The 72,089-nt window shown below is 37.0% G+C and overlaps 3 protein-coding genes across 13 annotated transcripts; 2 read left to right on the forward strand and 1 right to left on the reverse strand.

The window, feature by feature from the left end:
* Nucleotides 1-11,411: 11,411 nt before the first annotated feature.
* Nucleotides 11,412-12,229, forward strand: LOC136227262 (uncharacterized). Its single transcript, XM_066015922.1, has 4 exons — nt 11,412-11,513; nt 11,592-11,735; nt 11,819-12,022; nt 12,098-12,229. The coding sequence occupies exons 2-4, from the start codon at nt 11,676-11,678 to the stop codon at nt 12,227-12,229; spliced, it is 396 nt and encodes a 131-aa protein (XP_065871994.1). The 5' UTR covers nt 11,412-11,513; nt 11,592-11,675.
* Nucleotides 12,230-22,726: 10,497 nt separating this feature from the next.
* On the forward strand, nt 22,727-33,023 carry LOC136226946 (serpin-Z2A-like). 11 transcript variants are annotated; one of them, XM_066015647.1, is made up of 10 exons: nt 22,727-22,790; nt 23,693-23,853; nt 23,956-23,971; nt 24,894-24,926; nt 25,020-25,297; nt 25,382-25,841; nt 25,940-26,081; nt 26,479-26,551; nt 27,567-27,941; nt 31,925-33,023. In XM_066015647.1, exons 7-10 carry the CDS (start codon nt 26,026-26,028, stop codon nt 32,726-32,728), a joined length of 1,308 nt encoding a protein of 435 aa, XP_065871719.1. In that variant the 5' UTR covers nt 22,727-22,790; nt 23,693-23,853; nt 23,956-23,971; nt 24,894-24,926; nt 25,020-25,297; nt 25,382-25,841; nt 25,940-26,025; the 3' UTR covers nt 32,729-33,023. The 11 variants fall into 11 exon arrangements, with proteins under 11 accessions (XP_065871719.1, XP_065871718.1, XP_065871715.1 ...); XM_066015646.1 differs by having other exon boundaries at nt 23,693-24,097; XM_066015643.1 differs by having other exon boundaries at nt 23,693-24,093.
* A 5,705-nt stretch (nt 33,024-38,728) lies between these two features.
* LOC136228083 (pentatricopeptide repeat-containing protein At2g20710, mitochondrial-like) lies at nt 38,729-41,191 on the reverse strand. Its single transcript, XM_066016915.1, has 2 exons — nt 40,840-41,191; nt 38,729-40,555 (listed from the first exon to the last, which is right to left on the reverse strand). The coding sequence occupies exons 1-2, from the start codon at nt 41,113-41,115 to the stop codon at nt 39,278-39,280; spliced, it is 1,554 nt and encodes a 517-aa protein (XP_065872987.1). The 5' UTR covers nt 41,116-41,191; the 3' UTR covers nt 38,729-39,277.
* Between the last annotated feature and the right edge of the window lie 30,898 nt (nt 41,192-72,089).

A 72,089-nucleotide genomic window follows, 5' to 3' on the forward strand; every position in this document is an offset into this window, starting at 1 on the left:
ACTGAGCTCTTTAAAGGTAGAGCCTCAAACCTTTTACAAAATCAGAAGCTGAGTATAACAAGAGTACCTTCCTCTATACCTCTACTCACTTCTATTCTAATTCACCAAGTACTAAAACCGAGTACTCAGCTTCTCCTTTCTACTTCTAGAAATGATAAAGATTTTGTCCTAAACAACAATTGCTAGAACACCTTAGATGATTGAAAAAAAATCACTCTAGACTTTTACACAAATGAATAGACTTTGTAGTGTAAGAATTTGCTTTGCTTTTGATGGAGAACTTTTGTATACGTTTGGTCAGCGTAACGGTTTTTGCTCAAAGTTCTCTGTTGAATGTGGATTCTGAATGCTCTATTTATATAGAGCTGTGAGAGCTTCTGGTTATTTCGAATTTCGAAATAACCGTTGGAGGGAAACGGCTACAGGTCATTTTCACTCAGTCTGTCAGCAGTTCTCTTAGCCAGTCAGATTCCAGCGTCTTCTGTTCTTCGGTCAGTGTGACAGTATGTTCCTCCATTTTGGGTAACGTCAACTAGACAGCTTGCTGTGTCTTCTGATCTTTACTTAAAGAGGAAATACTTTGTCTGGAAGCTGCTTATGGTCAGCGGCTGTCTTGTACGTTTTGTCGAGACAGCTCAGCAGCTTCATACCGAAGTTGTCTATGTGGATCTTCTCGATCCTTCTTTACTCAGCATGCGTTTCATTACTTCAACGGCAACGTTTTGAAGACACGCGGGCTGAGTGATCTTGGGTTTGTTTGACTTGGGCCTTGACTTCCATATAGGGCTTGAGCCTTATGATCTTTATGTCTTATGATAAATTATAAACTCAACATTGAACAAACACATTAGTAACAATAAGCCAAAGCATTTAAACTTAGTGTGTTGTAGAATATTTACTTTCACTTAATTAATTTTGTCAAATCAAAATCTTGTGGAAAGGTGTTTCAACAAACTCCCCCATTTTGATGTTGGCAAAACCAATCAGCAAGGAACTCAGTATGAGCTCCCCCATGATAGTTGACTTGTTAATTAAGTGAACTCCCCCGTAAGGACTGAACTACTGACTTAGTTTTATTCTAAACATTTTAAGGTTTAACTGAATAAGTCTAAGATCAGTTTTCAGGTATAGTTCAGCTTGTGGGTCATATTCTATTTTACTCAGTATTCAGCGGAAGTAATTTATAGTGACAGAGCGCTGAGTAAATCATTTGTTCAATGGTTTATATTTGACAAGTTCAAACATTTATATGCAGCATGCATTCATATAATACTTGGCATTTGAAGGATGAATAATCAATGATTAAATAATACGAATGCAAGTATTTCAGAAGTAATAGAAGTTAGGCATACCATTGTTTAAAATAAAACAACAAAAAGCATTTTAAAACAAAATAAAACAGAATAAAGTTCTTCTTCCTAACTTCTAACTCTCTAGTTTCTCACTTAGAGTTCCTTCTCCTTAGTTGCCGCTTTCTCCCCCGTTTTGCCAGCATCAGCAGTAGGCAAATTGACGGTAGGGGCAGGAGACTTGGCCTGATCTTGCAGCACACGTATTTGACCCTCCAAGGAATTCATGTGACTGACCATAGTCAGCATGAGTGCGGTCATTTTGGTCATTTGAGCATGTGTTGGTTGCTGCGTCTGGACAGAGGAGAAGTGATTGATCAAGTCATGGATTTCACGCAGAATAGGGTGAGTGACAGGTGGATGAGAGGACTGGGCATGAGTTGGTGGAGGATGAGCTTGTTCTTGAAGCAGAGTGTTAGCTGAGGCGATAACACGCCGTCCTGACTCAGTAGCACCTAGGTGTGCATATTTGGCAGGAGTGGGCTCGCACTGAGTGCCCTGTGTAATGACAAGACTACGAGGCGTGTTGACCTCAGGTGCTGAGTTGCTTTGAGCTTGAGGTGGGAGTGGAGCTTCTTTTGGACTCGCATGGGTTTTGGCTTGTTTCTCACTTGGAGGAACAGAGGGTTGTTTTTGTGGAGACCCCTCTTGGGTAATGTGGGGCTCAAGAACAGATTCTGCTTCTGTTCTCAGTTTCTTCTCAGCTGACTCAGCTGGGTCCTGATCAGCTTTCCTCTTGTTTCTTTCCATCAGCCTTACCTTTCTCGGGACAGTACGAATATCCTTCGAGCAGGCTCCCTTTTTCTTCTTCTTCTCAGCTTCAGCAATCTCAGATGGCAGAGTAGAAGGATTCTCAGTTTGAGGTTCATTGGTTGGTTCTGTACCCTCAGCAGTGTGATCAGCTTCAGCCATGACATCATCTATAATAGCATCTAGATCTGTCAGATTTTCCATTTCTCCAATGGGTTGATCAACCTCAGCCATAAGATCCTCCTCCTCAGTGGTTTCATTCTCGTCATATCCTTTCAGGGGTTGGCTATGTGATAGTCCATTCAGCAGACGTGCAGTGATAACAGTTCCTGTTGAACTTATTTCACCAACAGTCTCTATGTTCTTATCTTGTATTATCCTTGTGATGAGAGAACCTAAACGGAGCTTCCTTCCACTTCTTTGGAAAGCACCGACCAGAAATACAGGCATGTTGAAAGGAGTGTTGGTCAGCATATGCCAGATGAAACATTGTTCAAAGTTTGAGGCGGATGAGGGAGAACTGAGTTTAGGGAAGATAAAGTTGGTCAGCAAAAAGTGGGCCATCTTCTGATTTTTGCCCATGCAGGTGCTGGGTACTTCTCCTTTGTAGTCTTTGGGTTTACAGAACCCCTTCATCTTTTCTGCGATGGCTTTTGGTATCGGCTCCTTTGTTGTCCTGAACTGGATCCCTGTATTTGGTATCTCTAGCAATGTTGCTAGATATTCAGGGGTTATCACTATCTTTTGACCCTTAACTGTGGTCTCTAAGTAGTCAGAGTCATCTGCATCAACGTGCAGGTTGGAGTAGAACTCTCTCACTATTGTGGGATAGGTTTGCCCGGAAAGAGAGAAGAGACCTTTCCATTCGTTGTTTTTGATCCATTCACAGAATGGAGTCTCTGAAGAGATGAAGTCAGAGTGGAAGTATCGACTCCTTAGTACCTCTTGATTTTTGGCGCAAGAGGGCACCTTGATCATCTTTCTCATGATGCTGGTTGAAGGACCAGCCTGGTCAGAGGATTTTAGAGTTGGAGAGAAAGTGCTTTCGTTGAAAGACATTTTTGGAGTTCTAAAGCTCTTAGGTGTAGAAGGAAAAATTTTGAAGCTTTCTTAAAGTTCAGTGCGCATGTAAAGAGGGTAGTGGGTTAGTATCCACTATTTATGGATTTTTAGTTTAGGGTGCCGTTTGAATTTAAGCCGGTTTTTCCCTTGGGTTGTCCAATCGACAGAAACCCTGACACTTATGACGCTATTAAGACGTTATTCGGCGCATGCGCCGTACAGGTGTCATTTCGCATGTGGTGACATTAAATGCTAATAAGTGCTTTTACTCAGCGTTTGTTTATATAAACGTTTCATATTCTGAGTAGTCAGTGCATTCTTTAAGGATGGTTTTAAGTTCAAGTTCTAAACTAATTTACTCAGTGTGCAAGATTACTCAGTATTTGTATGTTCAGTCAGTTTTAATGATATACTCAGCAAACAAAAAATCATTCAGCATGTAATTCACTCAGCATTCAATATTCATTTAGCATAGAAATTTACTGAAGAGGATTAAACATACCAATTGCTTCTCTTAGTATGCTAAATTGCTCTCGTGCTAGAGGCTTTGTCAAGATATCAGCAAGCTGCTCATCTGTTGGCACATAAGTCAGCTTAATTTCTTTCTTGAGTACATGATCTCTGATGAAGTGATGTATTATGCTGACATGCTTCATCCTGCTGTGCTGGATTGGGTTCTTTGAGAGGTCAATTGCACTCTTGTTGTCGCATTTGACTTCAATTGTCTTTGTTTGAACACCATAATCTTCAAGCTGTTGCTTAATCCAAAGGACTTGAGCAACACAGCTTCCAGCAGCAATATACTCAGCTTCAGTTGTGGACAGGGCTACTGACGCCTGCTTTTTGCTGAACCAAGATACAAGACAGCTTCCTAGGAATTGGCATCCTCCAGAGGTGCTTTTTCTTTCCAGCTTGTCTCGTCCATAGTCAGCGTCAGTGTATCCAATGAGTGTGAAGTCATGAGTATTTGGATACCACAAACCTGCATTTACTGAGCTTTGCAAATATCTAAGGATCCTTTTTATAGCTATGTAATGGGATTCCTTAGGGTTAGCTTGATATCTAGCACAATAACATACTGAGAACTGAATGTCCGGTCTACTTGCTGTTAAGTAAAGTAAAGAGCCAATCATACCTCGGTATAACTTGCTGTCTACTGACTTACCATTTTCATCAGCACAAAGGACAGTGTCAGTGCCCATAGGAGTGGATATTGGCTTACAATGTTCTAGTTCATATTTCTTCAATATCTCCTTGGCATATTTAGCTTGACTGATGAATATGCCATTCTTTCCTTGCTTAATTTGAAGTCCGAGGAAGAAGTTGAGTTCTCCCATCATTGACATTTCGAATTCAGTCTGCATTTGTTTGCTAAATTCCTTGCACATAGATTCATTAGTAGCACCAAATATAATGTCATCTACATATATTTGTGCCAGCAGGGTATCTTTACCTTTTCTCTTAATGAATAAGGTTGTATCAGCTTGACCCCTGACGTAATCTCTAGTCAGTAAAAAATTGGTCAGCCTCTCATACCAAGCACGTGGTGCTTGCTTGAGGCCATACAGAGCCTTTTTGAGTTTGTAAACGTGGTTTGGGAACTTAGAATCCTCAAACCCTGGAGGCTGATTGACGTAGACCTCCTCGTTTATTACTCCATTAAGAAATGCACTTTTAACATCCATTTGAAACAGTTTAAAGTTCATATATGATGCATATGCGCATAAAATCCTAATTGCTTCTAGCCTTGCCACTGGGGCAAAGGTCTCACCGTAGTCAATACCTTCTTGCTGACTGTAGCCCTGAGCTACAAGTCTTGCCTTGTTTCTGACTACGTTTCCTTGCTCATCTAGCTTGTTCCTGAAGACCCATCTCGTTCCAATGGTCTTTTGGCTCCTAGGATGTGGCACTAGCTCCCATACATTATTCCTCCTGAACTGATTGAGTTCCTCTTGCATGGCATTCATCCAGAATTCGTCATCCTCAGCTTCGGCAAAGTTCTTCGGCTCTAGTACTGAGACAAAAGCTACATTGCCGAGATACTTCCTTAGTTGATTTCTTGTCATCAGCGTATTTCCAGCTGAGTCAAGAATTGCATTTTCTGAATGCCCTCTTGGGACTCTTATCTCCTTTGGTAGATTTATGTCTTGTTCTATCTGTGTTTCAACATTCTCTGCAGAAGTAGATGGGTCAGTGAAAGTAATTTTAGGTTCACTCTTACTCTTGGTCAGCCGTTTTATGAAGGACTCAGTAGCTGGTTCTTGATCAGCAGGTGCTGAGTTTGGTTCATCTTCTGTCAGCGGCTGGTATCTTCCTGCATGGTCAGTTTCATCGAATTGCACATATATAGATTCTGCTAATACTTGAGTTCTCTTATTAAAAACTCTGTATGCTTTGCTGTTTGTTGAGTAGCCTAGAAAGATAGCCTCATCAGCTTTTGAATCAAATTTGGCTAAGCTATCTTTGGTATTTAAAATAAAACACCTACAGCCAAAGGCACGAAAGTATCCAATGTTGGGCTTTCGTCCTTTCCAAAGTTCATATGGGGTTTTCTTAAGTATAGGTCTAACTAGAGCCCTATTCAGAATATAGCATGTTGTGTTGACAGCTTCTCCCCAAAAATACTTTGGAAGCCTATGCTCATCCAGCATTGTCCTGGCAATCTCAACCAGAGTTCTGTTCTTCCTTTTAACAACCCCATTTTGCTGAGGCGTTCTAAGAGCAGAGAAATTGTGGTCAATGCCGCTGGCTTCACAGAATTCAACAAACTTTTGGTTCTTGAATTCTCCACCGTTATCACTACGGATATGAGCTAATTTTAGGTCTTTCTCATTTTCAATTTTTCTAACCAAGTTTGACAATGTCTCAAAGGTCTCATCCTTACTGGTCAGCAGGATAACCCATGTGTACCGAGAGAAATCATCTACAATAACCAAGGAAAACCTTCTTCCACCCAGACTCAGCGGCTGGACTGGACCAAAGAGATCCAAGTGTAGCATTTCTAACGGACGCTTAGTTGAGACAATGTTTTTACTTTGAAAAGATTGCTTGGTTTGTTTTCCAGCTTGGCAGGCATGGCATAATTGATCTTTTTGAAATTTAAGTTCAGGCAGTCCCTCAACCAATTGCTTTCTTGCTAATTTGGCCAGGAGGTCCATGCTTACATGACCAAGTCTCCTGTGCCATAGCCAGGAATTTTCTTCCTTTGTGACTAAGCATACAGTTTTTGAAAACTTCTTTTCTAGGTTTAGCATGAAGACATTGTCTATCCGAGGGGCAGTTAAGATTAACGCATTTGTTTTTCCCTCATATATTTTACATCCAGTATCGTCAAATATAACTTTTCTCCCATTATCACATAGCTGAGCTACGCTGAGTAAGTTATATTTGAGTCCGCTGACTAGGGAGACAGATTCAATAGTGGGATTACCTCCAATGGTGCCTGATCCTACTATCTTACCCTTTTTGTTGTCTCCAAAACTTACGCTTCCTCCTCGTTTACGTTCAAACGTGATGAATTGAGTTTCATCACCCGTCATATGCCTTGAGCATGCGCTGTCAATATACCACATTTTTTACTTCTCGGCACATCTCAGGCTTATCTGCATTGTGATCAGTTTCCTTTAGGTACCCAATTCTTTTTGGGTCCTGACTTGTTAGGTTCAATAGGTAAAGCATCATATTTTATTTTGTGGCGGCATATATTAACAGTATGGCCACTTTTTCCACAGAAGTCACAACTGACTTTCTGTTTAGGACTCTTTACTGACTTGTCAGCACCCCAGTGCTGAGCGTGCCAGCACACCTTAGTGGTGTGTCCTAACTTCCCACAAAAGTCACACTGGACTCTTCGCTGGGGATTTCGTCTCTGCTGAGTACCTTGATACTGAGTTCTCAGAGGAAAATTGTTTTTGTTTGGAACCTTTAGTTGGTTCTGAATGGTTGTGACATCCTTCCTCAGTTTCTTGGAAACTGACTGGACTTCAACGACAGACTCATGAATGGTTTTCATATTTTCATGCAAAACTGAGTTGTCTTGAAGAAGGTATCTGAGGTCACTTAGTTTGACCTCTTCCACCTCATCACAACGCCGTCTGAGTGTTTTAATCTTTTTGTTACACTTTTTGACAAGTGTGTAAAGATCACTCAGGGCATTAGCCATTTCATTTCTGAGTTGAGAGAGTGAGATTACCTCATTTGATTGCTCTTCATTATCTGTCTCATCAGATTGGTCAGCATGTTCGGAAATGCATGGCTCAGCAAGTTCGTCAGCCATGAAACATATCTTTGCTGACTCTGTGGCATCAGCTTCAGTTGATGAAGAATCATCGCTGTCACTCCATGTCGCCACCATTGCCTTCTTTTTGTCTTTCCTCAAAGTTGGGCAGCTTGACTTGATGTGTCCGGTTTGATGGCACTCAAAGCATGTAATGGGCTTCGAGTTGTCCTTCTTGAATTTGCTGTCACTTGAGTCAGCCTTATATTTGTCAAATTTTCTATAAGGCTTTTTGGAGTATTTGTCATTCTTTTTGAACAGCCTCTTCATTTTCCTCGTGAACATTGCCATCTCCTCATCGTCAGTTGAGCCATCATCAGTTGAGTCGGCTTTCATGACAAGTGATTTTTGCTTCTTGTCTTCGGATTTTTCCTTCACCTCGAAATTCTTCATGGATATCTCATGGGTCAGCAGTGAGCCGATGAGTTCATCATATTTATAGGTGGTTAAATCCTGAGCTTCTTCAACGGCTGTCTTCTTGGCTTGCCAGTCCTTAGGAAGACTTCTGAGTATCTTCTTGACTTGTTCTTCCTCAGTGAAGATTTTTCCAAGTCTTTTGAGCTCATTTATGATGTTGGTGAATCTTGCATTCATCTCAGAGATCCCCTCATCATTGTTCATTTCGAACAGCTCATACAATCTCATTTGCTGGTTGACCTTGGACTCCTTCACCTTGTTGGTTCCTTCGTAGGTCACCTCCAGCTTCTTCCAGATCTCCTGTGCGGATTCACAACCTAATATTTTGTTGTATTCTGCAGCATCCAGCGCACAGTGAAGCATATTTATAGCCGAAGCATGGTTTTGTAGCTTCTTGAGATCATCCTCTGTCCATTCAACCTCAGCTTTAACAACTGACTGGCCAGCAACAACTTTCACAGGTACAAACGGGCCTTGGACTATAGATAGCCAGGCACTCATGTTTGTAGCTTGAATGAAGTTCTTCATCCTATTCTTCCAAAAGGTATAGTTTGACCCGAAGAATAGGGGAGGCCTGGTAATGGACAGCCCCTCAGGTAATATCTGAGTTGTCTGGTTTCCAGGGAGAAACCGAGTGCTGTTTTCACCGATGGTATGGATCAACTCAAGGTTGTTAGACCTTTAGTAATGAGCTATTAAGCTCTGATACCACTTGTTGGTCCCTTGTAAGGTTGCAAATATAGTTCCAGGGGGGGTTAGGAACTATTTTACCTTTTTTAAAATAATTTGGGCAGATTTCTTTTCTTTAAGAAAAGTTTATATAACAGCGGCGCTTAGCACTCAGCAAGACACTGACTTAGTCAACTAGTGACTAGGACAGTTTCGTTGCTTAGGTCAGGAAATAGCACTTAGAGTCTATTCCTGAACCTGCTCGTTGGTAGCGCACAACTCAGCTTGACCTCTTTTACTTGGTCAGTTTTAGTTTGTTTTACTCAAGCAATATAAATAAGGAGTTAAGGTTTAGAAATACTTCACTCAGCAGATTTATCCAGGTTCGGCTTCTTCTAAGCCTACGTCCTGTCCCCGGAACACTTCCGAGATTTCAAATCCTCTACTGAGCTCTTTAAAGGTAGAGCCTCAAACCTTTTACAAAATCAGAAGCTGAGTATAACAAGAGTACCTTCCTCTATACCTCTACTCACTTCTATTCTAATTCACCAAGTACTAAAACCGAGTACTCAGCTTCTCCTTTCTACTTCTAGAAATGATAAAGATTTTGTCCTAAACAACAATTGCTAGAACACCTTAGATGATTGAAAAACAATCACTCTAGACTTTTACACAAATGAATAGACTTTGTAGTGTAAGAATTTGCTTTGCTTTTGATGGAGAACTTTTGTATACGTTTGGTCAGTGTAACGGTTTTTGCTCAAAGTTCTCTGTTGAATGTGGATTCTGAATGCTCTATTTATAGAGAGTTGTGAGAGCTTCTGGTTATTTCGAATTTCAAAATAACCGTTGGAGGGAAATGGCTACAGGTCATTTTCACTCAGTCTGTTAGCAGTTCTCTTAGTCAGTCAGATTCCAGCGTCTTCTGTTCTTTGGTCAGTGTGACAGTATGTTCCTCCATTTTGGGTAACGTCAACTAGACAGCTTGCTGTGTCTTCTGATCTTTACTTAAAGAGGAAATACTTTGTCTGGAAGCTGTCTTATGGTCAGCGGCTGTCTTGTACGTTTTGTCGAGACAGCTCAGCAGCTTCATACCGAAGTTGTCTACGTGGATCTTCTCGATCCTTCTTTACTCAGCATGCGTTTCATTACTTCAACGGCAACGTTTTGAAGACACGCGGGCTGAGTGATCTTGGGTTTGTTTGACTTGGGCCTTGACTTCCATATAGGGCTTGAGCCTTATGATCTTTATGTCTTATGATAAATTATAAACTCAACATTGAACAAACACATTAGTAACAATAAGCCAAAGCATTTAAACTTAGTGTGTTGTAGAATATTTACTTTCACTTAATTAATTTTATCAAATCAAAATCTTGTGGAAAGGTGTTTCAACAGTTATATTGTTTTATTTTTTTGAATGGCATGTTTACTGTATATGTTTCGTGTGTGTTTTCTACAGGCGCCTTTATGATGTGATTGTGAATAATGATAGATTGGATACCACCTTCTCCCTTGTTGATCCAAACATAACTAATCATATTGAAAGAGTTCATAAGATTGGGGAGAAGATCAAGTTGTTGACTGAGAGATATGAACAGTCCGGCAACAAATGTTTGTATCTGATACCGCGAAACAAAGAGTATGCATTATTTGTCTATACTGATGATTTTTTTTGTTTAATAATGTATTATAGTTTTACTAATGTGTTTGTTTTCTTCAGTTATCATTGGACTTTGACTGTCGTTGATCTTGAGCGGAAACGTGTTTTTCTTTTGGATCCATTGAAAACTCGTTTGGGTTTGGAAAATGATCAATGGAGATATGTTGTTGATGAGTATGTTTAATAATCAAATGCTCTTTTATAATGTATTTTATTTATTGAATGCAATAGTTTGACATATATATGAATTTGTTTTGCAGATCTATTATTTCTTTTTATCATGAGAAGGTTTTGGTAAAATGGATTTACCCTGTGGTACGTGTTTAATTTGTATGTATATTTGTGTATTTTTTTTATTGTTTTTAAGTTGTTTGTGTTTTATTTTGCAGAATATTCCATCTCAGAAAGATACAAAAAGCTATGGGTATTATGTAATGAAGTATATGGATGATATAGTGTCTGAGAAGGTGTTGAAAATTGACAATATTGTAAGTGTTTATTCTTTGAACAATTGGTGTTTTTTCTTTGAACAATTGGTGTTTATTTTTGGAACAATGAGCTTTAATATATGACATTTTGAAGTTATAGTTTTGATGCATTATTTTAATTGTGATATGTTTTTTAGTGGGATAAGTATGCTAGGAGGTCATCTTACGGTGTAGATGTGATGAATGAATTACGTCGAGATTTGGGAGATATTATTTTGAGATGAGATATGGTCTTGATAATGAAAATGGTGGAGGAGGTCGTGTAAGGAGGATTGTTAAGGAATCTAAGTACCTCCATTCTCCTTTTATTTCTCGGCATCCAAAGTTGCTGGATAACATGGATAGTCGTAAAAGGAGGATTGTTGAATTTGACTGAGTCCTGTTTTAAGCAGGTAAGTTGAAGTTATGTTTGTTATATGAATTTATATGTTATTTTGGCATATACTAATAGTTTTTTTCCTTGTTTTGAAGTGATGTATTTTTCAGTGATGGACAAACATTTATTGATAAACGGGAGATTTTATCAATGTCTGGTCATGATCATATTGTCAATAATATTGCGGATGCTTGGAGTTCAATTTTGAACACTGAAGAATTGAAGAAATATAATGGAAAACCGATTTTTTTTTCAGTACATATCCTTTTGTATGTTTCCTAACTTTGTAATTTTGTTTTTTGTTTTCATTCTGTTAATAATTGTTTTGCTAAATGTTGTTTTGATTATTTTGTAAACTCTTCTGTTTTCTGGAGCTAGTAGATCAAGAGAATATAATTTTAAGGAAAGGCTTCAGAATGAACTTTCTTTTTTCAAATTTAAAAACTTGGCTGATGTTGAATTGGTAAGTTTTATGGTGGAACAGCAGCTGTTGAATACTGTTAAATGTATTGAGATACTAATGTTTTTTGGTGTTTATTAGGTGTTTTTCCCTGTTATTTCTCATGGACATTTTTATCTGATTGTTGTCAACAATCTTTCAAAGTCTGTTGAAATATTGGATAATATGACACTCCCTCGAAAAATCAGTCGTGCTGATAAGTATGATGATTGTCCAGAACAATTGGTATGTTGTAACTTGATTTATTTGATTCTTTGTTTTTTTTTTTTGTATATGTGATAACATATTTTCTGATTTGTTTGTTGTAGTTAAAATCCTATGCTCATTTTGTTTTAAAAAATGATGATTCTTCATTAAAACAAATGTGTGCATACAAAGTGCAAATCCTGAGGATGAAGTGGAGAAGCAATAATAACCACAATGATTGTGGTATTTTTCTTTTGAAGCATATGGAAACATACATTGGTCAGAGTGTGAAGGAGTGGAATATTGGATTGACAAAGAATTCTAAGGTATATCTTGTAAATTCTTTACGTAACAGTTTGTATTACTATTATTCTATTTTATTATATCATTTTTTTTTGCAGGGAAAAGACTTTAGAAATCTTAGAATTTTTTATTGCTGGAGCATTCTTTTGAATCCAATAAATCAACTTATTGAAGAAATTGATGAGAAGTCAAAAGAATGGGTTGTTGGAGCTGGATTAAATTTAGAATAGCATATTTTTTATGTTAAATTTGTAAATATATTTTAGAATTTATAAATATACTTTTAGAATTTGTATATAAAATTTTATATTTAAAAAGGTTTTTCAAATTATGTTTGTTTATTCTTAACAGATGTCAATTTACTCAATATTTAGCATATATAATTCATTTGGAACAGACGTTACATTTATTTTGAACAAATGATATATTAATTCGGAACAAACTATATAATTACATTGAACAAGTCGTAAAATTTTGTAGAATTTATCCATAGCCTTTTTTCAATACTCACAACCACTTAATGGTACATTAAGTTGGAACAAATGTTATAGTTATATTAAACAATTTGTACAATTTAGGTATACTTTTGGATCAATATAAGAGCATATCCAATGGTTCATACTCACAACCACTTTATATATATCATCCATTTAATAAAACATCATTTGATTAAACAAATTGTGTTGGAACATAGTACTAATTATATTTGAATAGTAAATGATTTTAGATCACATTATAGTAAATAAAAAGAATGTAAATATTTTTGATTGATCAACGTAATATTTATTCCGGAACAACATATGTAATCAGATTGAACAATACAGTTCATGGAATGGAACAAATGGTTCATTATTTCGGAACAAATGATATAGTTACATGGAACAAGTGGTACAATTTGATAGAATTCAGTATACAACATTTTTCAATACTCACAACCACTTAATTGTATATTAAGTTGGAACAAATGATATAGTTATATTAAAGAATTTGTACAATTTATGTATACGTTTGGATCAATATAAGAGCATATCCAATGGTTCACACTCACAACCACCTTATATACATTAGTCATTTAATAAACATCATTTTATTAAACAAATTGAGTTGGAACATAGTTCTAATTATGTTGTAATGGGAAATGAGTTTAGATCACATTAGAGGAAATAAAAAGAATTTAACTATTCTGATGGAACAATGTAATATTTATTCCGGAACAACATATGTATTCGAATTGAACAATACAGTTCATAGAATGGAACATAGTACGTATACCGTTGGAAGAATATAAGAGTATATCCAATTGATCATTAAGTTTGCTTTTGAGGATTCATCCTGTAAAATAGAAAATGAAATGATATAGTTGCATTTTTTTCAGTAATAAGGGATCAATAACTAATCATTGTTTGTTTGAATATAATTAATACATGGTATATGTTTCATTAAAGTTTTAATTGTTAATAAAATGAATACAGATTTATTTTAATCTGATTTTAATTCATACCCTTTGCAATAATAAATAAATGAGGAAATACTCATTGATTCTGATACGAATAGTTTAAGAGACTGATTTACATATTTATATAGGAAATAATACCAATAGTTTAAGAGACTGATTCACAGTTTTAATTTAGTTTGCATTTAATAAATATATTCATATACGTAATATTCTTAATACTGTTGAGATTCCCAATATACATTTATTTTGAATGAAAAGTCGTGTTTCATTGGAGGAAAAGTAGAATTTGAAGAGTCTAAATTATTAAAAGCTTCTGAGTTTCCCAATAGATAATCATTTGAATGAAAGAAAGCGTGTTTGATAGTATGAAGTTGAAGAGACTAAATAAAATTCTATAAATAGTATTACTCTCTTTATTGATCGTATTTTTTTAGTAGAAGTTGAATTGGAGCAAAGATGTCAGGAAGCAGTTCGAGTTCGTCTAAGAGAACGAGGTCTTCTTCTCCTGTTGAACCTTTAGTACGTAATGAACGGAGTGAAATTCCTGATGAGCTCTTTAAAGTTATTGAAGATATGGAGGAAACTTTTATGGAAGGGGATATTGACGACATCATAAAGAAGCTGAAGGGCATGAAGGTTTTCATGTCTTTATTTTGTGACTCAATGATGTCTTTCATTGAGAAAGGAATGGAGGAGAAAGTGGAGTTGAAGGAGGAGCTGGAGGAAGTGAAGAAGAATCTGAAAGACCAGATTAAGAAATATAACAATGATGTTATGGGTCCTGATAATGATTTTATTTAATGTTTTTTTTTAATTTTGAACAATTGTTTATATTTTTATGTTTTTATGTTTTTTATGTTTATGTTTGTATGTTTTTTTTTATTTAATGATATATTTTTTTTGTTATGTTTTTTATACTGCTATATATTATTGATGTTCATATATTGTTAGTGTAAAGATATGTTGTTTGAAATTAACACACAGGTTCAGTACGTAAAGCAGGTAGTTATATTACTGATGAACTTTTTAAGGTCATTGTTGATATGGAGGAAACGTTTATGGAGGGGAATGTTGATTGCATCATGGTGAAGCTGAAGGGCATAAACGCTTTTATGTCTTTATTTTGTGTGTCCGTGATGTGTTTTATTCTGAAACAAGAGTAGAAGAAAGTGGATTTGAAGGAGAAGCTGAAGGAAGTGAAGAAGAATCTGAAACACAAGACTGAGCAATGTAACAATGATGTTTTAGGTCGCAATAATGATCTTATTTGATCTTTGTAAGAAATGTATTATCAAGACATATAATAACAAGTTGTTCCAAAAAAATCACAGGTTTCAAAGTGAAGTCAAATAACAAAATATACTGTTAGAGTAAAGAAAGTTTAGATATAGGGATTTTACCTTATCTCTTTGCTTTTTCTGGGCAGTTTCTAATGTCATGGTTGCACAATTGGTGACCTCCTTTGCACATCCTTTGTTTTTTCTGTGATTGTTCAATTGCTTTCTCTTTTTCTCCCTTCAATCTTTTCTCACTGTTTGTAAGCTGAATCCCAGTTCCTTTGTTTTTAGAAATTTTAGGTTCTTTGATTAGAACTTCAGAGGGCCGACTTGTTCCAACCAACATCTCTATGTCTTGAATTTTAGTAAAATTGTTGATGTTCTTTCTTTTCTTTGCTTCCAGCTCTGTCCTCAATGTTTGAATGTTTCTTGTGAGATTATTTAGGTCCTCTTCATCCCCTTCAGCCAAACACACAATCATGTGAATCTCACTCCATAAGTTATTCAACATTATTTTCTTTCCCATTGTTCTAGCACATTCCTCTATAACATTATTTTGCAATGTTATCTCTGGTAATATTTTTCATCTGTTTAGGACATACTGGTCAGGAATTTTTTCTAGCATCCTATCCTTCCATACGAGTACCATATGTCTACAGGGAATTCCTGCTCTATTGAACATCTTGCATAAACATGTTGTGTCACTGTTGTCTGTATTATAAACAACCTGATATGTTGTTTTTTTTACCTTTTTCTCTTACAGTGATTCTGCATTTGTCAGTGTGTTTCTGTATATCATCAACGCCACATTTAAATGAAGCATCTATCACTTGTTTTTGAAATTCATAGAAGATTGTTCTTGTAAATACTTCTGATCCATGCTTTTCGATAGGAATTGGTGTTTGAGTCATAGGTATTGAGTGTTTAGAATCATTGTCATTTTTTCCTTGTGCATGTCTTTGTGCTTCCATTGCACCCTCAAACCGGAGGAGGAATTCAATGAGAGTTAAATGACTTTTTTGTGAAAGAAGTGAAGAAGTGATTTTCACTTTCTGACCTTGAGGTTGTTCTCATTAAGCCCGCTAGGAATGAGTCTCTGAAATAAGCAGAAATCCATGTTGATCTTATATCATACATGTGTTTCAGCCATCCATGTTCTTGTAAATTGAATTCCAAAATAATTTCCATCCATTTTTGTTCAAACTCTTCTGGTTCCAATTCTACACTCCACATGCAAGAATTTATCTTTGTAATAAAATCTGTTTCTTGCATTATTTGTCTTCCTGTATTTGTAAGAAAAGAGTTTAGAATACAATTAATGTATGCGTATTGAACAACACATATATCATTTTGGAACATTTTATGTATTCATATGGAACAACACATGTATTATGTTGGAACATTGTATTTATTGAATGGGATAATAGAAAATAAATAGTATAGAATTATTTTTCGTACCTATTTTGTCTGACATCTTCTTCATAATGTGCCACATGCAAAATCTGTGTTCTGTTTTTTTAAAAACATTTTTTATTGCAACTATCATTGCTGGATCTTGGTCTGTTATCAAGTAAGTCGGCTCATTGTTGTCCATTGCTTTCAAAAATGTTTTAAAAACCCACTCAAATGATGCAATATCTTCGTTAGCCATGAAACAAGATGCAAATGTAATACATTTTTTATGGTTGTCAACCCCAGTAAATGGTCCAAATATCATATTATACCTGTTCATTGTAACATAAAAATAAGTTTTCTGTTTGAAGAACATGATACAATTTTTGTGTTTCAAAATCAGTATATTAATGGCAGAAAGCAATAATTTTATGCCAAAGATTATTATGTAGTACCTGTTTGTGCTATATGTTGTGTCAAATGAGACCATATCACCATAAAGAGCGTAGTTTTTGATACACACATGATCTGCCCATAAAGCTCTACAGAGTCTGCATTCTTGATCTACTTCAAATTCGAAATTAATGCACTCCATAACTCCTTTTTTTTCTGAAAATTATCTACAAACATTTGTTCATCTGAATCCTTAATATATGCTTTCAAGTCTCTCTGGAAGTTTTTAAAATCTATCTTTGATGCACCAATATTTCCATATCCTCCATAAAGTTCCTTTGCTTGTCTATAAGTTCTTAGAGGACCAACATTCATCTGTTCAACCAAATCAGAATTTATTTATTTTTAGATGAAATGAGTAAAATTCTACAAGTAAACAAAATACTTTATTTATAATGCATAACTATTATGAAGAAGATTTTTTACCTTTGCATTATTAACTACCATCTTTTTCAGTAGAAGGTTCATGTTCCTGCCCTCTTTTTGATGTTGTACACATCTTGGAGTGTATAGAAGATGATTATGTTCTTCTTTAAACTGTGTCACTTCATAGTTTCCATTGTCGAAAAGTTTGATAATCATTTTAGCACTGTATCCTACGCAACTGAGTATCCTTTTTCTGGTTTTTATATCACTAGATGTTGCTTTTCTTTTGTGATATTTGTAACCTTCTTTATTGCATACAAAAAATTGTTCTTTTATAACACCTTGTTTCTTTCTTGAAGTTGATATCCTACTATTAAATCCAGCAGCACATGCATATGATTTGTAGAATTCTTGAGCTTTATTATAATTCTCAAATATCATTCCAAGAGCAGGTTTTAACTCATTTGAACAATTAGGAATCCATATTTTTGTTCCGTTAGGGCTGAGTCTTGTGATTACTTCTGGTGTGTAAGGTACAATTGCAATAGAAGAGTAACTAGGCGAAAGCAAATCTACAAAACAGGTAAGAGAGTTGAGATTAGGACAAATATGTACTTTGAACAAATGGTACATTAGTTCGGAACAATTAGTATATCTAGTTTGAACAAATAATATATTAATATGGAACAAATGATATATTCACATGGAACAAGAATTACAATTTATTAGAATTTACAGTACAGTTTTTGTTTGCTCATTAGTGTAAGAAAGCTATTATCAAGTCTGAGAATAAGTTTAGAACAACTATTATCAAGAAATCCATATATATCAGATAAATTTCAGATAAATCTATTATCAACAAATCCATATATATCAGATAAATGTAAAGTTTCAGATATAAGCAAAATACCTGGAGATGATGTTGTGGTCTGTGCCATATTGCACTGATTGTTATCTTCAGATTCCATATTTTGTTGTTCGTATTCCATATTCAGATTGAATTACATGAATACAGATGAGAAATCAATCGATAATGTTGATGTCAAGAGAATCGATCAGTAATGTTGATAGTAGGAAATCGATCGATAATTCAACGGAGAAGAAAATCAGAGTTTAATCTCAGATTAGAAATCGATCGATGATTGTGAGAGAAGAAAATCGATCAAGAATGTTGAAGAATGAGTTTGATTCGCGCGTTATCTAGTTTGAACAAATAATATATTAATATGGAACAAATGATATATTCACATGTAACAAGAATTACAATTTGTTAGAATTTACAGTACAGTTTTTGTTTGCTCATTAGTGTAAGAAAGCTATTATCAAGTCTGAGAATAAGTTTAGAACAACTATTATCAAGAAATCCATATATATCCGATAAATTTCAGATAAATCTATTATCAACAAATCCATATATATCAGATAAATGTAAAGTTTTAGATATAAGCAAAATACCTGGAGATGATGTTGTGGTCTGTGCCATATTGCACTGATTGTTGTCTTCAGATTCCATATTTTGTTGTTTGTATTCCATATTCAGATTGAATTACATGAATACAGATGAGAAATCAATCGATAATGTTGATGTCAAGAGAATCGATCAGTAATGTTGATAGTAGGAAATCGATCGATAATTCAACGGAGAAGAAAATCAGAGTTTAATCTCAGATTAGAAATCGATCGATGATTGTGAGAGAAGAAAATCGATCAAGAATGTTGAAGAATGAGTTTGATTCGCGTGTTTTTCCTGTGAAGAACAGAGGAGAATTGACGCGTGTTTTTTGTTTGAATTTTATTGCCAAAACGACGTAGTTTTGTTGTGTCACACAATAAGCTTATTGTCACAACTTAAGCCCTTGTCACGATGGATCTCACACACACACACACACATATATATATATATATATATATAATATTTCTTACTTTTTTATTTTTCCTTTTTTACTTTATAACTATAGGAGAATGACGAGAATTGAACCTACACCTGATGGATTCACAATCCACTGTCTTGGTCGGCTTGGCTATATACTTCTCTGATACTGATGGGTGTTGAAACCACCAAAAATAAATATAACTTTACTTGACAGAAATATGGATTTGTAAAAAGGGTAAACAAAGGTCGAACCCTAGGGATTAATATTTGACGTTCTTTATTTCTTCTCTTAATTGATATTAAAATGAATATAGTGAAGTAACAATGGGGGTTTTTGAATTGGGTTGAAAGAAATCATGAAAATATTTGGTTAAATGAAACAATTGGATCTTAAAATAGAAATGAGATAATATTTGTGGAAACACCCAAATATGGATTTGTAAAAAGGGTAAGCAAAGGTCGAACCCTAGGGATTAATATTTGACGTTCTTTATTTCTTCTCTTAATTGATATTAAAATGAATATAGTGAAGTAACAATGGGGGGTTTTGAATTGAGTTGAAAGAAAACATGAAAATATTTGGTTAAATGAAACAATTGGATCTTAAAATAGAAATGAGATAATATTTGTGGAAACACCCAATCAAAGGTAATACCAGTTTAGAAGCTGTGTTTTTGTTAACCATCGACGGGAAAGAAATGGTTTATTATTTAAATCAATATTGAACATGTTATGGATATTAGCCAAGAGCTGTTAGTCCAATCCTTTCCGTAAGGATGAGTGAATCAAGTGTGGCAAGTAATTCATTCCTGGTTAACTAAACAATCTATCCTTAGCGGCTTAGATTTAATCTAATTAAAAGCATTATGATTTGGAATAACCATGTTTAGATCCATTAATCTACTCACGAGACTAATGTAGATCTAATCATGTTGCCAATTTCTACTTGTAACCAATACGAATGAACAATTACGGATTCAATAATATTGGTTTAGTAAATTGCGCCTGAATCTAAAGCATTAACTGGCTGAGATTAACCCCCTAATTCATCGACAATGAGAATTGATTTTCTCTGAAGCTTTAATGGAACTATGAACAATAAAAGTAAATTAATGATAAACCTAGAAAGGCAACAACAATCTCATAACAATAAGAAACCTGAACTTGATATTAACCTTTAACTGAGAAATGAGTTTAGCTACCCATAGCCATGAAGAACAAAATACTTCTCCAAATCAGAAAAAAGGGGAAAAATCTAAAAACTATCTGAGTAAAATCGAAGAAGAAGAAAAAGTATATTCAATGAGGGAACATTCCTCCCTATTTATTGACTTATCTCAATCTTCTCATGAGATCTATTTCAAAAAGAAAGTGAATAAAAGTAGCAACTGAATGTTTTTAATTTTGAATTTCGAATTGAGATATCCTCCTTGTGTTTGGACTTTTTGACTGAACGTGTGGACTGTCTTAAGGCTGCGCACGTGTTGTCCAGAATTTGGTCTTGGGCAAGACTGACTCTGGTTCCGATGTCAAGAACTGAATTTCGTGCTTAACTCTCCTGATAGGCAAAATGACTCTAATCCAGCAGTCGAAATGCTCATTTTCAACAATGTGTGCTTGAAATGTTAGGAAACACAAAAAGATGCAAAAACATGTTGAACCGGCCTATCCGATCCGGGTTTAATAACCTTGATAATAATAATACTTCTAGGGCTCATTTGATTCGTGGAATAGATAGGGAATATAATAATTATTCCTAAAGAATAGATATTCCCACATTTGGTTAATTTTTTTTTGATGGAATAGCTATTCCATGGAATCCATATTCCTTAATTTCATGGAATAGCTATTCTTCGATTTTTCCAAGAAATAGATATTCCTAACATGTATTTTTGTAATTTAGAAAATTATCCTCCATTAAATTCTCAATTTTCTCTCTAACCATTTTTTCAAATACTATAAATTTTGACGAATCCATAATTTATATCATAAAAACCTGAAAAATGGAAAAACGAGGAAAACATTAAAAAATGTAAAACACGAAAAATATGAAATAAGAAAAACATAAAAACGTTACAAAACATGAGAATATAAAAAAACCATGCAAAAACATGAAAACGTTAACAAACGCGAAAATTCAAAAAAAAACACACAAAACATGAACAACGCGAAAAAATGACAAAACACGAAATTTACAAAAACGTGAAAAAATACAAAAAATATGAAAACGTGAAAAATGCTAAAACAAAAAAACGTGACAATATGTGAAAAATGTGATAAATATGAAAATACAAAAAGCGCAAACAAAACACGAAAACGTGAAAAAATATGAATAACATGAAAAAGTAACAAAATGCGAAAAATAAAAAAAAGCAAAAAATACGAAAACGTGAAAAAGAAAAAAACGCGAATATATTAAAAATGCAAAAAAAAAAATACAATAACGTGAATAACACGAAAACGAAAAAAATGCGAAAATATGTTCAAACACGAAAAACAAGTAAACAGGAAAAAACGTAAAAAAAAATGCCAAAAAAATATGAAAAAACACGAAAAACAAGTAAATATGAAAAAACGTTATAAACGCATTTTTCACATTTTTTGTGTTTTTAACGTTTTTCATGTTTATATATTTTTCACGTTTTCATCATTTTACAGTTTTATTTCATTTTTTCTTTTGTTTTTGTGTTTTTATGTTTTTTTTCGTTTTTACTGTTTTTACTGTTTTCCACCTCTCTTTTTTCGTTTTTTACAATTTTTCCGTTTTTCATATTTTTATTGTTTTTTTTTATTTTTCGTGTTTTTTTCCGTCTTTCATGTTCCCATTTTTCTGTTTTTTTATATATTTTTTAAATTAATATATATTAAATATTTGAACAATTTATAGGAATACATCTAAGGGTAATATTGTCTTTTGAATGAAAAAATTATCTATTCCATTTTATCTTATTCCACCAAACAAACATATGAATAATTATTCCAATGGAATTTCTATTCTATCTTGCTATTATATTCCTTTGGAATACTCATTCTATTCTGTTCCATTCCATTTCGAACCAAAGGGCACCTTAATATTTAGTGTCAGAAGCAATTTTATCTCTAATATTTGGACAAATTATTAGGAGCACCCGGTTCTCCATGTTAAATGGAAGACCTCTCATACATATTTTGACACATGTAACATGGACCCACATATATTACAAGAGACTCCATTATTTTAATTATTACGTAGGATCACACTACATATGTCCAAATATGAATTGGGGGTATTCCGAGTGATATAGAAAACCGGGTGCTTAATATAAAAACTAATAATATTTAGAGCTAAGAGCAATTTTACAGGACTTCTTCCTCCTTCCACCGTCGTTCTTGATTAATTCTAATCACAACTGTCCAGGACCGGTCCTGACAATTTAGGGGCCCTAGGTAAAACAAGCAGTAAGAGCCCCTTTAATATAAAATTTACTAATTGATTTTTATTCATATCATTGCATAAATTAATTTTTAAATTTCAAATTTAATCAATTTAAGATAATAAAAAAATGAAACTTTTTAAAAATTTTAAATTTAATCAAATTAAAAATAGTTATTTTAAAATGAGGTAATAAAATGAAACTTGTCTTCTTACTCTTAACTATCCATATCATTTGTATATTAAAAATATATCAAAAAAAATTACAAAATGGACAAACTCATACCCTTTTTAGTTGGAAGACAATGTAATACCATTATGCTAGGTTGAATTTATTTATAATACTTAAAATATAAGCAATTTATTTACAAAACTAATTTTTTTAGACCCCTTCCGGCCTTGGGTCCTAGGCCGGCGCACCCTGCGCCTAGGCCCAGAGCCGGCCCTGCAACTGTCCAACACAACCAACACCTGTTCTTCGTTATAAAGTCCGTAACATCTCTGTTTTGGACTTTCTCCGTGGTTTCGAAGTGAGAAAGTGAACCCTGTTCTTCTCTTACTGGTTAGTATCATCTTCTTCCTCTTCTTCTTCAATTTTTCATTTGTAAATATGCTTCTATTTTGATTTTTTCATCATAGCCATGTAAGATTTGTTTTGTTCTTCTCATTTTTTTTCTTTCCCTGTTTGAACCTTTCAAGTTATGCTTTGAAAAATCGTGGTTTTATTTTTCAAGTTGGATTTGAATTCGTTCAACGTGAATTTTTTCTTAATTTAGGAAAATTTTCCTTTTCAATGGAAATCAAGTTTTCATTTCGAGGTTTCTCATCAGTTTATGTCGCCGTATCCTTAATTTGTCTGTTTGTATTCTTGATTTTATGGATCCCTTCTCAAGGGATCTAGTAGCTCTGCCTGGTCCTGTCCATGATCGGAACTACCAGATTTTCACCTTCCTCCATTGGCCTCTCATCAGTATATACCTTATCTATGGTTTTAAGGAAATTAATATTAGTATATATAGACTCTTTATAGTATTATTTCAATGTTCAAAGGTAGATTAGATGGTTAAATATGTATTTTCCTATTTAAGGGGTTCTAGGTTCAACTACTAGCATTGAACTAACATAAAATTAAATATGTTCACTCTTTTCATGTTGGACACTTTAATGTTTCAGCGTAACAGGCTGGACTTTGCAAATTTATCCTCAACCGAATGGCTAAACTTAGCCACCCCAAGTCTAAATTCCTGGCTCCGCCACTGGCATCTCCCATTGCTAAGAACATTTAATAGGTTTTAATCATCTGCTACCCTTATAAGATGCATCTTTATGTTATAGAATCACTACTATCGGTATTTTTAGTTGATCTCTTTGCCATAGTGCTTGAGTTTTAGTACATGATTTAGGCTTTGTTTTTATGTCATGTGCTTATTGCATGTCACTTTAATAAATGCTGTGTATCTGCAGGTTAACTGCACATTTCATTGTTCAAATTGGCAAGAACTTCGAAGCAATGGACATGGGAACCAAGGATGGCAGAGAGCTTGGTCCTCTCACTTGTGGATCACAATGGTTTAGGAGCGTCAATATAGTTTCCAAGATGAGGACGTTTTACTTTTTGATCTTTAGTAAATAATGAATTTGCTCTTCTTATATTTACATGTATATGTGCACACATTTGATTGATCTGCTGAGAATGGTTGGAAATAATGTTTTATTCTCTGATGCAGAGTGCAAGGCAAGATGGTAAGTGCCTCTTGGAGCAAGTTTCAGACTCAAGGAGTCTTGCATGTGGTTTAAAGTTCCTTTGCTCCAGTAGTTCTTCTTTGTCTGCCACTTTTTTAGGCTTGAGCCATGCTTTGAAATTTGTAGGTGACCCCCTGATAACACCTTTTCCATGCTAATGTGAAAGTTTATGTGTTTGACTTTGACATTTAGTTTCTTTTCAATGAGTAGTGCATTTGATTTCAAATGGTTGGTGGTGATATTGTGATTGTCCATATAGGGTAAGGGGGATATTATCTCATTCCTAAAGCTTTCAGATTGAACTCATGTTCCTTACTTTATTGAACAGATAACAATTTAACACATGTCTATGTGTTGGTGGACCTACCACAAGGTCAGTTTGATGTCTTGGAGGAGTATGTAGAAATTTTTCGGCCAGAGCAGTATGTAAAAATTTTTTGGCCATTAGTTTTGGAGGAGTTCAAAGCACAGTTGCATAGTTCCTTTCTGGAGATGTCTTCATGGGATATGTATTATGGCAAAATATTAGTTATTTAAGTTTAGAGGGTGGATGATTTTCATCTTGTTCGTTTTTTTTCATGATGATAATGATTCTACATCCCCCAAAGGCTATAGAAAATGACCTTGTTTTGCTAACAAAAGAATTCCCACAAAAGAAGTGCCCTGATATTCATATGGTTGGAAAGGTAACTATAGTCTAAATGTGTAGTTTCATTTTCAAATGACCATTATATATTTGAGATGCTATTTGTATTTGCGTGTATGTTTGCATTTCAGATTCATCAGCAGTGACAAATGACTAAATGATACACTGAAATCAACATCTACATAGATCATGAGCTTCTTTTGACTCTTGTAACTTAGATCTCCTGATTTTTACATTATACTTAATGATGTCCTGAGTAACCTGCTTCTTTCTCAGGTGGAGAGACGGGAGAGAGACAACAAAAGAAGGGCAAGTGTACTCTCAGATTCTATTTTCTAAATGGATATTCACGTTTAAATCCAGCAAGGAAGCTAGTAATCCAACGCGGCAAATGGCATGCAGGTCGAATCATGAGCATTACACCTCTATTTGCTAATAGTTCATCCGGTACTGGGCCAAAACTTAGCCAATCTATTGCACTTGCAAGGGCATGGCAGGATGCTGCTTTGGCTAGTCAACTGAACGAGGACGTGAGGCGAAATGAAAAGTCCGTGGAAGGTTCTGTTAGGAGAAGGGTTCTCATTTGTGCTCAATCAAATGCAGCAGTTGATGAGTTGGTGTCAAGGATTTACAGTGGAGGCCTTTATGACAGTGATGGAAAAATGTACAAGCCATATATTGTAAGAGTTGGTAATGCAAAAACAATTCACCTAGATTCACTGCCCCCTTCTTTATTGATACCCTTGTTGATCGTGGCATTGCAGGTGATGCCAAGAATGAATCAAGTACCGGCTCTTCTATAACATTGCGTACTAAGTTGGAAAAGTTAGTGGACTGCATTAGGTATTATGAGGCTAAGTGTGCTAACACACAGGATACGAACTGAGACCTGAAAAACTTTCTAGATAGTGTAACAATTAAAGGGAATGACTGATCTCAAGCTTAGCGGTGAAGCTAGGTAAATTATATGAAAAGAAGGAACAAATCTTCAAAGATCTAAGTGCTGCTCAGGCACAGGAGAAGAAATCTAATGAAGAAATTAAGGCTGTGAAACATAAGATGAGGAAGTCTATACTGAAGGAAGCTGAATTAGTGGTAACTACAATAAGTGGGTGTGGTGGTGACCTCTTTGAGGTTTGCTCTGAATCCATTTAAAGTTGTAAATTTGGGAATCCATCCGAGCATACACTTTTTGATGGGGTTGTTATTGATGAAGTATCTCAGGTAAACGTTTATGAACTCTCAGTTTGCTTTCTCAAGGTTATTGATGTAATTAGCACTGGCAGTTAGACACTTTGAGCTTTGCACTTTTGTATCTGTAGGCTCTGGAACCTGCTACTTTGATCCAAAACAACTTCATGCGGGAGTCCTCTCCATTGTGGCTAGCAAATTTCTTTATGAATGCAGCATGTTTGAGCGTATACAAAAGGCTGGTTATCCTGTTACCACATGCTTACCAAGCAGGTCAATTGGCTTTTTCTTACCTTGTCTGAACTCTATAAATCATCGTTGGATTTTTCAATATGATGACTAATGAAAATACTTCGTATGCCCTACTTGATTGACTTTCCATCTTGTCAATATTAATTTGGTAAAATGTATATTTAAGCTCCTGATCAATTTGTTTTTAATGGATTAAGCATTTAATCTTTCCAATGGATACATTAAGCCCTTGATCAAGGGCTTAATATATCCATTTAAAAGATCAAGGTCTTAATCAATAAAAAATTAAATTGATTAGAGGCTTAAAAATGCAGTTTTCCTATTAATTTTAAAATGTTCATGCCATTCGAGATATCAAGTGTATATGTACACAAAAGACATTGTATTTATTTGCAAACTATTTCCTTTCATAGTATAGGATGCACCCGGAGATTTGCTGGTGTCCTTACTCTCATTTTTATGATGGTAAGCTGCTGAATGGACAGAAGAGGGTAAGCTATCCTCTCATTATTGATAAATAATATTTAATAATTTTAATGATAAAATAATAAATAAGAAGTGAATGCGAGGAGCATTGTTGGAGATGATATGTATTAGTCACTCCACAAATCACTAAGAGTCAATTGTTTATATTAGTTTTTAGAAAGTGGACTAAGAGTCTCGTAGAGATACTCAAAATACCAACATTTTGTACAGTTTATAAACAATACTTTAACGTGTTAAATATGAAATTTTAGGTTAAATTCTTAGACATATTTCACTTTTTTTTATTAATCGACCCCTGCCAAAATCTAAACTTCAAAAACTTTACAGATCAAATTTTTCATTAGTTATAAAAATGTAATGTATAATAAATTTTTAATAGGCTGCGTTAGAAATTCCTTCTAAAACCTACGGTTGTAGCTCAGTTGGTAATGAATATTGACTTTGTAGGAAGATACCTCATATTTGATTTCCATAAAATAATCTAAAAATTATTATCACAAGGAAGGTACCAATGATTTAATGGGGGAAAAAGTTCCCCTAAAAACATATTAAGATTTATAATACTATTTTAAGGTTACTCGGTTTTCAGTTATTTCGATTCGGTTCGGGTTGAAACCCGAACCGACCGATGAACACCCCTACAAACACCGCTAAATTAAATGCAATAAATAGGCCGACAAAATGGATATAAGGGAGACAATGGTGAGAAAAAATAAATTGGTCATTGATTGTACATTTATAAGTTTTTCAGTTTCATTGAATCTCTTAGCACTAGATTAGGAAATCCCATATATATATATTCAATTTGATTTATACTAGGAAGGTTATTAATCTGAATTATATTATATTAGGAAGGCTTTTTTTTATGCCTATTTAGGATTATTTCTTTATAAATTATACCTACTTTCCATTAGAATTCATCTTTTAAATTACTGTTTAACTTGAGGATTCATTATTTCTCTGAATTCTCTTAATTCTTGGATTCATCAATTCATCAATATCGAGACCAAAAAATCTCAGAATAAGATGGAGTTTGGGATGCGTATTGCAAAGCATTCGATTCTCAATGAAATCAACAATGGCGGCAAGAAGAATGTGGTATTGTCTCCATTATCGATTCATATTGCTTTGAATATGATTGCTTCTGGTTCGACAGGTCAGACTTTAAAGCAGTTGCTACACTTTCTTCAATCCGATGGTATTTCTCATCTCAATGCTCAGACTTCCATTTTAATGGAACTTGCCTCCACCGGATATACTGGTGACAGCGGACCGATGATACGTTTGGTTAATGGCATATGGGCCGATCTGCTTTTCCCTTTGAAGCATTCTTTCAAACAGTTGGCAGAAGACGTTTACGAGGCCAAAGCTGAATCTGCTGATTTTCTAAACAAGGTATAAACCATATTCTGATTTAATTTTCCTATGTCGGATGGACACTCTTCTTTATTAACCTTTTTGTGTTTTGTGTGGTTTCATTGCTGTTTTCTAGCTAATTTTCCCCGATATCTGTGTTTTGTGTGTTTTCATTACTGGTTTCATTACTCTTCTTTATTACTCTTTTTGTGTTTTGTGTGGTTTGGGTTTTGTGTTTTGTGTGTTTTCATTACTGGTTTCATTACTCTTCTTTATTAATCTTTTTGTGTTTTGTGTGGTTTCATTACTGTTTTCTAGCTAATTTTCACTGATATCTGTTTTTGTTTCGATTTCATTTTGTCAAAACCCATGTTTTGAATCAATAAAATTAGAACTTAGAAGAATAGATAGACAGGAAAAGAAGAGAAAGAGAATAGAGAAGAGTATAGAAGAAAAGTTCGGGAGAAAGTTTGTATTGATAATTTTCATAGATAACCCTGCCTCACACCATACCTGACCTTATATGCTGTTAGTACAGCTGAGGTCGCAAAGGTAAGAATATAGTGTTCATCAATGACTGGAATGTGGTGGGAGCATTAGTCAAGCCAAATGGCATGACTAGAAACTCATAATGGCCAAGATGAGTTCTAAAAGCTGTCTTATAAACATCTTCTGCTTTCATTCTGATCTGATGATATCCAGAACGCAAATCTAGCTTAGTAAATATCTTGCAACCATTCAACTCATCAATCAATTCAGCAATAAGTCGTTGAATTTCATTTTTTTGATGAAATGAGTATCTATAGGGTCTGATATTGACTGGCTCAGTTTCAGGCTTCAATGGTATTGAGTGGTATGTGTTCATAGTGGTGGTAAGGAAGTAGGTGTTTGGAATAGGTGTTGGTACTTAGTGACTAGGGCTGAAAAGGGTGGTTTAGTTTGTGGTAAGGGATCTTTAGGTAGGGGTTTTGGAGTGTGGGGATGAAGTGGTGAAACTTCAGTGATTGTCATTAAAAATAAGGTGGATGTGACCCCTTCCATCCTTTATGAAACAGCTTGTTAACTGATTTGAGGGACATTGCTTTCAAGGACATTTCAGCACCCATGCCTATCAATTCAACCTCCTTACCTTCTTTATGAATCAGCAACCTATTTTTCTCAAAGTCAAAAGTGACAGGAGAATGCTGTCTCATCCAATCTGTGCCAAGGATTACGTCATAGTCACCTACCTAAGTCTAGCACTCTGAGGTTGAACTTGAACATAGAGTGATGCATCGACCATGAACAGTCATTACATTTAGACTCCACCACCAGTTGCCTACCATCTGCTACAGTGACAGCAGCAGGTTTCACTTTAACTAAGGGAAGTTTTGCCTCCTTAGAGCCTTTGATCCACAAAACTGTGGGTACTACCACTGTCAATGAGAATCAGTATCGACTTCTTTTGTAGGTTGCCTCTGAGCTTAAGGGTACCATCAGTGTAGCCCCCATGAAGTGCATGAATGGACAACGAAATTTGCTCTGACTCCTTCATTCCTTCATCATTCATCTCCTCGCCTTCTACTGCTACATCAATTTCTTCCACTTCACCCTCATCTATGTCCTCCCCACTGATAGCATGAAGCTTTTATTTGTGCACTGATGCCCAGGGAAGAAACATTCCCCACATTTCCAGCACAACCCTGTAGTTCTCTTAAAATTAACATTGGTTGAGGTGAGTTTGGGATCATGTGGTTTTGGTATAGGGTTTAAGGCATTTGAATTGGAGTTTTTGGGTTTGATAGTGGAAATGGGAGATGGTTGCTAGGGTTTAATGGCCGGTTTGAAGGTGGATTTAGGCTTGACAGCTTCAAGCATATCCTTAACATGAATTTCTTGTAAACTGGCTTTTTTAATGGCAGGGGGTTCAAAAACCCTTACAGCAGATCTTATTTCAGATATGAAGCTAGAAACATAAAAAGAGTCAGGAATTGTAGGGTGAAGCTAGAAACATAAAAAGAGTCAGGAATTGTAGGGTGAACCTTTTCCATTTTGAGCTTTAGAGCTTCAAATTGATCCTGGTAGTCCTGTAGTTTGAGTGAGCTTGGCCATCTGCTCCACCACATCATTGGTTTCGGTCTCCTGGAACCTTTTGGTGATTGCATCTGCAAATTCTTCCCACATAACATCAGAGCGCCCCTTCATCCAATTCTTATACCAACGTTCAGCCTTTCCATTCAAATAAAGACCCACCAGATCTACTTTCCTTTCCACGGTAACTTCAAACAATGAAAAATATCTATGGCATTTTGCTGAGCCAGTTCTCTACACACCCTCGAAAAATGGCATATCACTCTTAGGTAACATTTTGTTGAAGTAAGGGCCTCTATGAGATGAGTCACCAGAATGAGAACCGTGTGGATTTCCCAGGATTCCCTTCTCATACTGAGGATTCCCTTCTCAGAGTGAGTTTCTGAGTGAGAATACAAAGGTTTATCTCGAAAGGGGTTAGGTTTAGGAGTTTTGGTAGGTGAGGCATTATCAGATCTGGGTTGAATCAATTTCACCAGATTGGTGAAAGATTTGTCTAATTTCTCTTCTAGAGATCGCTTTGAATTAATCTGATCCTGATAAATAGAGTCCAACAGTTGTTGCTGTGCTGTTTGGACGTCTTGCCAATGGGCCTGCATCATTTGCAGTTGAGTAGCAGTTGCTTCAACCTGCTCCTTCGTCTGCAGATTCAAATGTTTAATCTGCTGCTCTAACGATTCCATAGCTGTTCTTTGAGCACGTTTATCTGCTCTGTAATTTCGAGTAGAGTTAGAGACCATACAAGTATGATCGCCGGTGGAGGAACGGTGTCTCTGATACCAATGTCAAAACCCAAGTTTTGAATCAATAAAATTAGAACTTAGAAGAAAAGATAAGACAGGAAAAGCAGAGAAAGAGAATAGAGAAGAGTATAGAAGAAAAGTTCAAGAGAAAGTTTGTATTGATAATTTTCATAGATAACCCTGCCTCACGCCATACCTGACCTTATATGCTGTTAGTACAGCTGAGGTCACAAAGGTACAGAATAGCTGTAGTACAACAGCTGGTATAACAACTTACATAAAAACCAAATAGCCCTAACAGAATTCTCTACTGATGATAGCAGAATAAAACAACAGAAATAGCAATAACAGAATTAACTTCCAGAATAGTAAAAGACAAATAACAAAAATAATTAAAGGCAAATAACAGAATTACTCCTTCAACTTTCTACGCCTCACATATGTGACACATTTCCTGATTAATAAAGAAAAACCTGAAGTACAATTATAGGTGAATTTATGACAATTATAGGTGAAAGATCCATAAATTTGCAAAGAAGTACAATGAAAAGATGCTTAGAGTCTCAATAGGCATGAATTTTGCTACCAAGCAATCTCTTGACTCCTTTGCAGCAACAACCTATCAGTTTCTAATCTCTCACTTCTAGATCTGTATCATTGTAAAATGCATTTCAATTGCTTGTGCTTTGACTGAAACATATGGAGAGTGCACCAAGAACAAGCAGCAAGTTTCTCAATATTCAAAATTAAAGACGTGCAATGTTCAAATAGAAGATTAGGGCACGTAATCCACCAAAATCAGAATGTTAAGAGATTCAGAATGGTTTTTTTTTTTTTTTTTTTTTTTTTTATCAAAATCATAAATAAATATTTATTTTCAGTATGCAGATGAAATCCTATGTTTGGTATTCCTTCAATATGAATGGGACTGCAATTGCTTCTCATATGGTCAGTTTGGCCACTGGTTTTTCATTATTCATTTCCATGAATACCTTTCTATCCACATTTCCATGAATACCTTTCATTATTCTTTTTGTGTTTTGTGTGGTTTGGGTTTTGTGTGTTTTCATTACTGGTTTCATTACTCGTCTTTATTAATCTTTTTGTGTTTTGTGTGGTTTCATTACTGTTTTCTAGCTATTTTTTCCCGACATCTGTTTTTGTTTCGATTTCATTTCCTGATTATCAATTTTGTTTTGTTTTGCTTAGGGAGAGCGAGTTAGGAATGAAATCAATTCTTGGGCGAGAGAAGCATTGAAAGGGAACATCGATGAACTTCTCCCATATGGTTTCTTTGATAAAGATGAGATTAAACTTGTACTTGCAAATGCAGTCTACTTCAAAGGTTTATGGGTTGGAGGAGGATTTGATGCCTCAAATACTAAAGATGAAGATTTTCATCTCCTTAATGGAGAAACGGTTAGAGTTCCATTCATGAAGAGATCGGATGATTATTACTTTTATGGATCGCTCGAGGGTTTCAAGCTACTCAAAATGCCATACAAAATTAGCCAATTAGTCCGTAAAAGATATGCAATGTATATCTTTCTTCCTGACAAGAACGATGGACTACAAGAACTAGTAGAAAAGTTGTACGTGGATCCAAGATTTTTTCGTGATAATTGTAAGCTTAAAGCAGTCAAGCTTAGAGAACTGTGGTTGCCAAAGTTCAAATATGAATATGCATTGAATGCTTGTGAGAGCATGAAAGAATTGGGGTTGGATTTGCCTTTTGATGACGAGAAAGCTGAGATTAAAGAGATGGTTGAAACTTTAGATTTGGAGGGAGTCAATGTGTCAAAAGTAATTCAAAAATCTTATATTGAAGTAAACGAGGGAGGCACAATTGCAACTGTTGTCGATGCACTTAGATTTAGTGCAGGATTCTCAAATGATTATTTCACGACTTTTCATCCAAGTTTTGTTGCAGATCATCCGTTCTTGTTTATGATCAAAGAAGATGATTCTGGCATTGTTGTTTCTATTGGAGCTACTCTCAATCCTCTTTCATAGGAATCATGGTACCCTAATTTGATACTTTTTACTATTTAATGCTTTTGTTTGATGGTATAGATTATGGTTATTTTGTTTTTGACAAAGTAACTATTACTTTGTCAAATTTTACCGTTGGATGATGGGTGTAAAATTAATCTAATGGTAACAAATGAGAAAGTAATGGTTAGTGTCAAAAACAAATTAACCATAGAAGACACCACAGTTTGATACTCTCTCCGTTTTTTTATTATGTTGTTTTATTTGTTACTTTTTTATATGTTATTGTGTTACGGCTTTTGGACCGTTGTTTCTATTTGCTCTTTAAATATTTGCTACAAGTAATACTTCCAGAGCACAATATAAGTTCTAGCATCAAAAGCGCCTTAGGAGTGTAAGCATGGCATTGTAATTATATTGTTATATTGCATTTTATTTTAAAAGATTATAAGAAAGTATCCATTAGACGACACTAAGATAATTCTTGCTCTAGTTTCGTCTTGCTTTATAAATACCACTGCGTGACTATTAACTCAATTCTAGCAAGCTTGCATCTGTTTGCTGCATTGGCGTCATGCTGTGCCAAAGCGTGACACTATGCGCGACAGCAATGACTCTTTGATATATAAACTAGATAGACACCAAACATACTGAAATATTGATAATAAGTGTCTCCATATCCAAAGTTTGATGTCTCTAGTAAGTAAAGGTTTATGTTCAATTTTATGTCATTGGATAATTAAGGGAAATAGTTACCTTTTCTTATGTTCAATTTCAATATAAGCTGATGATGATAACTATCTGTGATCCTTAACCAATGATTTACATGGAAATCACACACATTCTCAGAATGGGGAAAAACAAACCAAGGATATCTTGGCAGGTTTACAGCATCCAAATCAGAATCGGCATGAATTTATCACAATTATCAAATTTTCTAATCTCACTTCTAGATCTGTATAATTGTAAAATGTATTTCAATTTGCTCATGCTTTGACTGAAACATATGGAGAGTGCACCAAAAACAAGCAGCAAGTTTCTGAATATTCAAAATTAAAGACATGCATGTTTTTGTGTGACCAAAACTAAATGATTAGAGATTAATGTGTTCAAATAGAAGATTAGGGTACTTAATCCACCAAAATCAGAATGTTAAGAGATTCAGAATGGTTTTTTTTTTTTTTTTATCAAAATCATAAATAAATATTTATTTTCAGTATGCAGATGAAATCCCATATTTGGTATTCCTTCAATATGTGAGTATTATCACAGAATGGGACTGCAATTGCTTCTCATATGGTCAATTTGGCCACTGGTTTTTCATTATTCATTTCCATGAATACCTTTCTATCCACATTTCCATAAATACCTTTCATTAATTACCGGTTTTTCTCACATAAACTTCAGGTTTGGAAGAGATGTTTTTACTCTAAGAAGTAGGAATTTGAATTTGAGTTTCTTGTCAGACTTTATTCAAACTTGCAAAAATATCAAAACTTGTTTTATCAATGAGATTGATAAAACTTGTTTTCGGAGGATTAGTCGGAGATTAATATTTGAATATGTGGAGCCTTATTATGTTTTGAGATGACTTAAGAAAGATTGAATATTCTACAACACACTAACTACACGGATTACAACATTCTCCTCTTAGGTAGTTTGCCAATAATTAAAGAAGCAATCCACCATGTCATTGAAATATCTGACCGGAATAGACAATTATGCAGCTTGCCAGTAATTTATATTGCAAGAAAATGCCAGCTATATTCGATATCATGTTCGCAAAGCACACATCCCATAGGAAATAGAACATGTCTAGCACGCAACTCAGATCTAAGAGGAAGGAAACGAGAGAATAACTTCCACATAAACGATTTCATCTTTGTTAATAATCTCAACTTCCACATTAAAGACTAGCCATCAATCGGGTTTCTGTTATTTAACCATTGATCCAGCACCCTATAGCCTGACTATGACGAATAACAACCGTCCTTTGTAAAAGTCCAGACCATAAAATCACTAGTATTATGGTAAGGCACAATAATGTTGGACACTTTCATAACTTCATCAAAATAGAGGTAGCTAAACACCTTATCTCAATCCCAAATTTTCGTACCCGACAAGAACAAATTCAAACAACCATATGTTTTTCAATACTTGAATAGAATTTCCATCTCTCACCTTCCATCTTAGGTCAAGATGAAGAACAACGCACACTTTTCTAAATGAAACCAGGATTATTGTCTAATTTGGAAGAAAAGAAAGTCTCACTCAGATAATATTTGGCTTTGAAGAGCTTACTAACTATAATGTGAGGAGTAGAAATAAATTTCCAGCCTTGTTTGCCGAAAAGTGAAAGATTGAAAAGATGCAAATCATGAAACCCCATATCTCCTTGATCTTGTCCGCCACATAACTTGGACTATTTAAACTAGTGTAAACATTTTTTACCATCTGAGTTCGTACCGCACAATAATGAATTCAATATTTTCTGCAAATCGTCACAAATAGAATGAGACAACATGAACATTCCCATGCAGAAAGTATAAGGAGAGCTTGAGCCACTAACTTAATAAGAACCTATTTTCCTTACTAGATAAGAAACGAAACCCCTAGCTCCCAAACACCTTCCTAAGCTTGTCAACCAAGAAAATATAAATATTTCGATTTGATCTCTCCAATCATTAGAGAAGGATGTCCGAGATAAAGCCACGTGTTGAGAGGGGAAATAACTTTGAGAATCGAACTGATAGTAGATCGAGTATCATTATTAACATTGGAACTGAAAAACATGTCATACTTTCATATTAATATCTTGGCCCGAAGACACACTTTATACTGAGCTAAGATATCAACAATCACCTTAACCTTAGTTGAAGCCCAAAAAATATGAAGCTGTCATGTGCAAAAAAAAAAAAAAAGTGAGATACAATGGGGCACCCATACAAATTCTTCAACCACTAATAAGATCATCATACTCTCCTTCGGAAATTAACTTATCTATGACCTCAGCATAAACGATAAAAAAATAAGGAGACACTGGACCCTATTGTCTCAAGCCTTTGCCAAAGATCATATATATGACCAACAAGATCAATATTAATAGCAACATAATAAGAAACAGAAGAAACACAAAGCATAATCAATTGAACCCAAATATCATAAAAACACATACGCTTTATCACAACTTCCAAGAGACACCAATCCACTTTAGCATAGGCTTTATTAACTAATATCGATTTGAAGTGCAACATCACCCTTATTCTCACTGTTCTTTCTTTTCATACGATGAATACATTCAAAAGCGATTTGAATGATATCAATAATAGATTTGTCTGGGACAAAATTGGATTGGCTTTCACTCACAATATATGGCAAAATAACTTTAAGTCTACTGGAAGAACTTTAGCTATAATCTTATAAAGAACGTTACAGAGACAAAGAGGCCTCAAATTTTTCACCGACTTAGGTGAATCGCACTTTGAAATTAGAATAATCACATTATCATTAAGATTAGTGGAAAACTCTCCTCTGGCAAGCTAACTCGAGGACACATAAAAAAAAACATCCATAACAATACTATCCCAAAAGTATTGATAAAATCGGGTTAAACCCCATTTTAGTGCCATTTAAAAAAAATATTCCTAATATAAAATTAGTTAAAAAATATTTCTTTCAAAAATGTAGTTTTTGAACTATGGTTCAAAAAAATATATTTAATCGGCGCCGTAATGAGCAATTGTTCCCAAGATTCCTGCAACAATTCGGTAGTGACGTAAACCCACGGCCCAAAATGATATTTTAAATATTTTTTAATTATTTATATTAAAAAAATAAAATTTAAATTGGAAAAATATTGATTATTTATTTTATAGAATGCTGATTAAAAATTAGAAATTAATTTTTTAATAAATTATTATAAATCATGGTTAAATATATATGATTATATCGTACTTGTAAAATTATAATTAATGGTCACTTTAAATATTTCAAATATCAATTATGTTTAAACCATTTTCTTTCTATTATTAATAAAAATTCTATTAATAAAAATTCTGTTAAAATGTTAAAACTAAATATGTTACCTATAAGTTAATCAATTTTTTTTTTTTAATTAAATTGTCTAAAATATTTTATTGTGTTATTTAATATAATTAAAAAAACTAACAAAAAATACACGAAACTGCTTCAACTTATCGACAAACTTGTTTGGAAGATCCGATGTGACGGCTAAACAATAGTCAACCCGGTCTTTTCAATTTTTTTTGTAGCGTATGACTAAAATTGATCTTGCTTGGAAACATCAAGGTTAAATTTACATAATTTCATATACGTTAAGCTAAATTTGCACTTCGCTTTAAAAATTAAGGTTAAATATTTAGTATACTATTAAGAAAAATTATGTTAAAATGCTAAAAATTATATCCGCTACATATAAGTTTATTATGACTTTTTTGACAAACTGACTAAAATATTTATAGTTACAAAAAATTGATTTTTTGTTACACGACCACTTCAGACATTCTAAAAATCAATATCTTTTTACTAAATGTCACTTTAAACCTTTTAAAAATTGATTTTTTTTATAAACTGTCACTTCAGACCTTCTAAAAATTGATTTTTTTTAAAAGTTGTCACTTCATACATTCTAGAAATAATTTTTTTTTTACAAACGGTCACTGCGGACCTTCTAAAAATCAATTTTTTTTGGACAAACTGTCACTTCAGAGTGTGATTCACCTAAGTCCATAAAAATTTTGAGGCCTCTTTGTCTCTGTAACGTTCTTTATAAGACCATAGCTAAAGTTCTTCCAATAGACTTAAAGTTATTTTGCCATATATTGTGAGTGAAAGCCAATCCAATTTTGTCGCAGACATATTATTGATATCATTCAAATCGCTTTTGAATGTATTCATCGCATGAAAAGAAAGAACAATGGGAATAAGGGCGATGTTGCACTTAAAATCGATATTAGTTAATAAAGCCTATGCTAAGTGGATTAGTGTTTATTGGAAGCTGTGATAAAGCGTATGTGTTTTTATGATATTCGGGTTTAATGGATTATGCTTTGTGTTTCTTCTGTTTCATATTATGTTGCTATTAATATTGATCTTGTTGGTCATATGTATGATCTTTGGCAAAGGCTTGAGACAATGGGACCTAGTGTCTCCTTATTTTGTTATCGTTTATGCTGAGGTCATAGATAAGTTAATTTCTGAAGCAGAGTCTGATGATCTTATTAATGGTTGAAGAATTTGTATGAGTGTCCCGTTGTATCTCACTTGATTTTTTTTTCTGATATCAATTTCTTATAGGTCGCGAAAAGGATCTTGCCATAGATCTTCCCACGAAGAAATCACTTTGCTGTTGTTTTCGGCTTTCCTTGAATTACCTATCTTTCTTAAATTTACGATAAATGATTTTTTTTTTTTTTAATTAAAGAGGTTACCACTCTTCCTTAATCTTTTGATTGAAAAATCTGCATAACATTGATCAATAAAGAAGCCCTTTTTATAAGAGGTATAAGATTCCTAAGCACCTAAGGTATCCTTGGCTAAAAAGGATTCTACCACCATTAGGTTTCTACCAAAATTAATAGAATAAAACCCTACTAGCAAAAGAAACACGAAAATTAACCTAATTAACTAAGCAGTAACTGAACCTAAAATAATAAATATTTAAACAGAATACTATTTAGTGCTTAAGGCCTTGTTTGAATGGAGGGTAAGGTAATGTAAGTTAAAGTGAGGTGTATCAAATAACTTGTTGTGTTTGAATAGAAGGTAAGGTAAATGATGATTTAATAATGTAATTGTATTTAGTTTGATGGTTAAATAAAATAAAGTTAAATACAAAATTACTTTTATATCCTTAATCTTATAACTTCTATTTCACTATTAACTATATCAATTATAATCAATTCCAAATTTCTATATGCTAAGAACAATCCCAAATTTCTAAGAACAATGCTAAAAGGAAACGCATACTATATTTTATGATTAATTGAACAAAAGAGTCTATATCAAAGTAATTGGATTAATTGAATAAATTTAACAAATTATGGAAAAAAAAAAAATCACATGTATGTCTCAGATTTTCTGAAAATTCCTTAGCACATCACACTAGCATAAAAGATTTTTTTTCAACACCATTGATTGAAAAGAACAAGAAAAGGAGTAATTTTGAAAATAAACAGAGATAAAGGGTAGTTTTGGAAATATAACATCATTCACCATACTTACCCACCGATTTGGAGTGTAAAGAAAATCACTCAAAATTCAACTTCAGTTACCATTCTCTTCGATTACACCTCGAAACAAACAAGGTGACCTACCCTCACTTACTTTAAAATACGGTTCTTATATTAAGCACTCAGTCTTCCATGTCACTCGGAGGACCTCCAATTCACATTTGAACACGTGTAGTGTGACCCCACATAATAATTAAAATAGTAGAGTCTTTTATAGTATATGTATGTCCATATTACACGTGTCAAAATATATATGGGAGGTCCTCCATTTGACATGGAGAACCGAGTGCTTCCAATAATTTGCCCAACCAAACAAGCTCTAAGTGGCCCCACAGTCCACCTTGGCAGCAGCTTTCTTCTCCTTTGGTTTACGGATGTATTTTTTGCCCACTTTTTTGCCCACTTTTTCGCCCACAAAAGCATCCGTAACACTTAACCTCTCATCTTTATCCATAGATAATTCTTCCAGTTTATCTAAAGAAATAATATCCTTGTCCACAAGTAATTTTACAAATTCTTCTGTTTGCTGAGTGTCTCCTGCTGCTTTCAGGTACTCCAAGCACGCTTTTAAACTTGCAACCTCTGGCACTGGCTCCCATTCCCATTTGATTCCAGAAATCAGTACAATTGTTTTCTTCATCATTTCCACAGCCTTCTGTGGTTGCTTATTCTGAAAGTATCCTTCAACCAAATGATACCATGTCCAAGCATTTGGTTTCCCGCCTTTCGATATTGCCCTTTCAATCAAGGCTTCTGCCTTCTTCATAAGACCCTTGCTGGAATAGGCACCAATCATGATATTTCGGATGTTCATATTATATGTAAGACCATGCTGAGATTCCCACTCATCAAAGATTTCTTCTGCCATTTCAAAGTCGCCTAACTTCACGAGAGAATTCAGGATCTGCGAATATCCCTTGTTCTCAACCTTGTATATCTTGTATTCTGACCAGACTCTTAGAAGTTCCATCTTCATCTCCATGTTCGTATATTGTGTCAGAAGCTGATTATACTTGGACATGCTAATAAGACCTGGCTTGCTTCTAAGAAGTGCCTCGGCCTTCTTCAACATTTTATAAGCTTTGAACGGTAGACCTGCTTTTCTATAACCAATTGCAGCAGCAATGTAATCACTGAAACTAGGGACAACTTTGGGATCAGATTCCCACATCATCACTATCTTATCCATTCCCTCAATGTCCATAACAGTTGTATATGCACTTAGTTGAATGTCTAGTGTAGACTTGTCACGAACCACAGCATTCTCTTCCATCTCCTTCAACAAAGCATCAAACTTCTCCATTTTTCCAATCTTATAGTAAAGGTAAAGCATGAAGTTATAATCCTTTGTCACCATAGCAAATCCCAAATCCCTCATCTTTTGCATTACTGCTTCTGCCTTTTCGACATGTTCTACACCTGCGAAGCATTTGAGGAGCGAATGGTAAACATCACGGTCTAGTAGTTTTTGTGGAAGGTTATTGAAATATCGCTCTGCTTGTTCTATCCCTTGAACTTTCAAAATCAAGCCCAATCGGAACGCAGCATCAAATGAAGTGAGCTCATAGCATCTTTTGTTAGTCATCCACAATGAAATCTTAGAAACAAAATAACAGAACATAAGACTTCATTCAGCATATCATTACCAAGCTAACATCTAGAATATAATTCTGATACAACAGATTCATAACAAATTATTCTCCACAGGCATAAAAGTTAAGCGAATTCCATTTTCTTATCTAGTGAAATTACTGAAACTAGACTAAATTCCTGACATATCTACAAAGATTAAATTGACTAGAAACTAGATTAAAATCCTGGAATATAAAATGTAAAACGACTGATGAAATGCTACAAGAAGTAGATGATCAAATTGAGTACCTCTAGAGCATGATGGTAAAGCTTCTGGTGACACAATTTGTTAATGATGGCTATTAGGGTTTCTCGGTCATCAGATAGTCCTTTTTCGCCCCAGCGGTCAAGAACCGGCACAACCAAGAGATTAGGGTTCTCAACCGAAGAAATCCGACTCATCAGATCATCATTGTCCTCCCCACTAGGTCTTGCCTTTGAAGAGTAAAGTTTTGATTGGAAGCCATTTCCAGATTCAAAGCGACTAATTTTAGGCACCAAACTTCTTAATCGAGCAAACTGCATCTCTTGAAAAGATGGCTAACTGAAGATCTTCAATTCGGAGATAGAAAATAGCTTTGAGGGTTTATCGAACAGGGTTTTGAAAACAATAAGTAATGTTCGGGTCTGGACTTTACGTATTCGGCCCAGAGGTTTGACCCGGTTCGGGGTTTATCTCATTCGCCCCTGAACTTATCCAAAATGGTTGATTGGCCCCTGAACTTTCAAAGTGTCTCGATAGCTCCCTGAACTTGCATAAACTGTTTAGTTAGCCTCCTGAACTTGCATAAAATATAATCAATTAATCACTCGATTGTAAAAAAGTAAGTTAAATGCGTAAGATATGTTGCACGCATCTTAAAAAAAGTAAAACGACCAAAGTCGGGGTATGCGATTATAATATTAGAGAAGAAAATGTTTTATAGTTGAATAAGTAAGAAATTTTTTTAACATGTTTTAATCTATTTAGTGAAGTATGTAATAACACTCTAAGACACGTGTAACATATCTTTCGCATTTGACTTACTTTTTTACAACCGAATGATTAATTGATTATATTTTACGCAAGTTCAGGAGGCTAACTAAACAGTTTATGCAAGTTCAGGGAGCTATCGAGACACTTTGAAAGTTCAGGGGCCAATCAACCATTTTAGACAAGTTCAGGGGGCAAATGATGGTATTAAGCCATTTTTTTAGGTTAAATTATAAAACTAGGTCAAATTGGAGGCCCATTTACATATTTAACCTATTTACTCAACCTACTATATATCTAGACTGTTTTTATGTGACTTTCCCATAATACCCCAATCTTTAATCTTCCCATTCCCCTTCCTTACGGTTTCCTCTTCACCTAAAATGGCTATCCTCCTCCTTCCACAGGGATCTAACATGCAAAATCTTCAATACGTTTTCCCCACCTCTCTCTCCATTCTCGACTAAGACAGCGTCGTCTACAGCCAATCCATTAGACCTATTACTTTTACCTCCGTCGGGCCATAAAGATTGCAAAGAATACCTAATAGAGAATTTAGACACCGCTTTCTGAGGCTGAGCGGCAGTCACGGTAGATTTCTCTCGATTCAACTTACTTACATGCAATGTATTTATACGAGCCTCCAAAGATCCACCGACGGAGATCGACGGAGCAATACCATGAATCTCTGTTTTTAAACAGAGAGTATCCATTTTTTGTTAGCGTTAATTTTGGTTGTGAGTGATATTTAATGTTGTTATTGTGGCAATCTTGTTGTAAATTTTGATAATGTTATGATTTTAATGTTAGAATCCGTTGTTGTTTGCCATTTTTTGTTATATACCACTTAGCGAATTTTGTTAAAAACACATCCAGACTTCGCATATGCTAATTAAAATTATCAACTAAACCAAACATTCGCTTCGCAGGTTTCGCATATGCTAATTAAAATCATCAACTAAACCAAACATTTGCTTCGTAGACTTCGCATATGCTAATTCATCAACTATACTTTAGCTTCGCATATTAGCTTCAGAAGCTTCGCATATGCTAACTTCTGCGAAGTCAGACGGGAGGAAGACAGCTGCACGTAAATATTGAGGGTATTATGGGAAAGTCACACAAAAACAGTCTAGATATATAGTAGGTTGAGTAAATGAGTTAAATATGTAAATAGACCTCTCATTTGACCTAATTTTATAATTTACCTTTTTTTTATTATTATTGTTATGTTTTAATCATGTCACGGTTATAATACTTAAGTTGCCGAAAATTATGTTTATATTCTAAAGCCAACAGTAAAATTAAGCATAAATATATGTAATTTACCCTTTTTAATGGGAAAATTACACAGAAATTCATTTTTTTTAAATTATTTATAAATATGTCAAGTTATAATTTTGGATTATATCAAACTAGTAAAATCAATACTTTTAATATATTTTAAGGATTAGAATTTATAAATTAAAAGTTTAGAATATATTTTCTAGAATTTATGATTTATGAATTGGAGTCTAGATTTTTAAAATTATGGTGTAAAACCATAATATATAAAGAATAATGATATATTAAGAATTAATTTAGTGATATGAATTAGTTGTAATTTTGTACTTAATTATGATATTTATGTATTTGGCCCTTTTTTAATTAAGCCTCACTGATCCATTTATGCTCTATTTTTTGCTATTTTCATCTTTTTTATTTTCTTCACCCGTCTAGGCCCATAAATCCAATTACTCTTATCTATACTATATATAATTGCGGAAGCAGAGAGAAATAAGGAGAAGTGTTTTAGAGGCATTTTTGATGAGTTGTCAACGGAGTATAAAATCAAAATTAAAAAGATTTAATTAATTAAAAATAACATATTTATATTTATAATATATTAAACAATTACTATCTCATTAATTAAAATAATAAAATAAAGTAAGAGTTACAAGAAGATGAAAAAAACACAAAGCAAAGGAAATCCAAAAGTCACAAATAAACTTCTATATAAAGCATGATAGATAGTACTCCACCATTATATTCATTGGCCATAATAGATAGTATTATAATTTTGAAGGTAATTATTCGATTTTTTCATATGTTGTAGTTATTTTGTTCTCAATTGTGTTGTTATTTTATTTTTATTAAATAATAGTTGTTATAGTTTCATCTTTCAGATCCATTTCTGTCGTTACCCAGGTTTTATATCTCTCGCTACCTTATCTATGTTTTCTTTTTTTTTTTTATGTGTTTTTTTTCAAACTGATATCTCCAATTGAATAAATCCGATAGAAATAGAAGATGCATGGACAACTAAAATCGGGAAACACAAAAGTGTCAAAAATTACAAGAATTTCTTATGTTTCTCAAGGTAATTATTCGATTTTTTTTCCATATATTATAGTTATTTGTTTTTTTCAAACTGATATCTCCAATTGAAGAAATCTGATAAAAATAGAAGATGCATGGACAACTAAAATTGGAAAAGATAAAAGTGTCAAAAATACCAAGAAATTCTTATGTTTCTCAAGGTAATTATTCGATTTTTTTTCATATGTTGTAGTTATTTTTGTTCTCGATTATGTTGTCGTTTTATTTTTATTAAACAATAGTTGTATAGTTTCATATTTCAGAGATGAAATTCCATTTCTATCGTTACACAGGTTCCATACCTCTCGCTACCTTATCCATGTTTTCTTTTTTATGTCTTTTTTTTTTCAAAATGACTAAAATAAAGATTTTGTATATTTGTATTCTTTTTTAGTATATGTTGCTAGGTGTTATCATTTTGATTGTTAACTCTAACTAAATTTTAGATTTTCGGCTTTATATGAACTTAATTTTTAGCTTTAATTGAAGTTAAATTAATTTTTCTAATTTGGAACCTGTTGAAATTCTCATTTTTTTTAGTTTGAGTTTATCTAACTGATATGGATTGTATTTTCTATTTTTATGCATTTTGGTACAAATAGATATAAAGTTTCATACAATAGTTGTTTATTGAAATTTGATACATATTAAATAAAATATTAAAGAGGTATTGAAATATTATACTTACAATGAAGTTTATTTCAATTATAAATTATGTTATATTGTTATTATTAAGAATTTATTTTTTCTCAGTTCTCTAGACAAAGAAATTATAAGCGTCTAATACACTTGATAAGATGTTTATTCTTGAAGAATTTGGATTATGTTAGATACGAATTCAAAATGAAGATAAATAAAAATAAAGTTTGATGCTCAAAATCCTAAAAATGTACATTAACTATGGTATATTAAGATAATTGCTTTTGCAACTTTGACTTATATAGTTTTTAACTATTATATTGTAGTTTGTACAAAATTGTTAGTATTTCAAGAGTTTTTTACAGATGAAAATGAAGCATAATCATAGGACAAGTTGTTGGAAAATTTTAATTAAAAAATATTATTATTGGAATCTTTTCAAATTCTCAAATGTTGAGCATAATGATTCTAATTATTAGAATTAATTTCACATATTAATTATAAGCTTTTTGTTTTGTACTGAGTGGTTACAATTGTGATTTAATTCTATTTAACTAAAATTAATTTATGGATTTAATACTTCATTAAGAAAAATAAAAAAATTTAATTAATGGGCAAAAAATATTTCCACTCTCCTCTTTATATGCTTATATCTTAACATTATCTTTTATTTTCGAAAAAAACGAAAGGAATATAGTTTTCTCCTAACTATCTTTTTCCCTTCATTTTTGTTTTCTATTTTTTTGTTTGTTTTTCTTGCTTACGAAATTCAAGAATATATAATTATTAAAAAAATATTAATGAAGTCAAATAAGTGATATTTGTGACCGTGACTGATATTCTATATAGTGAAAGAATGAAGAACAAATTGATTGAATGTTTTGATGAGATATTACGAGATAAAAATATGAGAAATCATCACCTTAAGCTGATTCAATTGGATATATTGGATTATTATAGCAGAATGAATAATTGAATTCGAATACTTGGTGATCATGAAATTCCATCAAGCAAAATGGTTATCATCAAGATGAATTTGTGACAAATTCTTATAATTTTTTTTTATATGTAACATATTGAATTGATAAAATTTCTTCATATGCAACATTAGAAAAGTATTAATGCTAATAGTTGATAGCATAATATATTGATGTTGCTTCCATTTTAACATTGTAATTCTTTTGTATCGTAGATATAATATTTAATTTTAATTGTAGTTTAATTCAATTTTTGTTTAACATAGATTGTAATTCTTTGTATCGTAAATATAATATTTAATTTTAATTGTAGTTTAATTTTTTTTTTTGGTAGGAACAGGAAAGGAAAAACAAAAACAAAAACCAGAAAACCTAGCCTGGGATTAGCCTAGGGAAGCTAACCCCCACCACATCTTCCATAAGAAAAGAGTGAAGATAATCAGGAGGATAAGAAAAGGTAGTGACGCCCATCATCCTCTCATGCCCAGCAGTCGCCAAACGATCCGCTACCCGGTTCTGCTCTCTAAAGATGTGACTAAAATTTATGAAATCAAAGGAAGAGCAAAACCTTCTAATTCCTTTGATAAGATTCTGGCTATTTAAACAAATAGCATTTCTTTCAGAAATCATTTTGATAGCCACAAGATTGTCAGATTCTACAATCAATTTCTTCAAACCCAGATTCATGGCAAGCTTAAGGCCAGAGAAGATCCCCCAAAGTTCAGCCGAAAAGGATGAACCCAAACCCAGATTCTGAGTAAACCCAGACACCCAGGCACCCCCATCGTCTCTCAGAACACCTCCTGCAGCAATCTTGTCGTCCTTCAGGCAAGATCCATCTGTATTTAATTTCACCACTCATTCCCTAGGCCTGCACCAACCAAGGAGGTGAACTGTCTTCTTCTAGGTTGACCTCGCAAGAGAATCTCCTTTGAAGCTATCAGTAATATTAAACATTTTTTCCGAGAAGAACTCAATTAAATTAGGAATAGAAACAGATTTTCTTCCAAAGATTTCCTCATTCCTCCACTTCCAAATCTGGTGACAAACAATGGCAAAGAAAATATCACCATGCTCAAGGTTAGCCAACAACTTCCCACTAACTCCATCAGTAAACCAGTCATGATCAGAGTGAGCCAAGAAATTAGAAAGCAGGTGGTGGGGGAGACCTTTTCTCCACACCTCTTTACTTCTAGTACAGTCCCTGAGAGCATGGAAAATAGTTTCAATATGCCCTCTGCATCTGCTACAAGCACCTGAATCCACCAAATGCCGTCTATTTCTGTCCGAGTTAGTGAGCAGCCTGTTCTTAACACCAAGCCACAGAAAGCTCCTAATGCGGTAAGGAATTTTTAAAGCCCAAATGATTTTCCAAACTTTAGAGTGAGGACCCGTACCATTTTGGTTGAAAGCCTCAAAGGCAGATTGCAGGTATACGCCCCATTGTTTGTCAATGCCCAACAATGACTATCCCTATCTTCCTCCTTGTTACTTATCTTGACCCATCTAATCCTTAGGAGCGAATCCAGACTCAAAAAATAGTCAAATTTAGACCAAATCCAATCCCCCTCAAAATCCACCACATCAGCGATCCTCCAATTGCGGATATTACTAGGCGGAGGGGATCTACACACCTCTAATAAAGATTTGCCTCCAACCCAGATGTCATTCCAGAAGCTGATGGACTTCCCATTCCCCACCTCCCAACCTATCCCAGAGCAAAACTCTAAAAACACAGAACTGAGGCCTTTCCAAAGAAAAGAACAATTGACAACCCTCTCATTGGGCCCCCCAAAAATCTTATCTTTTCTATATTTTCTACAAAGAAGACGAACCCAAAGAGAAGAGGGGAGTTGCCACATTCTCCATAGAAGTTTCATTAATAAAACTTTGTTATTGTCTTTGGCTTGTCTAATCCCTAGGCCTCCCATGCTTTTAGGTTGGCAAACCTCCTTCCAAGGAACAAAGTGGATCTTCTTCCTGATAGCGTGAATTCTAGTAGTGTTCTTTTTAATGACAAAATGTATATTACGATGATTGCGCTATGACTATGGATGTGGTCTTTCTAAGTGCTTTGTATCTACTAGATGTCACTACTTAGGGGCAAGTGTACTCTGTCGTATCAAGTAATAACCCGGTTAAGACCGGGTATCGAATCCACGGGATTTATAACTGCAAGTATTAAACGACTCGGTTTTATACGTTATTTAAGCGGTGAATGCTTTGGGGTTGATGTGGTAACCAACTACAAACTACTCCTAACTACGTGTGAGGCGAATTTATATAACGAAACTCTACGAAATGATATGGAAAGCGATAAGTTATAAATATGACAAACAATGACTCTCAATATATAAAATGGTTGACGATTTACTCTTGCAATGACGACTACGTGTAGTGTGACCGACCCGTGAAGTACTTAGACTACGTGGTTCCTAGTCAAGGCGTGTCTAATGCTTGGGACCAGAAATTAGGGCCCGTAAGTTCCGTGGTTTCTCAATTCCTATGGTTTTCGGAGCGTCACTTCCGGTAAGGCAACACCTATATGAATCCCTAAAGATAGCCCGAATGGCATCGGAAATCGCGTTCTTCCTACACAATAATCAATTACGAATATCAAAACAAGTAGCAAACATCAACACAAATATAAAGAAAGAGATTATGAATCATAAATTATAAATATGGAAAGTGTAAATATGGATTACAAACAAGCCTAGTACATAGGATGAGATCAAGCTAATTAGCAAGTGTAAAGGGAAGAATCCACCCTTGGAACTAGCTAACCGGACTCAAAAGCCGTCTCTAAGGACTTGAATGGTGGAGATCTCGAGCTTGGTGTGCGGAGATGGAGTGGGACTTTGATGAAATGTCGGGAGCAACGGACAAGCTCTCGAGATGGAAGAGTTTAGTTACACAAAGCCTAAAAACAAATCTAAACTACAACACTCAAAACAAGTATAGTTTTTGCTCTCTCTAATGTATGGTATGTCAAATGAGTGCTAGACACTCTTATTTATAGATCAAGCTAGGGGCAAGATTGTAATTCCACAAGGTGCAAGCATGGAGGAACATTATTTTGTGCAGAAATCCCATGATACGCCCTGCGTATGGTGGTGTACGCCCTGCGTGTATGCCCATTCCGTCAGAAATCTCCTGCATATGGACCAATTCAGATCTTGTTGTCTCAAACACGCCCCGCATTGATTGGGATACGCCTCGCGTGTTTGAGTCTCTGAGATTTTATTGCTTGAATTGAGCCTTTTACGCCGCGCGTAGCTTGAGGCACGCCCTGCGTAAATGAGTCTCTGAACTTTTTGTATTGACGAACTCCCTTACACGTCCCGCATGTAAGGTGGCACGCCTCGCGTATGGATCGTTGACTCAGGAGACAGTGGAGTCTGACTTTCAGGATTAGGCAATCATTTCTGACATATGTTTATACGCCTCGCGTAAGTTGGCGTACGCCTCGCGTATGCTGACTCGATACCACGCGGCGTCTGTGGATAGGGCAATCATTTCTGACTTTATGTTTCACGCTCCGCGTATGGGATGATGCGCCTCGCGTATTTGAGTGGATTTTCACTCCTTGCTTGTACCTGAAATACAAATCTTAGGGCCGAGTTAGCTTGATGTTTTTATTTCCTAAATATATCAAAAAACAAGGGCATTTATCCGCAAATATGGAATTTATTATTATTTCGTTATTTTATTCAAAACACTCTATTTTTGTAATTAAACTTATTTATTTCTTCTAAAATTAACCCGTAAATCACGCTAAAAGATAGGGGTAAAATACCCCTATCAAACCTCCTCGAACTTTAAAGTTTTACTTGTCCTCAAGTAAAAGAAATCGAAAGACAAGGGATTGAGATTATTAAGAAACAAACCGACGGTTGGTTTTACCAAGTGCGTGATTTCAAAGTTAAAGTTTTATGCAAAGTTTTCGGTGAGTACCTATGCAAACAATCAAGCGACCAAAACTTGTTTGAAACCTCCATAATTAAAATTAATAGGTAATAATAACGGGGGTTGATTATCTTTCGAGAACCCGATAGTACCTCACCAAGGGATTTCACTCTTACGCTCAAACTTTGGTGGGTCGGTGTTTTAACACTCTTCTTTGCACTTACCCGAGATCACTTTTGAGTTTGCATTTTCATCCGGGTTTTTCCTCCTAAGTTATGGTTTTGACAATATTAAAAATGAACCCGGAGGGGGTTGTAATGTGGGTGGCTTTTTAGTGGTTAATTTTTGGAAACTCGAGTTTAAATACCATTCTGGTGATCGCACCGTATTTTTATTTTGGCCTTAGCGAGTTCATAAGATATACTCGAAATTGCTCGGGTGAAGCTTGAGAATGCCTTTTTCTCTTTATTGTATTTTTCTTTTCTTTTTGTTTTGAGAGTGACACAAAAACGATTTCGAGGGTTTAAGGTGTTTACTTAGTAAGGCCTTGACTTATTTCGGGTGTAAATTGATTTCGTTGGTATTTAAACAAGAGGAAAAAAAGGGTTAATTATTAAAAGGGTGTTGACAAGAAAAGTCGGTTAGTAGGCTCGAGGGGGTTTCCTAGAGGTTGATAAAAACGAGAAAAATAAATTAAGAAAAGAATTAGACTAAGTGGGTTCGTTTTATCATCTATTGCCATTTTAACCAAAATAGGTGTACTTAATCCAGTATTAGATGCAAACTCTATGACTCGAGTGAAGTCAAAGCTCTCGAAGAATTGTGAAAGAAATAGAGTTCTCGTACGAACTCTTTTAGGCTCAAAAATACCTCACAAAAATTCGGGTTTAAATTGTGTACTATCGAATTGTCGCTAAATTTTCAAACATCCCGTCTTTATTGCCTTTTTAAGTTTCATTATGGAGATGACACGTGGGTTAGGGCTCAATGCTTTTTGTTTAGTATTACCTAATCTTTACATAAATTCTACAACTTCAAAATTAAGACTAAAATTTCTTATTAAAACCGATCCTTTGTGCTCCGACGGTATTTACATTTAAGGACAAATAACTGAACATTTAGATTAGTTCCGAGGGAGGTTAGTGTGTCGGGAAAAATTTTATGAATTGATAAATTAGTTTAATTAATTTTTTGTTTGTTTGATTTTTTTTTATTTTTTATTTTTGTTAGTGCAAAACAAACTGAAAGTGCGGGGTTGCACGACCCTCCGCATTATTAAAATGACGTCTATTCCAAGGACGTCGCAAAAAGAAAAACAAAAACAAAAACAAAAACAAATGGTGAATTAAAAGTGAGACCCTTGGGAGTCAGCTGCTACGCAAGGCGTGCCCAAAGGGGCGCCTCGTGTAGACGGTGCGTTTTATGTTATTTGTGGGCAGAGACTCAAATACGCGGGGCGCCCTGCGTGTTTGAGTTTCTGAGTATTTTTATGCAAGAAAAGGGGAATTATGCGGGGCATACAAGGAGGTACGCCCTGCGTAAAAGGTGCGATTTAGGCTGTTTTTGGGCAGAGACTCAAATACGCGGGGCGCGTGAAGTGGGGTGCCCCGCGTGTTTGAGTTTCTGAGTATTTTTGCGCAAGAAAAAGGGAATTACGCGGGGCGCGTAAGGAGGTACGCCCTGCGTAAAAGGTGTGATTTAGGCCGTTTTTGGCCAGAGGCTTGGAAGCGCGGGGCGTGACAGTGGGCACGCCCCGCGTGAGGTATTTGGATTTGCTCGGGATTTGGTTTTCGTTGATTTTATTGGAAGAAAATAAGAACAGTGCCCAAAAACAAACGGGTTTGATATATATACAAAGGGTTTGAGGGACGCAAACCGAGGCTACGTTTAGAGTCGGAGTAGCTCGACTTTTCTGGATGAGTGCATGCTCATGGTGTTTTGAGAAATGTGGTTTCTCCGAGTTGTGGAAGAGTGCCCCCGTAATATATTTTCAGGCGGTGTCCGTTCACCTGGTGGGTTTCGTTGTCGGAACCTTGGATGTCAACCGCTCCCGATGAGTGAGCATGGACAACAGTGTATGGTCCCGACCACCGGCTTTTTAGTTTTCCTGGGAACAGGCGGAGGCGAGAATTATATAGAAGGACTTGGTCCCCTTTGCTGAATTCCCTGATTTGCACGTGCTTGTCATGCCATTTCTTCGTTCGTTCCTTATAAAGCTTGGCATTTTCGTAGGAGCCAAGACGAAGTTCATCAAGGGTGTTGAGTTGGAGGAGACGTTGGTCCCCTGCGGCCTGCATATCAAAATTTAAAAATTTTAGAGCGCAATAGGCTTTATGTTCCAATTCCATAGGTAAATGACATGATTTCCCGAAAACTAAGCGATAGGGAGACATCCCGATAGGCGTTTTAAATGCCGTGCGGTAAGCCCAAAGAGCGTCATCGAGCTTTAGGCTCCAATCCTTTCTAGAGGAACTAACCATTTTTTCCAAGATACGTTTTAGCTCGCGGTTAGAAACCTCGACTTGCCCGCTAGTTTGCGGATGGTAGGGTGTTGAGACTCGGTGTGCAACCCCATATTTTTGTAAGAGTTGGTCGAATTGACGATTGCAAAAGTGGGAACCTCCGTCACTAATGATAGCTCGAGGGGTTCCAAACCGAGTAAAGATATTTTTCTTTATAAATTTCCCTACCACCTTGGAGTCGTTGGAGGGTAAGGCAACGACCTCCACCCATTTAGAGACATAGTCAACCGCCACAAGAATGTAGGAGTTGTTATGCGACTTAGGGAAAGGCCCCATAAAGTCTATCCCCCAAACATCAAAAAGTTCGCAAACTAGGATCCCTTGTTGGAGCATTTCATGTTTACGGGAGATGTTCCTGCTCCGTTGACAAGCGTCACAGGATTTGACGAAGTCTTGGGAATCCTTGGATAAGGTAGGCCAATAAAAACCACATTGTAGGACCTTTGCCACAGTCCGATTAGGGCCGAAGTGGCCCCCCGGCTCTTGGGTGTGACACATATGCAACACATTATGAGCATAAGATTTAAACAAGTAGGGCTCTTCCCAAAAATAGTTCTTAGCATCATGAAAGAATTTCCTACGCTGCTCGTAAGTAAGGTGTGGGGGAAGAATATTACCAGCTTTGTAGTTTGCCATATCGGCATACCAAGGTAAAGGTGTTACCGCATAGAGAGTTTCATCGGGAAAGGTCTCCTTAATCTCCACAACTCCCGGAGATGTGGTTTGCTCGCTTTGTAACCGGGAAAGATGGTCGGCTACAACATTCTCCACTCCTTTTTATCCCTGATTTCAATGTCAAATTCTTGTAGGAGTAGAATCCACCGTATTAATCGTGGCTTGGCGTCCTGCTTAGTCATTAGGTAATTGAGAGCTGCGTGGTCAGTGTATACGACAATTTTGGATAATACGAGATATGATCTAAATTTATCGAAAGCAAAGACTACAGCAAGCATCTCTTTTTCCGTAATAGAATAATTTTGTTGGGCCTTATTGAGCGTTTTTCTCGCATAATAAACGGGGCGGAAAATTTTATCCACCCGCTGGCCCAAACAAGCACCTACAGCCAAGTCACTTGCATCACACATAAACTGACACTTTTCCCAACTTAGAGCGAGATTAGTGTCCTCGCAACGTCGAAGGACTTTATCAAGATTGTTCAAACAAATTTCAAAGGACGATCCAAAAACAGAAAAATCGTCCATGAAGACTTCCATGAAATCCTCAATCATTTCGGAGAATATAGCCGTCATGCACCTTTGAAAGGTGGCGGGGGCGTTACAAAGCCCAAACGGCATCCGCCTATATGCAAATGTCCCATACGGACAAGTGAATGTCGTCTTTTCTTGATCCGAAGGATCGACGGGAATTTGCATATAACCGGATAAGCCATCGAGGGTGCAAAAGAATTTATGACCCGCCATTCTTTCCAACATTTGGTCAATGAACGGCAAGGGAAAATGATCTTTTCGGGTGGCTTTGTTAAGTTTCCTATAATCAATGCATACTCGCCACTCGGTTACTTTCCGTGTGGGGATTAATTCCCCTTGATCATTTTTCGTCACCGTAGTGCCCCCTTTTTGGGAACACATTGGACCGGACTAACCCATGGACTATCGGAGATAGGGAAGATTATACCTGCGTCGAGGATTTTGATTACCTCGGTCTTCACTACCTCTTTCATATTGGGGTTAAGTCGTCGTTGCGGCTGCACGGAGGGCTTGACTTTATCCTCCATAAAGATGCGGTGTGTGCAAATGGTGGGGCTGATCCCCTTAATGTCGTGAATAGTCCACCCAAATGCGCCCTTGTGTTTTTGTAACACAGCAATTAATGCTTCCTCCATTTCCGCTGTCAAAAGCGCAGAAATAACAACCGGTAAGAAATTGGGAGGTTGTAAAAATACGTATTTTAAATTAGGAGGCAAGGGTTTAAGTTCCAAAGTTGGAGGTTCCTCAAGAGAGGTCTTCGGCTTTGCTTTGCTATCCCGGTCTAAACCCTCGAACCGGCTCCTTGCCAACAGACATTGTTCTATTTCGGAGGAGTATTCAAATGGCTTGTTCAATGGCTCCTCATCGAAATGCTCAATACCATCTAATTCCGAAGAGGTTCCCGCAGAAGACCTATCACAAAAATCCTCAACAAAAAGATCAATAGAGTCTACGGAATTTAAAAAGTTGCAATCCTCCATGGTGTTAGATGGGAATTTCATGGAGTTGTACACGTTAAACTCTACCTCTTCGTCTTGCAACCGTAGGATAAGTTTACCTTCGTGGACGTCAATGAGAGTCCTACCTGTTGCAAAAAATGGTCGTCCTAGGAGGATTGGTACCGTATCGTCTTCCGCCATATCGAGCACTACAAAATCACCGGGGAAAATGAACTTGTCCACTTGTAGACACCGAGTCGGAGGACCTGTGATGAAAACCTGTAACAAGACGGTCGAAGCGGTTGGTTCCGGAAGTTTTAAAACAAAAATATATAATAAAAAGGGAAGAAGTTAATGGGAGTCGCGGTCGTCGAGTGGACGACTCGCGTATGCTCAGCGACGTGGTGCGAACGCCTAGCGGCAGCCGACGCGCGTCCGACGATAGTTGGACGCGCGCCCGGCAGCGCGGGGCGCACGCTTGACGTCCGCTGGGCGCGCGTGCCCGATGGCTGTTGGGCGAGCGCCCAACGACGTGGGGAAAGCGCCCAACGACGTGGGGCAACCGCCCAACGTAGGTGGGGCGAACGCCCAACGACGTTGGGCGAACGCCCAACCAGCGTTGGGCGAACACCCAACGCCTGTTGGGCGCGCGCCCAACGAGAGTTGGGCGTCCGCCCAACCAGGTTGGGCGTTCGCCCAACTAATGTTGGGCGTTCGCCCAACACGAGTTGGGCATCCGCCCAACTAGGTTGGGCGTTCGCCCAACTAAGGTTGGGCGTCCGCCCAACCTGCTTTGGGCGACGCCCAATCTTAATCGGGCGTCGCCCAAAGTCTCCGGGATCCATGCCTATATAAGGCACGGATCCCCATGCAGAGGGGAGGGGAATTTTTGGAGCTTTCTCACTCTAGACATTTTTAGAGAGAGAAAGTTAATTTTTTGGAGAAAATATTTTTTTTTCCAAAAAAATCCAAATTTTCCAAAGTTGAATATTTTATCAAAAACACAAAAAACACCGGAAAATCACGATTCGCGGAATCAACCGACTTCGACTGTCAGATACCGATCTTGAGGTATTATCCGAGGACTAGACTCGTTTTATTTTATTTAATTTATTTCCTTTATTTATTTATTTTTATGTTATAACTTTATTTATTTAGTCTTTTATTTATCATGTTTTATTTATTATTCCGTATTTATTTAATTTTCGTTACGTGTTAAATAAACGTTCGGTTTTGTTTTGAAATAAAAATCTCGTTTTAATATCCCAATACGAACCGTGATCCGATTGAAAGGTATTTCGGGAATTAAAAAAGTTGTAATTATAAGTTTTTGAAAATATTTCTAAATAATGTGTTAAAAATAAAACGTCGTTTTAGGGATCTCCGTTATAGACTATGATCCAATTTTGGTAGTTCGGGGACCCAAAATGATAGAATAGATCTAATCTAAAGCTTTTGAATAAATCTGGAAACTGTTGGACTAACTCTATAATTTTCCATTTTCTGTCACTAAAGGCTGTTTACCGACGGATTTTCCGTCAGTAAAGCTGCTGGAATGTAAAAAATGTTGTTTTGGTCCTCCTTTCTCAACTTTTAGACATTAGGTCCTTTATATATATAGGTATAGTTATGTAATACTTACTTCCAAGCTATTTTTAAATATTTTGTATATATATTACTCAATGTGTTTGTATATTGTTTTCATTTAATTTGGTTTAATAAAGTTATATGTATATATATATATATAGATTTTGCCATTTAATTCATTTAAACTATACATATTTGTTATTTTGGGGTTATTAGAGGTTATTTTCTATACATATTCATCATAAACCATTTTGGGGGTTAAATTCTATTTTCTTGTTTATGAACCTTATTCATTTCCTTTACATGTTTTTAGTTAGAATAAAAACATATTATACCTAGTAGTATTTTCATCACTATTTTTTTACTTATTAATGTGTATTATTTTCCCTATTTTATTTTAGTGGGTATTATTACTCACTTTTTGTACATATGTATATCTATGTATATTTACTCTATTTTCCTACTTATATATATACTCTTTCAAATGTATTTGATGTGGGTAAATTTGAGATTTAATTCATTATTTGTTGTCATTTTATTTACATAAAGGATAATTGAGTGAAAAAGGAGAAAATAAACCACAAAAAAGAGAGTTTAAGTTGTTTGTTTAAATTAAAGCTTTTCTAGATATTCCTAAAGTGTAAATAACATTTTCTTATCATTTTTAAACCATTTCCAAAATATCACGTGTTGAAACCTTAATTCGTTCCAACGACGGATTAAGCGAACCTTGTAATTAAATCATGTTGTTGTAAATAATAGAGTTTTGAATCGTTTTCTTATTCAAATGGATTTGTACAAAAATAATTGGACTTGTATGCCTAATCACGTTTTTGGAGTTAAAGTTTTTATTCCACATTTTCAAACATTCGAGTCGTTCCAACGGCGATTCGAGTCGATGTCATGTAAATTAACGGGATTTTAAAACGTACCTAAATCGTTCCAACGGCGATTAAGGTACGAACCATGTAAATGAACTCGTTTTGGGGAATGAGATTAGCTTAGAGTTAGTGTATAAAGCATAAATCACATTGTGAATAAATCAATTCTTCCTTCTCCCCCTCTCTCTCCTATGTATTTTTAATTCATATAAATGGGTGATTCTTTACTAAAGTGGCTTTTAATGACATTCTCAAAACGGTTTTCAAAGCGAGAAAGAAAAGGTTTCAAATAAATTTTAAACTTAAAGAAATATGCGATTAGTCCGTTATCGCCTAACACGCTGAGTAGGAGGCCGGTGGTTCATAACCGGACGATGTCGGGGTGCCTAGTAGCCTTTCTCCGGAAAGGAGCTAGCATTCTCGGCTCGTACCTAAGTTTCCCGAACCCTCACCGGTCTCCCGCAAGGGATCGGTGTTCATTTTCCCATTCGTGGGTGGCGACTCTTCCATACTCCGAGCTCCAGTCCTGCCGAGCAGCTTGATTCCACGATTGGTTGCTTTCGGCGCCAATCACCGCTTACGTCTCCATGAGGTGTCCACCCCCCGGTCCGCCTGGACGAGGCCGTTCGGCACCTTGTCTAACAAGTGGCGACTCTGCTGGGGAAGCGAGAAATTTGATTCCGGAAGGCGTGTATTAAGCCCTTAACGGGGACGGATCATATTATTTTTTTTCGTATGCATTCATAAGCATTATTGCAAACCTTTTGGGTAATTTCCGCGAAACCTCTAGCGAGAGTCCATTCGTCGCTCGAAAGAGGCTAGCGTAAGTTCCCCCTTACAGTAAGGCGCCAAAGGGTCCCCATCCATTCGTTAGGGGCGAATTTGTGCGGTCTTGTGAGGTCCCACGATCAGCTGTGTCAGCATATAGTAGCCTTAGAAGTTGTCATAGGATTACCCGTTACCATTTTTGATGTGATAAATGAATCAGTTCGTGTTTTCAAATTGCCATGATACGTGTCTAATCCTAAAATATGTAAAGAAAATAAAACGATACGTTAATATATACTCTTAAACCGATATACAAACTACCCCAAAACATCGAAACGATTCGAACTAAAGACGACTTAGTCATCTCGTATGAATGAACTTGTGCGACCCGTCTAGTCCCTTTCCGTGTCCCAAAGAAGGCACATGTTCAGGAAATGAGCTATGACGTAAGCACGTATTAGTATGAATTGGTTTGGTATTAAGGATAGTTATATCTCGACTCAAAAGACTATATTAACAGTAGCCGTTATTCACATTCTTTAAATAGATTGGGATAAAACGAGATTATGACGAAACGAAAACGAAGAACATTTCTGTTTGGAACGACCCCGTTGTAACGTAAAGAGTTTCGCAAACGGGGCCCGTCCCTTCCGAATAAAAGACGAGCTCTTACGTTATGCCTTGTGTTGTTCTTAAGAGAAATGGACGTGTCCGCGAAAGTGACTAAGAAAATAAAAGAAAAGCAAAAATAAACAAAATGACCAAAGTCATTCTGTATCTACGATGTATATCCATCCCGAGGGTAGTTAAAGAAAACGAACCAATACCGTTGAATACATGCCTCGAACAAGTGTATACACCGTTTAAAATCACAAAGCCGAATTAAGCTAAACCGCATAATTGCACCATATGGACGAGACTGTGGGTTTGACTAACGACTCGATCATTTCGACCGTTACCAAAACTGCAAGAAATATGGCCCGATATGCGCATTTGCTTAACTCGTGCCTAAATGAAAAAGAACGGTGATATCCCTGCTTCGAATAAACATGTGATTCAATGAAACGTTGATTTTCTATAACCACGCTAGGGTGGTATATCCCGTAAATTGGAAGAAATAAAGAGTTGTTAATAGCCGAAAGATTATCGTGCGCTCGAATAAGACTCGCCGTCTTTTCACATAGCCAAAACGAGCAAACGGATTCTGTAAGCTAGAAACAAACACGTTACGCGATGAGTCCGTTCCCTAAAATAAAAATCCAAAAAGTGATTTCATCACTAAATAAAAGGTGGTTACGTCTCTCGATAGATCCAAAAGATCCCGTTGTAATCCAAAAATCGAGACACGAACCCACACGAATAAAAGGGAACGAGTCATTGTCAATAACGAACGATTGAACCAAAAGAATAACTCGTACAACGTCTAAAATCCGAGACGCGCTCAAAGGGAGTCAAAACCCGAATTACTGCGTCTCGCAAAATGACAAAAGATGAGTTATTCCGAAAGGACAATCCAACTTGGTCGATATCTTAGTCACTGAACGTTGATACGTCAAAATGAACTGTATTGTCTGATGGATGATTTACTTTTCCGCGATAATCGACGGCATCATGCGTCCCCTGGATCGCCATGTGAGCCCCGAACCAAAATCCTAGGAAAGAGACTTGGACCATCGAGTGTGTGGAGGAATAAGGGTGGAAGAGAGATGTTGTGATACGTGTAATTAGACTGACGTTTGTTCTTCTTATCTTATATATCTGTAAATAACGAACGCACACACCACGAATCATGCATGTAAAATCATGCATACATACTAATGGATACCGTTCGCGCAGACTTCATCATTAAGCGGTTCTGGTTTCACGAGAGTAACCGGTTAGTCAGGCAGTTTGATCAGTTATAGGTTGACAGTTCTGAATCGGCAGTTGTGGCTTCTGAATCATCTTCGTCCGAGTATACTCAGTCTTCAGCCAGTATGTCTGCAACCGACGAAAAGGTGGCCGAATTGGAAAACTCTGTGAACAATATCAATGATCAGTTGTCCGTAATTTTGGCCCAACTAGCTGAGTTGGCGTTGAAGGATAACAAGAGTGGAAGTAAACGCGCTGAGAATGAGGTAGACACTAGTCCCCGCTTTGGGAATGAGGATGACTATCAGGATTATATCCAGAAACAGCTTGAGAAAGAGAAAGCTAAGGAAGAGCAGTGGAAGCAGCATATCACTCAGGAGGTGCAGGATCTGCGTAGGGGAAGCTCCGAAAGTCAGGACTTTTATAACTTGAAGAATTGTTTGTCGGCAACTGCTTTGCCTTTGAAATTCCGGCTCCCTGACATGAAAAAGTTCGATGGAACTAGGGATCCTACTACCCACATGAATCAATATGTTGCTGTGATGAAGCATACAATCCTGACTGAGGATCAAGTCTTGGGGCTGTTTAATACTTATCTGGAGGGGGCTGCCCTCATATGGTTTCATGCGTTGCCGATGGTGACGAAGAGAGATTGGAAGGAGTTGGCAAAATCCTTCATTGCTCAGTATAGTTTCAATACTATGCTCGAGGTTACTCTGAATGAACTAGAGAGCACTAAGCAACAAGCCGGGGAATCTTTTTCCGATTTTGTGAGGAGATGGAGGGCCAAGGCGGCGGTTATGAAGCAGAAGCCGCTTGAGCAGGATCAGATCCGAATGGTAGTGGGTAATACATTGTCGTATATTAAGAATGAGCTGCGGTACATGCCTTTTACCGATTTCAATCAGATGTATAGCTGCACCTTGACAATTGAGGGGGATGGAGAACCGAAGAAAGCTTATACCAAGTGGACGAAGTCTGGATATAGTGCCGGAGGGCCAAGTGCGAGTGCAGAATCTGCAGCAGTGAAAGTGTTTGATCTTAATGCTATCGAAAAGAGGCGGTTCGCCAAATTTGATCAGACCTACGCAAAAGTTTTCGAACGATTGTAGAAAAGTGGTTGTTGAAAGCTCTTACTCCTTATAACAAAGCTCCACCTTCTCCGCAGATACAAGCTAGGGGATACTGCGAATTCCACAGCAGTTATGGGCATACTATTGAGAGCTGTGAGAGGTTGAAGCATGAGATCCAAGATTTGATTGAGGAGAAGAAGATAGCTAATCCTTCGTCGGCAAACCCTTCCACTAGGCGTAATCCACTGCCTAATCATAGGGTGAGCATGATCGGAGTCGGGCTGAAAGAAAGCATGGTTGTGGAATCCTTCGGGGAAAATGAAGAGGAGTTGTTGGACTCCGATGAAAAGAGCAATGTAGGAAATGGTCTATATGTGTCCTTCCTTGGCAAAGAACAGGAGGGTGAACCGATGGATGAAGGGTTGGACGGTGGAGCACCATATGATGAAGATAGTTGTTAGACGAGGTGCCGCGGCCTAATCTCCCGGGCGGACCGGGGGGTGGACAACCTCATGGCGAATTAAGCGGTGATTAGCGCCGAAAGCAACCAATCGCGGAATCAAGCTGCTCGGCAGGACCGGAGCTCGGAGATATGGAAGAGTCGCCACCCACGAATGGGAAAATGAACACCGATCCCTTGCGGAAGACCGGTGTGGGTTCGGGAAACTTAGGTACGAGCCGAGAAGGCTAGCTCCTTTCCGGAGAAAGGCTACTAGGCACCCCGACATCGCCCGGTTATGAACCACCGGCCTCCTACTCAGCATGTTAGGCGATAACGGACTAATCGTATACTTCTTTAAGTTTAAAATTCATTTGAAACCCTTTTCTTTCTCTTTTTGGAAACCGTTTTGAGCATATGATATTGAAAAGCCATATCAGTAAAGAATCACCCATTTATGTTTATACATACACAGAGAGGGGGGGGGGAGAAAGAAGTGATTTATTTACAACCGTATTTAAAGGTTATGTTGTGTGTCTATTCTACACTAACTTACTTCCCCAAAACGGATTTATTTACGTGGTTCGCACCTTAATCGTCGTTGGAACGATTTAGGTGCGTTTTAAAACCCCGTTTGATGAAGTTTACCCGAATCGCCGTTGGAACGACTCGAGTATTCGAAAACGTTTGAGATGAAAACCTTTTAATGAGAAAACATGGTTAAACATACAAGTCAATTTTATTTTGTACAAATTCTTTAAGAAAATGATTCAAAAATTCTATTGTTCACAACGAAAATGGTTTTAATTACAATGTTCGCTTAATCCGCCTTTGGAACGGATTAAGGTTTTAAAACGTGGTGTTTTGAAGATGATTTGAAATGTTAACAAGAATGACTCTATTTATTTACATTAGAAATCTAAAAAAAACTCATTAATTTAAATAGTTCAATTGAAAACTCTCTTTTTTGTGATTTATTTTTCCCACTTATTCAATGGACTCTCTAATTGTTATACTCACAACAATAAACTTATTTAAACTAATATTCACACTCAAATAAAGCCTTCTTGGAACATGGACCCATGAATGGGCCAAAAGAATAAAGAAAATAGTTTAGACACATATATATATATACATTTAAATCAAAAAGGAGAAGATAAGAAAATAAGAGTTAATAAAAGGAAACTATATAATACATATATGAAAATACTAGATAAAATACATTTATATTTTAAAGATGTGAAAATAATAAATAAATCTCCCAAATAAAAAAATAACCTTTATCCAAAATAACTTCATATAATAATCAACAAAATAACCCAAATGTTCCCAAAACTATACATATATATACATAATTAATATAGTTTAAATACCAAAAATGACATATACCAATATCCATCCATTGTTTCTCAAAATATCAAATAACTAATATTTAAACATAGCCTAAGTTAATAAAAAGGAAATACTTATATATATATTTATACTTATATTGTAAAATAAAATAAGAATGATATACCAATATTCTAAAATAAATATATATACTAAAATTCTTTAATAATTTGAAAAGAATATGTCACGTAATTATATATATATATACTAAGGATTAAAAGTCTAAAAGTTAAGAAAAAGCACCGAAATGATATTTTTTACATCTTGGCAGATTTACCGACGGAAAATCCGTCGATAAACAGCCTTTAGTGACAGAATTGGCAAATTACAGCAGCACTCCAACATTTTCCAGATTTGTTCAAAAGCATTAAATTAAATCTAATTCAATCGTTTTGGACTTCCGAACTACCAAAGATGGATCATAGTCGAAAACGGAAGTTCCTAAAACGATGTTTTTATTTTAAAACGTTATTTGGAAACCTCTTTTAAATCAAAAACTTATAATTACAACATTTTCGATACCCGAACTACCTTTTTATCGGATCACGGTTCGTATTGGGATATCCAAAACGAGGTTTTTATTTTAAAACAAAACCGGATTTTATTTAACATGAAGCGAAAATTAAATAAATACGCTAACTAAATAAAACGTGACAAAATAAATAAATGACTAAAGGAATAAAAACTATAGCATAAAAAAAAATAGAAGGAGAGAAATGAATTAAATAAAATAAAGAGTCTAGTCCTCGGATAATACCTTTGATTCGGTATCTGACAGTCGAAGCCGATTGATTCCACGAACCGCGAGCTCCCGATTTTAGTAAAAATTTAGTAAAAATTGAACTTAGGAAATTCGCAATTTTTGAGAAAAAAAATATTTTTCTCAAAAAAATCCACTCTCTCTCTCTCTAAAAATGTTTAGAGTGAGAAAGTTTTTCCTCCCCCAAAAAAAAGGCCCCCCTCCACCTTGGGATCCGTGCCCTTATATAGGGAAACATATCCCGGAATAATGGGCGACGCCCAAAAAAAATTGGGCGTCGTCCATTGTGGTTGGGCGGCCGCCCAACAATGTTGGGCGATCGCCCAACTTTCGTTGGGCGATCGCCCAACGGCGTTGGGCGAGCGCCCAACGCGAGGTTGGGCGCCCGCGCCCAACCCTCATCGGGCGTCCGCCCGACGCGTTGGGCGTTCGCCCGACGTGGTTGGGTGCCCGCCCGGCGACCCTCGGGGCGTGCCCCGCTCCGTCGGACGCGTCCACTCCGTGGCCGTCGAGCGCGCGTTCCGCGCAGCTAGACGCTCGCACGTCGCGGCCGCCGAACGCGCGCCTCGCGCTGCCAGGCACGTGTGCTCAACGGCCCACGAGGGCGCGCACCGCCAGCGGTCCCAGGCATTGCTCGGGCGTCGAGAGCGTGCCACTCGCGGTGCGACCGACGGACGCCGCGCGCACGTCTCGAGCCGTCAAGCGGGCGTTCGACCATCGTCATCCGCGTGGGGGATGCCGTTGCGTGCCCGCGCCGTGCCGTTAATTTTCCTCAGCTTATTATTCTTTATATATTTTTCAAAACTTCCGGAATCAATCGCTTCGACCGTCTTGTTTCAGGTTTTCATCACAGGTCCTCCGACTCGGTGTCTACAGTTGCCCCTACTTTTCTATTTTGACAGTGATGTGTGTGGTTCGAAAACGTTTTTGCTAACGTAACACATGCAATGTAAAACATATAAAAGTAAAAGACACGTAACGAGTAGGAGGAAACATACCTGACCTTTGCGCTGCGCGCTCCGGCGTTGCTCTCTGACTGCATCAGACTCTGCTTCGGGCTGCACCCTAGTTCACGACCGCGGGGATAATGGCTAAATAGCTACCCTAGTTTATGACCGCGGGGATAATGGCTAAACAGCTACCCTATTTCAAGATTGCGGGGATAATGGCTAAATAGCTACCCTGATTTACGACTGCGGGGATAATGGCTAAATAGCTACCCCATTTTAAGATTGCGGGGATGATGGCTAAACAGCTACCCTGGTTTACGACTGCGGGGATGATGGCTAAACAGCTACCCTGGTTTACGACTGCGGGGATAATGGCTAAACAGCTACCCCATTTTAAGATTGCGGGGATAATGGCTAAACAGCTACCCTATTTCAAGATTGCGGGGATAATGGCTAAACAGCTACCCTATTTCAAGATTGCGGGGATAATGGCTAAACAGCTACCCTGATTTACGACTGTGGGGATAATGGCTAAACAGCTACCCTATTTCAAGATTGCGGGGATAATGGCTAAACAGCTACCCTATTTCAAGATCACGGGGATAATGGCTAAACAGCTACCCTGATTTACGACTGTGGGGATAATGGCTAAACAGCTACCCTATTTCAAGATTGCGGGGATAATGGCTAAACAGCTACCCTATTTCAAGATCACGGGGATAATGGCTAAACAGCTACCCTATTTCAAGATCGCGGGGATAATGGCTAAACAGCTACCCTGATTTACGACTGTGGGGATAATGGCTAAACAGCTACCCTATTTCAAGATTGCGGGGATAATGGCTAAACAGCTACCCTATTTCAAGATCACGGGGATAATGGCTAAACAGCTACCCTGATTTACGACTGTGGGGATAATGGCTAAACAGCTACCCTATTTCAAGATTGCGGGGATAATGGCTAAACAGCTACCCTATTTCAAGATCACGGGGATAATGGCTAAACAGCTACCCTATTTCAAGATCGCGGGGATAATGGCTAAACAGCTACCATGATTTACGACTGTGGGGATAATGGCTAAACAGCTACCCTATTTCAAGATTGCGGGGATAATGGCTAAACAGCTACCCTATTTCAAGATCACGGGGATAATGGCTAAACAGCTACCCTGATTTACGACTGTGGGGATAATGGCTAAACATCTACCCTATTTCAAGATTGCGGGGATAATGGCTAAACAGCTACCCCATTTCAAGATTGCGGGGATAATGGCTAAACAGCTACCCTGATTTACGACTATGGGGATAATGGCTAAACAGCTACCCTATTTCAAGATTACGGGGATAATGGCTAAACAGCCTCCCTGATTTGCGACTGTGGTGAAGATGGCTAAAAAGCAACTCCGGTCAGCGACCATGAGCCAGATGGCTAAAAAGCAACTCCGGTCTGCGACCAAGAGTCAAATGGCTCAAAAGCAACTTCGGTCTGCGACCGAGAGTCAAATGGCTAAAAAGCAACTCCGGTCTGCGACCGTGAGTCAAATGGCTAAAAAGCAACTTCGGTCTGCGACCGAGAGTCAAATGGCTCAAAAGCAACTCCGGTCTGCGACCGTGAGTCAAATGGCTAAAAAGCAACTTCGGTCTGCGACCGAGAGTCAAATGGCTCAAAAGCAACTCCGGTCTGCGACCGTGAGTCAAATGGCTAAAAAGCGGGGGCTGTTTCTGGATTTTCTTATCACACTGTTGTCTGTATTTTCTCACTGGAGCTATCATCTCGACGATTCGATAGGCACACGTCTTAGTCCGAAATGAAATAGACTACTGATTGTTTTTCTATTGACTGTCGTCTGTATTTTGACTGGTGTCACTGTTCTGTAAAAATTAGCTGTTGTCTGGAATTGATGTTTTGACGATGTTGGTTACTATCTGGGAGAAACGCAGGCTGAAACGGACTGCAAATCGGAGGTCTGTGCACCTGGTAATTAATTATTTACTTTTTACCTTTATGTCAAATCGTACTTTTTTCACTATTTACGGGAATGTAGTGGTATATGCATGTATGCATGAAATGAACGTGCACAACTGACGTTTTACGACATTTATATTTATTATTATTCATTATTCTTTGTGCCCCTGACATTGTCTACTCTCACGCCCATGACATCATCAACACCTGTGACATCATCCACGCCCATGACATCATCTTATTTGCCTATAAATAAGGCTTCCACCTTCTCATTTCTCCCACACCTCTCATCATGGCCGATTCCAATTCCGACGTTCTTCGCTCTTTCATGCGCCGTCTTGACTGGGACGCTCTTGACTGTCCTTAATTGTCCGGTTTGAAGTATTTACGGGATGTCAGAATGGATCCTTTCCTAATCCGGGCTGCTATCACCTTTTGGGATCCTGACTACCATGTGTTTCGCTTCGGCCCCCAAGAGCTATGTCCACTCCTAGAAGAATTTGAGGCTATCATGGATTTTCATTTTGCTGCTCCTCCTCGACCGGCACTTCCTGCTCTTAACTCCCCATACCCCAGATTGATGTGCTCCCTTCTTGAGCTTTCCAAAGCGAGGGTTCATTCTTTGACAGATCAGCATCACTTTGTCAAGTTGCCGGATCTTCTCTCCCACGTACTGAGCGTTTGCCCTTCGACTGTCGGTTTTAAGAACTCGGTGAGATTTCTCCTTCTTAGCCATTATCTCCTTGTATCCTCTACTGGAAAAGGGGATTACCAAATTCTGACTTTGCTCACCCCAATGGGGAATGGTTACTCCGTTTATCCTACCATTCTCATGGAGACCCTGTTGGGCTTGGATGACTGTAAAAGAGGCTGGATGGCTGGGCAATCCTCTCATCTGTCTGGGAGCCCTCTGTTACTCCAGGTATATTCTATGCCTTCGTATATATTCTTTTGAGTTCCATTAGTTCACTTCTTCTTTTTCCTTTTAGATTTGGCTTCAAGAAAAGCTCCAAATGATAACTCCCCCACTGACTCGGTACGACCTCGGTGGGCCTTATTCGTCGTATTCTCCCAAATGGCACCTCCATCGGACCTTGAGGATGCGAGGCATGTCCTTTGATCAATGGAAAATTTACTTGGAGGATGTTTCTGATCAAGATATAATGTGGATGTGCCCCTGGTGGCGTTTGACTAGGGTCTCGACTGGCTTTGGCGGGAGGAGAATGTTTTGCGCCGGTCTTCGCTCATCCTCTTGCTATTATCCTCCCCGGGTGTCGCGTCAGTACAATGTGCTCCAAGCATTTATTTTTGACTTGGGAACGATAGAGGTCCTTCCTCTGACGGCCCGTGGCCTGGCGACGCTGGAGGCTAATTGGGATAACCGTTCGGATACTTACAGCTGTTGTTCATGGCCTAATTATACCTCGGAGATCCTTGCCTCATGGACTTCTTCACACTTTATCCCGAGGTTTGGGGCTACCTTTGCCACAGATGATTCCTACAAGGCGAGGGTGTTGGCTTTGAAGGCTGAAGCCAATCGTAGGGCCTAGGAGGGTTGAGGTTCCGGGCCGGCCGTCCCATTTCATGCTTTCCAATAAACCACATGTGGTACTTGTACTCTTTAGTGAAGTAGATTAATTATGTCTTTCGGAGTAAGCTCGGTTTCAGTAAGAACACTCTTGATTTATATCACTACGCATTCAGTTAATCTTAATTATTCCAATCATTCTCTTCGAATATATTCATGCCTTTATTTAGTTACAAACAACAGAAATACTTGGTCTCTTATACATTATTTTTGTAATTGCTCAAGTTATAACTATTGTTACCAGGACCCGCCTTTCGGTTTTCGGATCCCGGCGATTTTTCTCCTCTCCTTTTACTATCTCGGAATTTTTAAATGAGTGCCCTTTCGGGTTTTCACCCATTGGGATTTCCCTTATTGTTGCATAGGTCGCCCTTTGCGGGTTTTCAACCTATCGGGAATTTTTCTTTATTTTATTTTTTTTTTTTTTTTTACGAAAAGTATTTCTTAAGCCTATCCAGGTTGGTAGGTTCGGAGAATTCCATGCCGTCCATTGTGGTTAACTTCACTGCTCCTTTGCTTAGTATCTTCTTTACGACGAATGGTCCTTCCTAGTTAGGCCTGAACTTCCCCCTCGGGTCGGTGTGCGTCACACGGATCTGTTTCAGCACCAAATCTCCTTCTTTGATAGGGCTGGTCTTGACTTTTTTATTGAAAGCCCGAGCCATCCTTCTTTGATATAACTGTACATGGTAAAGGGCTTCCATCCTTTTCTCATCAACTAAAGCCAACTGCTCACATCGCCTTTTCACCCATTCCGTCTCGGGGATTTCTGCTTCCACTGCGATTCTCAACGATCGCTTTTCAATCTCAATCGGTAGGACTGCTTCTGTTCCGTATACCAAGGAGAATGGCGTTGCCCCAGTCGAGGTTCTGACTGTCGTGCGATAAGCCCACAACGCGAGTGGGAGGTGCTCATGCCAGTTCCGATGTGATCCCACCGTCTTTATGAGGATCCTCTTAAGGTTCTTATTAGCTGCTTCTACTGCCCCATTAGCCTGTGGACGGTACGGAGAAGACCTGTGATGTTCAATGCCATATTCTCGGAAAAGATTCCTTACTTCCCCCTGAAACTGGACTCCGTTATCCGTGATCATGTGATGAGGCACTCCGAACCTGGTGATCAAGTGTTTTTCAATGAACTTTCTCATCTGCTTGGATCCCAGTTTGCTAAACGACTCTGCTTCTACCCATTTGGTGAAATAATCGATGGCGACTGCAATAAACTTATGTCCATTTGAAGCATTAGGCCTTACTTCGCCGATGATGTCAATGCCCCAGGCAGGGAATGGCCAAATAGGTGCTAGCACATGTAGTTCCATGGCCGGAAGATGACTGCAATCGCCGTGGATTTGACAATCGTGACATTTCTTTGCATACTCGTTACAATCCCTTTCCATGGTGAGCCAATAGAAGCCTTGCCTAATAATTTTCTTAGCTAGTACTGCTCCTCCCATATGGGCTCCACAAATTCCCGAATGTACTGATTCCATTGCCTCGCGGGCTTCCCCCGTATCCAAGCATCTTAGTTGTAATCCGTCAATGTGCCTTTTGTAAAGCAAGTCGTTGTGGATGACAAACTGACGAGCTAGCCTTCTAATCACAGCTTGATCCCTAGGTTCCGACTCTGCCGGATATGTTCCATCTTTCATGAAGTTCACGATATCGAAATACCACGGTTTTTCATCTGCCCTTAACAGCATTACGTCTTCGTAGCACGGTTTGTGAGATCTTCTCAATACCAATGGTTTCGAAGCAAGGTTTCGGGGGTTGTCCCAAACTGACACCAAAGTGGCCAAGGCATCCGCGGCCTGATTCTGAGCTCGAGGAATGTGATAGAAGCGACATTCTTTGAATCTCAATGCCAACCCTTCTAGCTGATCTAGATACGGACGTAGCCTTTCTTCTCTCACTTCCCAGTTTCCTTGTGCCTGTTCGATGATCAACTTGGAGTCGCCCCAAATTTTGACATATGACGCTCCCAGTGCTGCTAATGACTCCAAACCATAAATGCATGCTTCGTATTCGGCCATATTGTTGGTAAGGGGGAAGGATAACTTTTTCGCCATCGGGATTCTTTCTCCTTCCGGGGAGATAAGTAGTACTCCTACTCCGGCTCCATTCGAATTAACTGCTCCGTCGAAGAACATTTTCCACGGTATAACTTCAATTGCATTCAAATGTTCATCGGGGAAATCATAGCTTATCTCTTCTTCTTCTGTATTCAGGGGTTGATTAGCCAAAAATTCTGCCACGGCTCTTCCTTTGATAACCTTCTTCGTCACATATTCAATGTCAAACTCGGACAAAAGCAACAACCATCTGGCTAACTTCCCCGTCAAGGATGGAGTTCGGTATAGATACTTCACGGGGTCCATCCGAGAAATAATGATCACTTTATACGATTGGAAATAGTGCCACAGTTTCTTTGTCAACCACACGACTGCCACACATGTCTTTTCGATCATATTGTATTTGAGCTCATACTCTAGGAACTTCTTACTCAAATAATACACCGCGTGTTCCTCACCAGTGTCTCCCTCTTGAGCTAACATTGCTCCAATAGATCGCTCCTCAATTGCTACATAGAGGAGAAGTGGCTTTCCCAGTTTAGGCGGTCTCAACACTGGCGGATTAGACAAGTAACTTCGGACACTCTCCAATGCTTGTTGACACTTATCATTCCAAACGACGGGTTGGTCTTTCCTTAACAACTTAAAGATTGGCTCGCAGATTGTGGTTAGTCTCGCTATGAACCGACTGATATACTGAACTTGCCCCAGAAACCCCCTCACTTCCTTTTCATTTCTCGGCGCCGGCATTTCCTTTATAGCCTTCACTTTATCGGGATCCACCTCAATTCCCTTATTTCCGATTACATAGCCTAAGATTTTCCCCGACGAAACGCCGAAAAAGCACTTCTTCGGGTTTAAACTTAGCTTGAATTCTACAATTCGGGCCAAAAACTTCTCGAGTGCGGCAAAATGCCATTCTCTTGTCTCTGATTTGACCATCATGTCATCCACGTAGACTTCTACCTCCTTGTGTATCATATCATGGAACAGTGCTGTAGCCATTCGCTGGTAAGTTGCCCCGGCATTCTTCAAACCAAACGGCATTACCCTGTAGCAGTATGTTCCCCACTCTGTTGTGAACGAGGTTTTCGCTTTGTGCTTTTCGGCCATCTGAACTTGCATGTAGCCCATGAAACCATCCACATTTGTGTGTAAGACGCTTGATGCTGCACTGTCGATCAATACATCGATATGAGGCAAGGCGAACTCATCCTTGGGGCATGTCTTGTTAAGATCTCTGTAATCCACGCACATCCTCACTTTGCCATCCTTTTTCGCAATGGGCACTACATTTGCGACCCAAGGGGGATAGTCGATCACTTCGATGAATCCTGCTTCTAACTGCTTCTTCACTTCCTCTCTGATCTTATCTGCCCATTCGGGTCTCATACGTCGGAGCTTCTGCTTTACGGGCTTTGCTTCGGGATAAGTTGGAATGCGGTGAGTTACGATAGATTGATCAATTCCAGGCATGTCTTCGTATGTCCAAGCGAATACAATTTCGTATTTTTTAATTATTCTCTCAAATTCTTTTCTCTCTTCAATAGTTAATGCTTGAGCAATTTGTATAAGTTTAGGATTTTCATCCGTACCAAGATTGAAAGTTGACATTTCTATCGTATTGATTTCAAATGTAGGCATGTTATATGAATGAGAATGCATGGAATGATCATGATCAACATCAAGCAAGTAAGCAAAATCAGAATTCATTTCATTGATAGCGTGGGTGATTACATCATCGGACTCAAACAAAGCAGTAATACAATTTTCGTCCTCAAGGTTCTCGGGCTCCTCATGAATTTTGGAGGTACTAGGCTCATCTCCCGCTCCTGCAGTTGCCTCAATGGTGATGACTTGCTCTTCGGCATTCAAATCCAGCATCATAATCTCCTCGACAAAGCAGCTCGCCTTTCCTTTGCCCCAGTCGGCAACATCATTGAAGATTTCAAACCCTGGCAGAATCTTTCCTTCTGTGCTAGTCCACGACTCGGAGGTTCCCGAATATGGCTTTCCATGCCCCTCGCTTACAAAATGCTTCCTCAAGCCTATTTTTCCTTCTGCACTCATGTTGGATGGACTCCCCTGCTCATATCCCAAACCCCTCCGGGTTTTCTGACTTTTAAAATTCGGAAACTCCGACAACCCTTGATGGTGTGCTCCTAATCCCATTCCCGGGATGAAACCTCCTTTCATCATCTTCACCACATCGGTGGTCATGCTCGATTCGTAAATCCCGGAGACTTGGAATCCGGAGAAAAGTTGAGGCTCAATTCCCAATGCTGCCACCGAGCTCAGTTTCTCAGCTCTAATTGTTACTATCTCCTCCCCGAAAGGGAACTTGATCATTTGGTGGAGCGTGGAGGGTACACCTCCCAGCTTGTGGAACCAAGGGCGTCCCAACAACACAGCAAAAGTTACCGGGATGTCCAATACTGTGAACTCAGTCTCTTCTTTATGCGGCCCTACTTTCAATTTGGCCTTGAAAACTCCTTCAATATGCCTACGGCTGTCATCGTATGCTCTGATCACTGTTTCAGAAGCTGTCAAATCTCCTCTCTCCACTCCCAACTTCAACAAGAGTTTCAACGGACAAACATTAATGGCCGATCCATCATCGACCATCACACAGCTAGTCTTCTTCCCGTTAATTTCCGC

The sequence above is a fragment of the Euphorbia lathyris genome, chromosome 4 (genome assembly GCF_963576675.1).
Source record: "Euphorbia lathyris chromosome 4, ddEupLath1.1, whole genome shotgun sequence".
Lineage (NCBI taxonomy): Eukaryota > Viridiplantae > Streptophyta > Magnoliopsida > Malpighiales > Euphorbiaceae > Euphorbia > Euphorbia lathyris.

Bases quoted from the DNA above. Each gene is read 5' to 3' on its own strand.
- LOC136227262 (XM_066015922.1), top strand. From the start codon at position 11,676: ATGACACTCCCTCGAAAAATCAGTCGTGCTGATAAGTATGATGATTGT. The intron at 11,736-11,818 runs GTATGTTGTAAC...TGTTTGTTGTAG, and splicing joins ATGATTGTCCAGAACAATTG to TTAAAATCCTATGCTCATTT. The intron at 12,023-12,097 runs GTATATCTTGTA...TTTTTTTTGCAG, and splicing joins GATTGACAAAGAATTCTAAG to GGAAAAGACTTTAGAAATCT.
- LOC136228083 (XM_066016915.1), bottom strand. From the start codon at position 41,115: ATGCAGTTTGCTCGATTAAGAAGTTTGGTGCCTAAAATTAGTCGCTTT. The intron at 40,556-40,839 runs GTACTCAATTTG...TTTGTTTCTAAG, and splicing joins TTTACCATCATGCTCTAGAG to ATTTCATTGTGGATGACTAA.
- LOC136226946 (XM_066015646.1), top strand. From the start codon at position 26,026: ATGTTTGAGCGTATACAAAAGGCTGGTTATCCTGTTACCACATGCTTA. The intron at 26,082-26,478 runs GTCAATTGGCTT...TTCATAGTATAG, and splicing joins ACCACATGCTTACCAAGCAG to GATGCACCCGGAGATTTGCT. The intron at 26,552-27,566 runs GTAAGCTATCCT...AAAAAATCTCAG, and splicing joins TGCTGAATGGACAGAAGAGG to AATAAGATGGAGTTTGGGAT.